Source organism: Hordeum vulgare, chromosome 3H, assembly GCF_904849725.1.
Source record: "Hordeum vulgare subsp. vulgare chromosome 3H, MorexV3_pseudomolecules_assembly, whole genome shotgun sequence".
Lineage (NCBI taxonomy): Eukaryota > Viridiplantae > Streptophyta > Magnoliopsida > Poales > Poaceae > Hordeum > Hordeum vulgare.
Window position 1 is genome coordinate 570,022,375 of NC_058520.1, and position 72,089 is coordinate 570,094,463.

The window sequence follows — 72,089 nt, forward strand, 5'->3', positions numbered from 1 at the left end:
ACCCATTGATCTAGGCACAAGTGCAGCAAACAAAGCAAGGGAAAACAAAAATTAGAAAGAAGGAAAAGAAAGAAAAAATGAGGTCTCTCTGGGATTCGAACCCCAGAGCCCCTGGTGCAACACACCACACACTACCACTGTGCTACTGCTACTGCCGTTGACAAGGGGAAGGAAACGCGTAGGGTAAGGCTTCCCTGAAGACCTCTGTACCGAAAAACAAACAAAAGACAGTGCTGAGGGCGGACTCGAACCCATGCCCTCCTCATCAGGCACACGCACCACTACCACTACGCTACGGCTTGACGACTGACAAATGCGTGTGGTGAAAACAGAAGAAGGGCCTCTGTGCTGCTACGAGGCGTCCCGCCGGAGACCGAACCAGAGGGAGCTGGCGGCGCCTCTCACGACCATCTACGGCAGGAAGAAACCTCGGCGAGGGACGCGGAGAACCCAGGGGTTCCGTTTTCGCTCTAAGCACAGGAAAAGGTGCCCGCTTGGCACCATGTTACTGCACCGGAGCTGCTGCTGCACTGTCGCCGTGGTCTACCGTCTAACTACGGCAGGGCGTCGGCCGCTCCTATCCTACGCACGCTACGCAGAGAGGGGGAGCGGAAAGAGGCACTGCAGCTCACCTCGGCTCATCTACGGGATCGAACGGAGAGGAAGGAGGGGAGCGAGCCGATGCAGAGGAGGTGGCTGGCCGGGGAAGAAGAGGACGTCGAGGATGTCGAGGAGGAAGCCGTCGGGTGGCTACGGGAACGCGACCTCCTCGGCCACCGTGTCCTCCTGGTACTGCTGACGGGGCGAGGAGTCGACTCTTGCTGCCGCTACGAGCTCATCGAGCTCCTCTCATGGCGTGGCCTTCGGGGTCCTGCCCTGACGGCGCGAGGGACGAGGGGAGGGGAACACGGCGTCCTAGGGTTGCGGGGAGGAGAGCCGGTCGCTTAAGTATCCTCGGGAGGCACACTTGGAGCCACCAGATCGATGGGAAGGGAGATCAGTGGTGGATCGTTGATCGTACGAGCATGACGTCGGGGAAGAAGAAGATGCGCCGCTAGCTGGGCTGCTACAGCAAAGAGTTACGGGACAGGGAGAGGAGTTGCAGCGAGAGAAAGAGAGGGAATGGGCCGCCGGGGAGAGGGAGCCCACCTTAGGCGCCACATAAGGAAGAAAAAAAACATCCTAAGCTTATTCCTGTTTACAAAAATAATAGGGAGAAAAGAAAAGCCCAAGATAAACTACAAGTGCTAAAATAAAAATGGCACTTGCATTGGACATGTAAAATCTAAACCTAATTAATAAAAATAGAAACAAGAGTTTAGGATCACGTAAATATTTTACAAAACAGAATTTACTTGGTCTGTTTTGTAATTATATGCCCCTCAAAACATGTTTTAAAAATAGCAAACACACAACTCCATATCCCACACAAAACCTGCTAAACCATGGGCATTTTTAAAAGAGGGAAGGGAGAAGGGAATCTTGGCATAGGAGAAATAGAGAGGAGGGGTGGAGATGGTTTTGAAACCTAAGAACTTACTGTCACATGCACCACTCCACTCAAGCCACACAAGCATGAAATCACAAGATCACATAAATCACACCTAGCAAGATCACATGCAATCATATCAAGACATAGCATCATAAGTTATGTCAAGGATGGTATGAAATGGATGCATGCATGCAAAAGAAGAACACAAGGTGACACATGAAATCATACATGCATAGATAACTCTCATGACAAAGTCAAGGTGGTCCCACATGGAAGGTTACAAAAAGGGAAAGTCTTACACTTGGGGCACTACATAGGTAGAGGCTATATTAGAACACCTACACCCCCTGAGAAAATTAGAGTTGAACCTAGCATTTCTATCATCAAAGATCTTCTGTCCGACGATGTTGAGGGACATAATATTCACTTCTGTGAAGATGCTGCTAGAATTGCTAAACCTCACGCTAGAGGCAAACATAGGCCTGTTGTTGGCATGCCTGTTGTTTCTGTTAAGATAGGAGATCATTGTTATCATGGCTTATGTGACGTGGGTGCTAGTGTTAGTGCAATACCTCAATCCTTATAAGATGAAATCAAAGACGAGATTGCACCTGTTGAGATAGAGCCTATTGATGTCACTATTCAGCTTGCCAATAGAGATACTATCTGCCGTGTGGGAATTGTTAGGGATGTTGAAGTCTTGTGTGGTAAAACGAAGTATCCTGCTGATTTCCACGTTCTTGCTACCGCACAAGATAGCTTTTGTCCCATCATATTTGGTAGACCTTTTCTCAATACTGTCAATGCTCATATTGATTGTGAGAAGCAAACTATCACTGTTGGCTTTGAAGGTGTGTCACATGATTTCAATTTCTCCAAGTTTGGTAGACAACCTCATGCAAAGGAGTTGTCTAGTAAGGATGAAACTATTGCCTTAGCTTCTATTGTCGTACCTCGTACTGATCCCTTAGAGCAATATTTGCTTGAGCATGAAAATGATATGAATATGGATGAAAGGGATGAGATAGATGGAGTTTTCTTAGAACAATATCCTATCCTTAAGAATAACTTGCCTGTTGAACTGCTTGGGGATCCACCCCCACCAAAGGGTGATCCTTTGTTCGAGCTTAAACAGTTGCCTGATACTCTTAAGTATGCTTATCTTGATGAAAAAGAGATATATCCTGTTATTATTAGTGCTAGCCTCTCAGAGCATGAAGAAAAGAAGTTACTAAAAACTCTGAGGAAGCACCGTGCTGCTATTGGATATACTCTTGATGATCTTAAGGGCATTAGTCCTACTCTATGCCAGCACAAGATTAAAACTGATCCTGATTTTAAACCAGTTGCTGATCATCAAAGGAGATTAAATCCTAAGATGAAAGAATTAGTGAGAAAAGAAATACTAAAGCTCCTGGAAGCAGGTATCATCTATCATGTTGCTCATAGCGATTGGGTGAGTCCGGTGCATTGCATCCCTAAGAAGGGAGGCATTACTGTTGTGCCTAATGATAAGGATGAATTGATCCCACAGAGGATTATTACTGGCTATAGGATGGTGATCGATTTTAGGAAATTGAATAAAGCCAGTAGGAAAGATCATTAACCTTTGCCTTTTATCGACCAAATGCTAGAAAGGTTGTCTAAACACACACACTTCTGGTTTTTAGACGATTATTCTCGTTTCTCCCAAATACCAGTTGCACAATCTGATCAGGAGAAAACCACTTTCACCTGCCCTTTCGGTACCTTTGCTTATAGACGTATGCCTTTTGGCTTATGTAATGCACGTGCCACCTTTCAAAGATGTATGATGGCTATATTCTCTGACTTTTGTGAAAAGATTGTTGAGGTTTTTAAGGATGACTTCTCCGTTTATAGGTCTTCCTTTGATAATTGCCTCAGCAACCTTGATCGAGTCTTGCAGAGATGTAAAGACACCAATCTTGTCTTGAATTGGGAGAAGTGCCACTTTATGGTTAATGAAGGCATCGTCTTAGGACATAAAATTTCTGAAAGAGGTATTGAAGTCAATAAGGCTAAGGTTGATGCAATGGAGAAAATGCCATACCCCACAGATATCAAAGGAATAAGAAGTTTCCTTGGTCATGCTGGTTTCTATAGAAGGTTCATTAAAGACTTCTCTAAGATTTCTAGGCCTCTTACCAATCTCTTGCAAAGGGATATTCCTTTTGTCTTTGATGATGATTGTGAGGAAGCCTTCGAAATACTTAAGAGGGCTTTGATAACTGCACCTGTTGTTCAACCACCTGATTGGAACTTACCTTTTGAAATGATGTGTGATGCTAGTGATTATGCTGTTGGTGCTGTTCTAGGGCAAAGAGTCGATAAGAAGTTGAATGTTATTCACTACGCTAGTAAAACTCTAGACAGTGCCCAGAGAAACTATGCTACTATGGAGAAGGAATTTTTAGCAGTCGTGTTTGCATGTGAAAAGTTCAGGTCTTACATAGTTGATTCCAAAGTCACTATTCACACTGATCATGCTTCTATTAAGTACCTCATGGACTTAAATGTTGTGTAGATGGATGATCCTCACATTTATAAGGAAGGAGTAGATGGTGTTATTAAATGTTGTGTACCTGAACATGAACAGGGACAGATCCTACAGAAGTGTCACTCCGAGGCCTACGGAGGACACTGATGACCCACAAGTATAGGGGATCAATCGTAGTCCTTTCGATAAGTAAGAGTGTCGAACCCAATGAGGAGCGGAAGGATCTGACAAGTGGTTTTCAGCAAGGAAATATCTGCAAGCACTAAAATTGTCGGTAACAAGTGATTGTGTGGTGAGATGATTCGTAGCAAGCAACAAGTAACAAAAGTAGCAACGGTGCAGCAAAGTGGCCCAATCCCTTTTGTAGCAAGGGATAAGCCTGAACAAAGTCTTATAAGAGGAAAAATGCTCTCGAGGACACACGGGAATTTCTGTCATGCTAGTTTCATCATGTTCATATGATTCGCGTTCGTTACTTTGATACTTTGATATGTGGGTGGACCGGCGCTTGGGTACTGCCCTTACTTGGACAAGCATCCCACTTATGATTAACCCCTCTCGCAAGCATCCGCAACTACGAAAGAAGAATTAAGACAAAGTCTAACCATAGCATTAAACTAGTGGGTCCAAATCAGCCCCTTACAAAGCAACGCATAAACTAGGGTTTAAGCTTCTGTCACTCTAGCAACCCATCATCTACTTACTACTTCCCAATGCCTTCCTCTAGGCCCAAATAATGGTGAAGTATTATGTAGTCGACGTTCACATAACACCACTAGACGAAAAACAACATACAACACATCAAAATATCGAACGAATACCAAATTCACATGACTACTATTAGCATGACTTATCCCATGTCCTCAGGAACAAAAGTAACTACTCACAAAGCATAATCATATTCATGACCAGAGAGGTAATGCTTAGCATCAAGGATCTGAACATAAACTCTTCCACCAAGTAATCGAACTAGCATAAACTACAAAGAGTAATCAACACTACTAGCAACCTTACAAGTACCAATCGGACTCGCGAGATGGAGATTGGTTACAAGTGATGAACTAGGGTTTGGAGATGAGATGGTGCTGATGAAGATGTTGATGGTGACGAGTCCCCTCCGATGAGAGGAGTGTTGGTGATGATGATGGCGGCGATTTCCCCCTCCGGGAGGGAAGTTCCCCCGGCAGGATCGCCCTACCGGAGCTCTAGATTGGTTCTGCTCAAGTTCCGCCTCGTGGCAGCGGAGAAACCACGAAAAAGCTCCTCCTTGATTTTTTTTCCAGACGAAACCCTTCATATAGCAGAAGAGGGGGGCAAGTGGGCCAGTAGGTTGCCCACAAGCTCTCATGGCGCGGCCTAGGGGGTGGCCGCGCCGTGCAGGCTTGTGGCCAACCCCTGGCGCCCCTCTGGCACTTCTTCTGCCAAGTATTTTTTATAAATCAGTAAAAAAAATCCTCGTTGATTTTTACGGCGTTTGGAGTTGCGCAGAATAGGTATCTCAACTTTGCTCCACTTTCAGGCCAGAAATCCAGTTGTCGACATTCTCCCTCTTCATGTAAACCTTGCAAAATAAGAGAGAAAAGGCATAAGAATTGTACCGTCAAGTGAAATAACAGCCAAAGAAGCGATAAATATCAACATGAAAACATGATGCAAAATGGACGTATCAACTCCCCCAAGCTTAGACCATGCTTGTCCTCAAGCGAAAGCCTAGATCAATAAATATGTCCACATGTTTAGGGAGAGAGGTGTCGGAAAAACAAGATACGAACATGCATGCATCATGATCAAGATCAGAACAGCAATACCAACATATAATCTCTCATGCTAAAGTGATAATTTCTTCACAAAGTAAAGCATGGATCAAGAACCTTACCGAGAAGTAACAACCGATAGCCTTTAGTCATGGAAGCAATTGCAATTTATCACAACATCAGAAAGAGTCAAATAAGAGCTTGTAAAGCAAATCCACATGCTCAATCATTCTTTCGTTCTCTACAATTGCTACAACTCACGTGGTACTCATGAGATCAAAGTTTCAGCTGAACACAGAGAAAGATAGGGGCTTATAGTTTTGCCTCGCAACTGCATACCTCAAGGGTAATGTCAACAATAATAACTCATGAATGCCTACCTCCAAGTTGACATATGAATATAGATCTTTCCCAAGCATATGACGGTAGCCAAGACAAAGGCGCTTTTGAGGTTTGGATGCATGTCCTTGCTACTTCTCAAACAACAGCGCCAGAAATTGACACGTTGACGGAGACTGGGCTTGCGTTGGTTTTTCCCTTGAAGAGGAAATGGTGATGCAGCACAGGAGCAGTAAGTATTTCCCTCAGTTTGAGAACCAAGGTATCGATCCAGAAGGAGGGTCTCGTCAAGTCCAGAGTACCTGCGCAAACACAAACAAGCTTGCACCCAACGCTTCAAAGGGTTTTTCAATCCCTTCAAGATTGTTTGCAAAGTGAGATCTGAAGACGGAAAGTGCAACAAAGTAAAAAGTGTAAGGCTGAAAATACGGTGTGGAGTAGACCCTGGGGCCCATAGTGTTCACTAGAGGCTTCTCTCAAAATAGCAAATATCACGGTGGGTGAACAAATTACTGTCGAGCAATTGATAGTACCGCGCAAAGTCATGACGATATCCAAGGCAATGATCATACATATAGGCATCACGTCCGAGACAAGTAGACCGATACTTTCTGCATCTACTACTATTACTCCACACATCGACCGCTATCCAGCATGCATCTAGTGTATTGAGTTCATGATGAACAGAGTAACGCCTTAAGCAAGATGACATGATGTAGAGGGATAATCTCAAACCAATGATGAAAACCCCATCTTTTTACCCTTGATGGCAACAACACGATGCGTTCCTCGCTACCCCTTCTGTCACTGGGTGAGGTCACCGCATGGTATGAACCCAAAACCAAGCACTTCTCCCATTGCAAGAATCATAGATCTAGTTGGCCATACAAAGCCCACAGCTCGAAGAGAATTACAAGGATATGAAATCATGTATAAGAGAGATCAGAAGAAACTCAAATAAGATTCATAGATAATCTGATCATAAATCCACAATTCATCGGATCTCGACAAACACACCGCAAAAGAAGATTACATCGGATAGATCTCCATGAAGATCATGGATAACTTTGTACTGAAGATCCAAGAGAGAGAAGAAGCCATCTAGCTACTAGCTATGGACCGTAGGTCTATGGTGAACTACTCACGCATCATCAGAGAGGTCATGGTGTTGATGAAGAAGCCCTCCGTATCCGAATCTCCCCTCTGGCAGGGCACCAGAACGTGCCCCAGATGGGATCTTGCGAAGACAGAAGCTTGCGGCGGCGGAAAAGTAATTTCGATGATCTCTTGATTTTTTGGGATTTTTAGGGAATTTATAGGCGCAACCCCTAGGGCAGAGGGCGCCTGCTACGGCAACAAAAGTCCTTCCTTGGCGCTAGGAAATCTTCTTGTTATTTCTCTGCTTTGCGTTGGTGTTTCCCTTGAAGAGGAAAGGGTGATGCAGCATAGGAGCAGTAAGTATTTCCCTTAGTTTGAGAACCAAGGTATCAATCCAGAAGGAGGGCCTCGTCAAGTCCAGAGTACCTGCGCAAACACAAAAAAGCTTGCACCCAACGTTTCAAAGGGGTTGTCAATCCCTTAAAGATTGTTTGCAAAGTGAGATCTGAAGGCAGAAAGTGCAACGAAGTAAAAAGTGTAAGGTTGAAAATATGGTGTGGAGTAGACCCTGGGGGCCATAGTGTTCACTAGAGGCTTCTCTCATAATAGAAAATATCACGGTGGGTGAACAAATTACTGTCGAGCAATTGATAGAACCACGCAAAGTCATGATGATATCTAAGGCAATGATCATACATATAGGCATCACGTCCGAGAGAAGTAGACCGATACTTTCTGCATCTACTACTATTACTCCACACATCGACCGCTATCCAGCATGCATCTAGTGTATTGAGTTCATGACGAACAGAGTAACGCCTTAAGCAAGATGACATGATGTAGAGGGATAATCTCAAACCAATGATGAAAACCCCATCTTTTTACCCTTGATGGCAACAACACGATGCGTGCCTCACTACCCCTTCTGTCACTGGGTGAGGTCACCGCACAGTATGAACCCAAAACCAAGCACTTCTCCCATTGCAAGAATCATAGATCTAGTTGGCCAGACAAAATCCACAACTCGAAGAGAATTACAAAGATATGGAATCATGCATAAGAGAGATCAGAAGAAACTCAAATAAGATTCATAGATAATCTGATCATAAATCCACAATTCATCGGATCTCGACAAACACACCGCAAAAGAAGATTACATCGGATAGATCTCCATGAAGATCATGGAGAATTTTGTATTGAAGATCCAAGAGAGAGAAGAAGCCATCTAGCTACTAGCTATGGACCGTAGGTCTATGGTGAACTACTCACGCATCATCGGAGAGGTCATGGTGTTGATGAAGAAGCCCTCTGTGTTCGAATCCCCCTCCAGCGGGACACCAGGACGTGCCCCAGATGGGATCTTGCGGAGACAGAAGCTTGCGGCGGCGGAAAAGTACTTTCGATGATCTCATGAGTTTTTTGGAATTTTTAGGGAATTTATAGGCGCAACCCCTAGGTCAGGGGGCGGTCAGGGGGGCGCTCAGGGGGCCCACAAGCCTGTGGGCCGCGGCCTACCCCTTGGCCGCGGGGTGGGGGCTTGTGGGGCCCCTGAGGCTCCCCTGCCTTGGTTCCAGAAAAAATCTTTTCGGGGATTTTCTTCCTTTTGGACTCCGTTTGAAAATCTCCTCTGAAAGGGGTCAAAAAGATGGAAAAAAACATGAACTCGCACTTGGCACTGAGTTAATAAGTTAGTCCCAAAAAATATATAAAAGGCGTGCAAAACATCCAATGTTTGACAAGATAATAGCATGAAACCATAAAAAATTATAGATATGTTGGAGACGTATCAAGCATCCCCGAGCTTAACTCCTGCTCGTCCTCGAGTAGGGAAGTGATAAAGAATGAATTTTTGATGTGGAATGCTACCTAGCATAGTTGTCCTTTGCAACTTCTTTCACGTGACATGAATGTTCAGATCCGTAAGATTCAAAACAATAGTTTGCTATTGATATGAAAACAATAATACTTCAAGCAAACTAGCAAAGTATTCATGAACTTTCAAAATAACAAGGCCAAAGAAAGTTATCCCTACAAAATCATATAGTCTGGCTATGCTCCATCATCCTCACACAACTAATATAAATCATGCACAACCCCGGTATTGGCCAAGTAATTGTTTTCGCACTCTTACTTTCTCAAACTTTTTATAACTATCACGCAATACATGAGCGTGAGCCATGGATATAACACTATAGGTGGAATAGAGTGTGGTGGTGGTTGTGAGATAAAAAGGAGGAGATGGTCACATTGACTCGGCGTATCAAAAGGCTATCGAGATGCCCATTAATATGTATCAATGTGAATGAGTAGGGATCTCCATACAAGAGATGCACTAGAGCTATAAGTATGTGAAATCTCAAGAGGAAAACTAGCGGGTGTGCATCCAACTTGCTTGCTCACGAAGACCTAGGGCAATTTTGAGGAAGCCCATCATTGGAATATACAAGCCAAGTTATATAATGAAGATTCCCACTAGCATATGGTAGTGACAAAGCAAGAAGCTCTCAATCATGAAGAACATGGTGCTATTATGAAGCACAAGTGTGAAAAAAGATAGTAGCATTGTCCCTTCTCTCTTTTTCTCTCTTTTTTTCATTTGAGCTCTTAGGCCTCTTTTTTCTTTTCTTTTCTTTTCTTTTATCTTTTTTGTTTTTTTTTGGGCTCTTTGGCCTCTTTTTTTATTCCCTCACATGGGACAATGCTCTAATAATTATGATCATCACACTTTTATTTACTCACAGCTCAAAACTCACAATGATGACTCCATAGGAAATGCCTCCGGCAGTGTACCGGGATGTGCAACGATCTAGCATGGCGTATGACGTTGAAACATCTCGCTAGCTATCTTACGATCATGCAATGGCAATATGAGAGTGACGACACAGGTCATGAGATGGAACGGTGGGAGTTGCATGGCAATATATCTCGGAATGGCTATGAAAATGCCATAGTAGGTAGATATGGTGGCTGTTTTGAGGAAGGCATATGGTGGGTTTGTGCACCGGCGAGAATTGCGCGGTACTAGAGAGGCTAGCAATGGTGGAAGGTGAAAGTGCATATATACCATGGGCTCACATTAGTCATGAAGAACTCACATACTTGTTGCGAAACTTTTTATTAGTAATCAAAACAAAGTGCTAAACGCATACTCCGAGGGGAAGGGTTGGTAGGTGTAAACCATCGCGCGATCTCGACCTCAACACAAAGGATGACAACCAATAGATCAATTATGCTCTGACTTCCTAACATAGCGGTTCACCATACGTGCATGCTACGGGAATCACTAACTTCAACACAAGTATTTCTAGATTCACAACACCCTACTAACATAACTCTTAATGTTACCGAATCCACGTCTCAAAACTAATTGAGAGGAATCAAAACTTATCTTTCTATTCAATGCACATGAAGATGGAGGTTTTTGCATCCTCTTTGGGTATCTATCACTTTTGGGACTACTTTCATAGCATAGGCCAACTACCAAATCACGCACCACCGTGCTCTAAAAGATATAAGTGAAGAACATAGAGCAAAAGTATCTAGCTCAAAAGATATAAGTGAATCACTATGAGCATTCTAGCAAAAATCATGATGAGTGCATGTCTCTCTCTCTCAAAAAGGTGTGCAGCAAGGATGATTACGACACAACAAAAGGAAAAAACTCCTACGATGCAAGACGCTCCAAGCAAAAACACATGTCATGTGGTGAATAAAAATATAGCTCCAATTAATGTTACCGATGGATTGAAGACGAAAGAGGGGATACCTTCCCGGGGCATCCCCAAGCTTAGGCTTTTTGGTGTCCTTGAATTTAGCTTGGGATGCCTTGGGCATCCCCAAGCTTGAGCTCTTTCCACTCCTTATCTCTTTGTCCATGAGAACATCACCCAAAACTTGAAAACTTCACAACACAAAACTTAAACAGAAATTCGTGATAACATTAGCACAAGAAAACAAACTACCACTTCTTTTGGTACTATAGCAAACTTTAATTCTATCTATATTGATGATGGGCTACTGTATTCTCACTTTTCTATGGCTATCACCCCCGATACTAACCATAGTTTCATCAAAACAAGCAAACAACTCAACAAAAACAGAATCTGTCAAAAACAGACCAGTCTGTAGAAATCTGTATACTTCGTATACTTCTGGTACCTCAAAAAATCTGAACAATTACTAAGGCCTGGGAAAAAAAGCATATCAATCAGAATCAAAAAGAATCAACTCAAAAGCTCTTTATGAATAAAAATTAAAAATCATCTCGTGAGCAAAAAGTTTCTGTCTTTTTCCAGCAAGATCAAACAACCATTACCAAGACTAGTCATAAAGGCTTTTCTTGGCTAAAACACAAAAAGAGACACAAAAAACACAACCACAACAGAATTGTGATGGTGTGGATGCAACAAAACAGAAAGAAAAAGATAAATTCATTGGGTTGCCTCCCAACAAGCGCTATTGTTTAACGCCCTTAGCTAGGCATAAAAGTGATAGAATCACGTATCGTCGTCTTTGGTGCTCAAACCATAAGTGGCCCTCATCATGGATTCATAAGGCAATCTTATTTTCTTTCTAGGAAAGTGTTACATGCCCTTCCTTAAAGGAAATTAAAATCTAATATTCCCTTCCTTCATATCAATGATAGCACCGATAGTCCTTAGGAAAGGTCTACCAAGAATAATAGGGCATGTAGGATTGCAATCAATGTCAAGCACAATGAAATCCACGGGTACATAGTTCTTATTTGCAATAATAAGAACATCATTGATCTTTCCCATGGGTTTCTTGACAGTAGAATCAGCAAGATGCAAATTAAGAGAACACTCTTCAATCTCATTAAAACCCAGAACATCATATAAAGACTTTGGAATCGCAGAAACACTAGCACCCAAATCACACAAAGCATTGCAATCATAGTTTTTGATTTTGATTTTGATGGTAGGTTCCCACTCATCATGAAGCTTTCTAGGGATAGAGACTTCCAATTCAAGTTTCTCTTCAAGAGATTTTATCAAAGCTTCCACGATATGATCGGTAAAGGCCTTGTTCTGGCTATAAGCGTGTGGAGAGTTCAACATAGATTGCATCAAGGAAATGCATTCAATCAAGGAGCAACTATCATAATTGAATTCCTTGAAATCCACGATAGTAATTTCATTACTACTCACAGTTTTAACGTCTTCTACTCCACTTTCAATGCTTTTAGCATCAAGATAGATGGACTCTGAATCATTGGGGCACTTTTCAACCAAAGTGGATTCATATCCAGCCCCATAATCATTAGGTTTGACACAAGAAAACAAGGATTCAATGGGAGTCACACCAAGCACTTTAAGATCTTCGTGATTCTCATCACGAGAACACGCCTTTTTAAGCCATTCATGTCTAGCATGAATTCGGGCGGTTCTTTCTTGGCTCTCAATCATGGAAACACGCATAGCTTTAAAATTTTCATCCATGTTGATTTTGGGAGGAGGACATCTAACTTTCAAAGCATCAACATCACTAGACATTCTATCAACGCTCTTAGCCAAATCGTCAATTTTGAGTAGCTTTTCCTCTATGGACGCATTGAAAATCTTTTGAGAGTTGATGAACTCTTTGATGTTACTCTCTATATCAGAGGGTAATCTATTGTAATTTCCATGAGTATTGTTGTAGGAGTTGCCAAACTTATTAGAGGAGTTACTAGGAAAAGGCCTAGGAACATAGTTTCCTCTAAAAGCATTGTTGTTGCCAAAGTTATTCCTACCAACAAAATTAACGTCCAAGCTAGCGTCGCTACTCTCAATAAAAGAAGACAAGGGCATATCATTAGGATCCAAAGGATCACTTATACTAGCAACCAAATTCATTAACTCATCCATCTTAGCACTCAACGAGTTAATTTCTTCTATATCATGTACCTTCTTACTAGTAGGTGATCTTTCAGTGTGCCACTGAGAGTAGTTTGTCATGATGTTGTCTAAGAGCTTTGTGGCTTCTGCTAACGTGATTTCCATGAACGTTCCACCTGAGGCGGAGTCCAAGATATTTCTAGAAGCGAAATTCAAGCCAGCGTAAAAGATTTGAATAATCATCCAAAGACTCAAGCCATGAGCGGGACAATTTCTAATCATTAATTTTATTCTCTCCCAAGATTGTGCAACATGTTCATGATCAAGTTGCTTGAAATTCATGATATCATTACGGAGAGAGATGATCTTAGCCGGCGGAAAATACTTGGATATATAAGCATCTTTGCACTTATCCCAAGAATCGATACTATTTTTGGGCAAAGAAGAAAACCAACTTTTTGCGCGATCTCGCAACGAGAAAGGAAAAAGCTTCAATTTAATCACGTCATTATCCACATATTTTTTCTTTTGCATATCGCAAAGCTCAATGAAGGTATTGTGATGGGATGCGGCATCTTCACTAGAAAGGCCAGAGAATTGCTCTTTCATAACAAGATTCAGCAAAGCGGCATTGATTTCGTATGACTCTGCACTAGTGGCGGGAGCAATCGGAGTACTAATAAAATCATTATTATTAGTATTCGAGAAGTCACAAAGTTTGGTGTTTTCATTCATGGTGACTTCAGCAAGCAAGCAAGCACACAAGCAAACAAAGAGCACGCGAGAAAAAGGGCGAACGAAAAGGCGAACGAAAATGGCAAATGAAAAAAGGCAAATTGGTGAAGTGGGCGAGAGGAAAACGAGAGGAAAATGGCAAACAAAGTAAATGCAAGAGATGAGTTTGCGACACCTACTTGGATGAGTCCTTGACTTGATATTCCTCCCCGGCAACGGCGCCAGAAATTCTTCTGCTACTTCTCAAACAACAGCGCCAAAAATTGACACGTTGACGGAGACTGGGCTTGCGTTGGTTTTTCCCTTGAAGAGGAAAGGGTGATGCAGCACACGAGCAGTAACTATTTCCCTCAGTTTGAGAACCAAGGTATCGATCCAGAAGGAGGGTCTCGTCAAGTCCAGAGTACCTGCGCAAACACAAACAAGCTTGCACCCAACGCTTCAAAGGGGTTGTCAATCCCTTCAAGATTGTTTGCAAAGTGAGATCTGAAGGCGGAAAGTGCAACGAAGTAAAAAGTGTAAGGCTGAAAATATGGTGTGGAGTAGACCCTGGGGGCCATGGTGTTCACTAGAGGCTTCTCTCAAAATAGCAAATATCATGGTGGGTGAACAAATTACTGTCGAGCAATTGAGAGAACCACGCAAAGTCATGACGATATCTAAGGCAATGATCATCCATATAGGCATCACGTCCGAGACAAGTAGACCGATACTTTCTGCATCTACTACTATTACTCCACACATCGACCGCATCCAGCATGCACCTAGTGTATTGAGTTCATGACGAACAGAGTAACGCCTTACGCAAGATGATATGATGTAGAGGGATAATCTCAAAGCAATGATGAAAACCCCATATTTTTTACCCTTGATGGCAACAACATGATGAGTGCCTCCCTACCCCTTCTGTCACTGGGTGAGGTCACCGCACGGTATGAACCCAAAACCAAGCACTTCTCCCATTGCAAGAATCATAGATCTAGTTTGCCAGACAAAACCCACAACTCGAAGAGTATTACAAGGATATGAAATCATGCATAAGAGAGATCAGAAGAAACTCAAATAAGATTCATAGATAATCTGATCATAAATCCACAATTCATCGGATCTCAACAAACACACCGCAAAAGAAGATTATATCGGATAGATCTCCATGAAGATCATGGAGAACATTGTATTGGAGATCCAAGAGAGAGAAGAAGCCATCTAGTTACTTGCTATGGACCCGTAGGTCTATGGTGAACTACTCATGCATCATCGGAGAGGTCATGGTGTTGATGAAGAAGCCCTCCGTATCCAAATGTCCCCTCCGGCAGGGCACCAGAACGTGCCCCAGATGGGATCATGCGGAGACAGAAGCTTGCGGCGGCAGAAAAGTAATTTCGATGATCTCTTGATTTTTTTTGGGATTTTTAAAGAATTTATAGGCGCAACCCCTAGGGCAGAGGGCGCCCAGGGGGCCCACAAGCCTTTGGGCCGCGGCCTCCCCCCTGGCTGCGGGGTGGTGGCTTGTGGGGCCCCTGAGGCTCCCCTGCCTTGGCTCTCAAGCTTCCTGATCTTCTTCCGTTCTGGAAAAAATCTTTTCGGGGATTTTCTTCCGTTTGGACTCCGTTTCGAAATATCCTCTGAAAGGGGTCAGAAACATGGAAACATTAGGAACTGGCACTTGGCACTGAGTTAATAAGTTAGTCCCAAAATATATATAAAAGGAATGCAGAACATCCAAAGTTTGACAAGATAATAGCATGAAACCATAAAAAATTCTAGATCGTTGGAGACGTATCAGTCCTCTTAGTGCGGAGGAACGTCACTTTATATTGCCTCCTGTCATAAAGAACTTTATTATGAAGTGTGTCGCTTTTATGTCTTCCTCATCACAGGTTCGTACAAAGCTTATTTTCCACACACTAATAGATCATACATATTAGAGAGCAATTTTTATTGCTTGCACCGATGACAACTTACTTGAGGGATCTTATTCAATCCATAGGTAGGTATGGTGGACACTCATGGCAAAACTGGTTTGAAGGTTTATGGATGCACAAGTAGTATCTCTACTTAGTGCGGGAGGTTTGGCTAATATGAGGTGGAAGCAATCATCACATGCTAAGGGATCTCTAATCATATAACATTGTTCGGAACCAAGCAAACACAATTCATTATGTTGTCTTCCTTGTCCAACATCTACTTCTAGGCATGCAATAGTTTAGTGCGTGTTCACAATCATAGATGGTGTCAGAGATGATATATTTATATGTGAACCTCTCCTTTATCACTTCCTATTAATTGCAACAATGACCAAGGTCTACGTTTGCCTACCCTCAACAAGTTTCAATCCTCATTCTTTTTATATGTGAAGCCATCACTTCCCATAAGATCATTACATGATCTTTCATGCTTTTGTTATATTCTCACTCTTTTGATCATGGCAAGAGGCAAAACCCTTCAACTAAGACACTCTTTATTATACGGCTCACGAGCAAGAATACATCGGGGGTGACACAAAGCAAAACTCAAGACTAAAACACTAAGACTTTTAAACTACAAGATAAAAAGAAAGAAAACTGAAAAGGAACAAACTAAAACAAAGTTAAAGGCAAAAGATGTGATGGTGATACGATACCGGGGAAACTCCCCCAAGCTTGGCACAAGCCAAGGGGATTGCCCATACCAATGCTCAGTTGTCTTCCTTTGGTGGTGATGGTGGAGTTGTTGCAACATGAGTTTGATCCTCCGTCTTCCAAGGCATAGGTGCTCCATCATGGAAAGATGAACCGGTCTCCGGAATCCTCAAATCTGCAGCCAACCGTATTGATTTAAATCTATACTCATACTCACAGTTTTGGTTCTGCAGGTCATAGATCTGGGCCTGGAGTTGATCAATCCTGTCATAGAGCCTGGAGAGATGCTTCCCAATGTCATCGCATCAATCCTTTTCTTGTTGGTGAACTCCGTGATCATCATGTGGTTGGCGTTGAATCCACACTTCACCATCCCTTGGCACTTGAAGACTTGTTGGTCCATTGCTTCGAGCCTCGTCTCCACGCTTCCGGTCTTCTCAGGCCCCTCAACATCACGGATGTGCAACATCCCCTCACGCATCTCAATAGATTAAGGGTGTTGCGACACTCCCGTGAGGTAGGGATTGATGACCTTCTCGAAGATCTTGTCCTTCGGAGCTTTTGGGGAAGTCATGGCGATCTAGATCTGCAACAAAAACAGGCTCGAAACGAAAAACAGAGGAAATCTGAGTGATGCAGGGGTCAGAACAAACGGAAGTATATATAATGATTTTTTCCAGACCAGAAGGAGTACCCTGCACAAAAATGGAGTCCGGGAGGCACACGAGGTGGCCACAAGCCCTCACGGTGTGGCCAAGGGGTGGGCCCGCGCCGTGCAGGCTTGTCGCCTCCTCGCGCACTTTCCGGACTACTTCCAATTTTTGTATTTTTTCACATATTCCAAAACGGAGAAAATTTCCGACTAGAAAAGTTTTGGACTCTGTTTTCTTACCGAATCACATACCTCTTCGTTTTCGGAGTCTGAAACAGGCTGATAAATATCCCTTATGTATTCTTTCGTAGTTATGGTATTGATGATATTGCTTTCAACATTTATGGGAGTACTTGAGATATAATGCTTGATGCTCTGCCCATTTACCACTCTCGGACAATTACCTTCCGTGTTGTTGATCTTGATAGCACCGGAACGATATACTTCCTCAACAACATAGGGACCTTCCCATTTAGAGAGAAGCTTGCCTGCAAAGAATCTTAAACGAGAGTTATATAGCAAGACATAATCACCTACATTGAACTCACGCTTTTGTATCCTCTTATCATGCCACCTCTTAACCTTCTCTTTGAACAACTTGGCATTCTCATATGCCTGAGTTCTCCACTCATCAGGCGAGCTAATATCAAATAACCTCTTCTCACCAGCAAGTTTGAAATCAAAGTTGAGCTCTTTGATTGCCCAATAAGCTTTATGCTCTAGCTCAAGAGGTAAGTGACATGCTTTCCCATACACCATTTTGTACGGAGACATGCCCATGGGATTCTTATAGGCAGTTCTATAAGCCCACAATGCATCATCGAGCTTCTTAGACCAATTCTTTCTAGACCTGTTGACAGTCTTTTGCAGAATTAGTTTAATCTCTCTATTACTTAGCTCTACTTGACCACTGGACTGAGGATGATAGGGAGAAGCAATTCTATGGTTGACATCATACTTAGCGAGCGTTTTACGGAAAGCACCATGAATGAAATGTGAACCACCGTCGGTCATTAGATATCTAGGGACTCCAAATCTAGGGAAGATAACTTCTTTCAGCATCTTGATAGAGGTGCTGTGATCAGCACTACTAGTGGGGATAGCTTCTACCCACTTAGTGACGTAATCAACAGCAACTAGGATATGAGTATACCCATTGGATTTTGGAAAAGGTACCATATAATAAAAGCCCCAAACATCAAATGGTTCAATGACAAGTGAATAGTTCATAGGCATTTCCTGATGTTTGCAAATATTACCTATTCTTTGACGTTCGTCACAAGACAAGACAAACTTACGGGCATCCTTGAAGAGAGTGGGCCAATAGAAACCTGATTGCAATATCTTGTGTGCAATTCTATCTCCCGCATGGTGTCTCCGTAGGCCTCGGAGTGACACTTCTGTAGGATCTGTCCCTGTTCATGTTCAGGTACACAACGTCTAATAACACCATCTACTCCTTCCTTATAAAGGTGAGGATCATCCCAGAAGTAATGTCTCAAGTCAAAGAAGGATTTCTTCTTTTACTGGTACGTGAAACTAGGTGGTATGTATTTGGCAATGATATAGTTCGCATAATCAGCATACCACGATGCACTACGTGAAGCATTGATGACATTCAGTTGCTCACCGGGAAAGCTATCATCAATAGGTTGTGGGTCATCAAGAACGTTCTCCAACCTAGACAAGTTATCTGCTACTGGGTTATCAGCACCCTTTCTGTCGACAACGTGCAAATCAAATTCTTGTAGCAAGAGAACCCATCTGATAAGTCTAGGTTTAGCGTCCTTCTTCTCCATGAGGTACTTAATAGCAGCATGATCAGTGTGAATAGTGACTTTGGAATCAACTATGTAAGACCTGAACGTTTCACATGCAAACACGACTGCTAAAAACTCCTTCTCCGTAGTAGCATAGTTTCTCTGAGCACTGTCTAGAGTTTTACTAGCATCGTGAATAACATTCAACTTCTTATCAACTTTTTTCCCTAGAACAACACCAACAACATAATCGCTAGCATCACACATGATTTCAAACGACAAGTTCCAATCAGGTGGTTGGACAATAGGTGCGGTATCAAAGCCCTCTTAAGTATTTCGAAGGCTTCCTCACAATCGTCGTCAAAGACAAAAGGAATATCCTTTTGCAAGAGATTGGTAAGAGGCCTAGAAATCTTAGAGAAGTCTTTAATGAACCTTCTATAGAAACCAACATGACCAAGGAAACTTCTTATACCTTTGATATCTGTGGGGTATGGCATTTTCTCGATTGCATCAACCTTAGCCTTATTGACTTCAATACCTCTTTCAGAAATTTTATGTCCTAAGACGATGCCTTCATTAACCATAAAGTGGCACTTCTCCCAATTCAAGACAAGATTGGTGTCTTTACATCTCTGCAAGACTCGATCAAGGTTGCTGAGGCAATCATCAAAGGAAGACCCGTAAACGGAGAATTCGTCCATGAAAACCTCGACAATCTTTTCACAAAAGTCAGAGAATATAGCCATCATACATCTTTGAAAGGTGGCAGGTGCATTACATAAGCCAAAAGGCATTCGTCTATAAGCAAAGGTACCGAAAGGGCAGGTGAAAGTGGTTTTCTCCTGATTAGGTTGTGCAACTGGTATTTGGGAGAAACCAGAATATCCGTCTAGAAAGCAGAAGTGTGTGTGTTTGGACAACCTTTCTAGCATTTGGTCGATAAAAGGCAAAGGGTAACGATCTTTCCTAGTGGCTTTATTCAGTTTCCTAAAATCGATCACCATCCTATAGCCAGTAATAATCCTGTGTGGAATCAATTCATCCTTATTATTAGGGACAACGGTGATGCCTCCCTTCTTAGGGACGCAATGCATCGGACTCACCCAATCGCTATGAGCAACAGGATAGATGATACCTGCTTCTAGTAGCTTTAGTATTTCTTTTCTCACTACTTCTTTCATCTTAGGATTTAATCTCCTTTGATGATCAGCAACTGGTTTGAAGTCAGGATTAGTTTTAATCTTGTGCTGGCATAGAGTGGGACTAATGCCCTTAAGAGCATCAAGAGTATATCCAATAGCAGCACGGTGCTTCCTTAGAGTTTTTAGCAACTTCTTTTATTTGCTCTGAGAGGCTAGCACTAATAATAACAGGATATATCTCTTTTTCATCAAGATAGGCATACTTAAGAGTATCAGGCAACTGTTTAAGCTCGAACACAGGATCACCCTTTGGTGGGGGTGGATCCCCAAGCAGTTCAACAGGCAGATTATTCTTAAGGATAGGATATTGTTCTAAGACAACTTTATCTATCTCATCCCTTTCATCCATATGCATATCATTTTCATGCTCAAGCAAGTATTGCTCTAAGGGATTAGTAGGAGGCACGACAATAGAGGCTAAGGAAATAGTTTCATCCCTACTAGGCAACTCCTTTTCATGAGGTTGTCTACCAAACTTAGAGAAATTGAACTCACGTGACACACCTTCAAAGCCAACAGTGACAGTTTGTTTCTCACAATCAATATGAGCATTGACAGTATTGAGAAAGGGTCTACCAAATATGATGGGGAAAAAGCTATCTTGAGTGGTAGCAAGAACAAGGAAATCAGCAGGATACTTCGTTTTACCACACAAGACTTCAACATCCCTAACAATTCCCACAGGGCAGATATTATCTCTATTGGCAAGCTGAATAGTGACATCAATAGGCTCTATCTCAACGGGTGCAATCTCATCTTTGATTTCGTCGTATAAGGATTGAGGTATTGCACTAACACTAGCACCCATGTCACATAAGCCATGATAACAATGATCTCCTATCTTAACAAAAACAACAGGCATGCCAACAACAAGCCTATGTTTGTCTCTAACATGAGGTTTAGCAATTCTAGCAGGATCTTCACGGAAGTGAATATTATGTCCCTCAACATCATCGGACAGAAGATCTTTCATATTAGCAATGCTAGGTTCAACTCTAATTTTCTCACGGGGTGTAGGTGTTCTAATGTAGCCTCTACGTATCACAATTGAAGCTTTAGAATGATCCTTTATCCTAACAGGGAAAGGTGGTTTCTCAATGTAAGCACTCGGAACAACAGGATCATTATACGCAATGACTTTCTCTTCAACTGGAGTGGGTTTAACTACATTGACTTCTAAAGGAGGATGATATTTAAACCACTTCTCTTTGGGGAGATAAATATGAGCAGCAAAAGATTCACACAATGAAGCTACCATCTCAGAGTCAATTCCATACTTAGCACTAAAGTCACTAAAGGTATTTGTCTCAACAAAGGATTTAACGCAATCAAACGTGAAATTCATACCTGACTCCTTACCTTCTTCAAGCTCCCAATCTTTAGAGTTGCGTTTAATTCTCTCCAATAAATTCCATTTGAAGTCAATATCTCTCTTCATAAAAGAACCGGTACAAGAAGTGTCAAGCATGGTGCGATCATCATGAGAAAGCCGAGCATAGAAGTTCTGAACGATAATTTATGTCGAGAGCTCATGATTTGGGCGTGAATATAGCATTGATTTAAGCCTCCCCCACGAGCAAATTAAAGTTGAACCTAGCATTGCTATTATCAAAGATCTCTTGTCCGATAATGTTGATGGGCATGTTATTCACTTCTGTGAAGATGCTGCTAGAATTGCTAAACCTCATGCTAGAGACAAACATAAGCCTGATGTTGGCATGCCTATTGTTTCTGTTAAGATAGGAGATCATTGTTTTCATGGTTTATGTGACGTGGGTGCTAGTGTTAGTGCAATACCTCGATCTTTATATGATGAAATTAAAGACGAGATTGCACCTGTCGAGATGGAATCTATTGATGTTACTATTTAGATTGCCAATAGAGATACTATCTGCCCTTTGGGAATTGTTAGAGATGTTGAAGTCTTGTGTGGTAAAACTAAGTATCCTACTGATTTTCTCGCTCTTGCTACCACACAAGATAGCTTTTGTCCCATCATATTTGGCAGACCTTTACTCAATACTGTTAATGCTCAGATTGATTGTGAGAAACAAACTATCACTGTTGGCTTTGAAGGTGTGTCACATGAATTCAATTTCTCCAAGTTTGGTAGACAACCTCATGAAAAAGAATTGTCTAGTAAGGATGAAATTATTTCTCTAGCTTCTATTGATGTGCCTCCTACTGATCCTTTAGAGCAATACTTGCTTGAGCATGAAAATGATATGCATATGGATGGAAGGAATGAGATAGATAGAGTTATCTTTGAACAACATCCTATCCTTAAGAACAATTTGCCCGTTGAATTACTTGGAGATCCACCTCCACCAAAATGTGATCCTGTGTTTGAGCTTAAACAGTTACTTGATACTCTTAAGTATGCTTACCTCAATGAAAAATAGATATATCCTGTTATTATTAGTGCTAGACTTTCGGAGCATGAAGAAAAGAAATTATTAAAAACTCTAAGGAAGCACCGTGCTGCTATTGGATATACTCTTAATGATCTTAAGGGCATTAGTCCCACTCTATGCCAGCATAAAATTAAAACTGATCCTGATTCCAAACCAGTTGCCGATCATCAACGAAGATTAAATCCTAAGATGAAAGAGGTAGTAAGAAAAGAAATACTAAAGCTCCTGGAAGCACGTTTTATCTATCATGTTGCTCATAGTGATTGGGTAAGTCCGGTACATTGCGTCCCTAAGAAGGGAGGCATCACCGTTGTCCCTAATGATAAAGATGAATTGATCCTGCAGAGAATTGTTACTGGCTATAGGATGGTAATTGATTTTAGAAAATTGAGTAAAGCCACTAGGAAAGATCATTACCCTTTGCCTTTTTATTGACCAAATGCTAGAAAGATTGTCTAAACACACACACTTTTGCTTTCTAGATGGTTATTCTGGTTTCTCCCAAATACTTGTTGCACAATGTCATCAAGAGAAAACCACTTTTACCTGCCCCTTCGGTACCTTTGCTTATAGACGTATGCCTTTTGATCTATGTAATGCACGTGCTACCTTCCAAAGATGTATGATGGCTATATTCTCTGACTTTTGCAAAAAGATTGTTGAGGTTTTCATGGATGATTTCTCCGTTTATGGGTCTTCTTTTGATGATTTCCTGAGCAACCTTGATCGAGTTTTGCAGAGATGTAAAGATACCGACCTTGTCTTGAATTGGGAGAAGTGCCACTTTATGGTTAATGAAGGCATCGTCTTAGGACATAAAATTTCTGAAAGAGGTATTGAAGTCGATAAGGCTAAAGTTCATGCGATCGAGAAAATGCCATGCCCTATAGACATTAAAGGTATAAGAAGTTTCCTTGGTCATGTTGGTTTCTATAGAAGGTTCATTAAAGACTTCTCTAAGATTTCTAGGCCTCTTACCAATCTCTTGCAAAAAGATAATCCATTTTTTTATGATGATTGTGAGGAAGCATTTGAAATACTTAAGAAGGCCTTGATAACTGCACCTATTGTTCAACCACCTGATTGGAACCTACCTTTTGAAATTATGTGTGATGCTAGTGATTATGCTGTTGGTGCTGTTCTAGGACAAAGAGTTGATAAGAAATTGAATGTTATTCATTATGCTAGTAAAACTCTAGACAGTGCCCAAAGAAACTATGCTACTACTGAAAAGGAATTTGTAGCAGTCGAGTTTGCATGTGAAAAGTTTAGATCTTATATTATTGATTCCAAGGTTACTATTCACACTGATCATGCTGCTATTAAGTATATCATGGAAAATAAAGATGCTAAACCTAGACTTATCATATGGGTTCTTTTGCTACAAGAATTTGATTTGCATGTTGTTGATAGGAAGGGTGCTGAGAACCCCGTAGCAGATAACTTTTCTAGGTTGGAGAATGTTCTTGATGACCCACAACCTATTGATGATAGCTTTCCTGATGAGCAACTGAATGTCATCAATGCTTCACGTAGTACACTGTGGTATGCTGATTATGCAAATTATATTGTTGCTAAATATATACCACCTAGTTTCACATACCAACAAAAGAAGAAATTCTTCTTTGATTTGAGACATTAATTTTGGGTGATCCTCACCTTTATAAAGAAGGAGTAGATGGTGTTATCAGACGTTGTGTACCTGAGCATGAACAGGGACAAATCCTGTAGAAGTGTCACCCCGAGGCTTACGAAGGACACCATGCGGGAGATAGAACTGCACACAAGGTATTGCAATCCGGTTTCTATTGGCCTACTCTCTTCAAGGATGCCCGTAAGTTTGTCTTGTCTTGTGATGAATGTCATAGAATAGGTAATATCAGTAAACGTCAGGAAATGCCTATGAATTATTCACTTCTTATTGAACCATTTGATGTTTGGGGTTTTGATTATATAGGACCTTTTCAAAGTCTAACAGCTATACTCATATTCTAGTTGCTATTGATTACGTCATTAAGTGGGTAGAAGTTATCCCAACTAGTGGTGCTGATCATAACACCTCCATTAGGATGCTTAAAGAAGTTATTTTCCCTAGATTTGGATTCCCCAGATATTTTATGACTGATGGTGGTTCACATTTTATTCATGGTGCTTTCCGTAAAACGCTTGCTAAGTATGATGTCAACCATAGAATTGCATCTCCTTATCATCCTCAGTCGAGTGGTCAAGTAGAGCTAAGTAATAGAGAGCTTAAACTGATTCTGCAAAAGACTGTTAATAGGTCTAGAAAGAATTGGTCTAAGAAGCTTGATGATGCACTGTGGGCTTATAGAACTGCTTATAAGAATCCCATGGGCATGTCTCCGTACAAAATGGTCTACGGTAAAGCATGTCATTTACCTCTTGAGCTAGAGCATAAGGCTTATTGGGCAATCAAAGAGCTCAACTTTGATTTCAAACTTGCTGGTGAGAAGAGGTTATTTGATATTAGCTCACTTGATGAATGGAGAACTCAGACATATGAAAATGCCAAGTTGTTTAAAGAAAAGGTTAAGAGGTGGCATGATAAAAGGATACAAAAACGTGAGTTCAATGTAGGTGATTATGTCTTGCTATACAATTCTCGTTTAATATTTTTTTGCAGACAAGCTTCTCTCTAAATGGGAAGGTCCTTACATTGTCGAAGAAGTGTATCGTTCCGGTGCCATCAAAATCAACAACACGGAAGGGAATTTTTTGAGAGTTGTAAATGGGCAAAGAATCAAGCATTATATCTCAGGTACTCCCATAAATGTTGAAAGCAATATTATTAATACCATAACTCCGGAGGAGTACATAAGGGATATTTATCAGCCTGTTTCAGACTCCAAAAACGAAGAGGTATGTAATTCGGTAAGTAAACCGACTCCAAAACTTTTCCCTTAGCAATTTTTATCCGTTTTGGATTTTTTAGAAAAATAGAAAAATTTAAAGTAGTCCAAAAAGCGCACGAGGAGGGCACAAGCCTGCCAGGCACGACCTACCCCCCTGGCCGCGCGTGGGTGGCTTCTGAGCACCTCGTGTGCCTCCCGGACTCTGTTTTCTGGTGGAATACTCCTTTTGGTCGGGAAAAATTCATTATATATTCTCCCAAAAGGTCTGACCCTCGTATCACGCAAATATCCTCTGTTTTCGTTTCGAGCCTGTTTCTGCAGCAGATTTAGGGCAAGGATGTCGTCTCAGGAATCTGCCGGGGAGAACGATTTCCCTCAAGTCTATGAAGAAGTAAATGCGGATCTGAAAAGAATGAAGGTCATGGAGGCCAAGGAAGGGCTGCTGGAAGAAACTAAGGGCAAAACTAAGGAGGAGAATCCGGCGTCGGACGAAGGGCAATCTGTGCTCAACAAGGAAGATGCTGAGGAAGAAGATTTTCTTCAACCCTACCTCCACCTACTATCTTCATCCATGATCGAACTCTTGAGGTTATGTGAAATAACTCGTGTTCGTAATACTTATCTCACTCGTGAAGTTGTTTTGCTGGAGAAACAAATCATAGAGCTCCAAAGTATAAATCAAAGATTGATGGCCCTCTTGGAATTAAAAGACAGGACTACTCCAACACCATCACCTCCGAAGGAAGACAATTAAGCACGGGTATGGGCACTCCCCTTGGCTTGTGCCAAGCTTGGGGGAGTGGCCCCGGTATCATATCACCATGACATCTTTTGCCTTTACCTTTTTCTTAGTTCGATCCTTTTTGGTTTTATCTTTTTCTAGTAGAATAAAGTTCTTAGTTTGATCTAGGCTTGAGTTTTGCTTTGTGTTACCCCCCAATGTATTCGAGTTTGTGAGTCATATAGTAAAGAGTGTTTTAGTTAAGGGCCTTCCTTCATGCCATGATCTAAAGAAAAGAATAATAAAAGAACAAAAGCATGAAAGATCATATAATGATCTTATGGGAAGTGATGGCTTCACATATAGAAGTTTTGATTGCAACTTGTTGTGGGTGGACAAACGTAGACCTTGGTCATTGTTGCAATTAATAGGAAGTAATAAAGAAAGAGAGGTTCACATATAAATATATCATCTTTGACACCGTCTATGGTTGTGAACACTCATTAAACTACTACTTGCTAAGAGGTAGATGTTGGACAAGGAAGACAACATAATGAATTATGTTTGCTTGGTTCCAAACAATGTTATATGACTAGAGATCCCTTAGCATGTGACGCTTGCTGCCACCTCATATGAGCCAAATCTTCCGCACTAAGTAGAGATACTACTTGTGCATACATAAACCCTCAACCCAGTTTTGCCATGAGAGTCCACCATACCTACCTATGGATTGAATAAGATCCCTCAAGTAAGTTGTCATCGGTGCAAGCAATAAAAATTGCTCCCTAAATATGTATGATCTATTAGTGTGTGGAAATTAGGCTTTGTACGAACCTTTGATGAGGAAGACATAAAAGCGACAGACTGCATAATAAAGTTCTTTATCACAAGAGGCAATATAAAGTGACGTTCCTTCACACTAAGAGGACACACATACAAACCTCAAAAGCGCATGACAATCTTTGCTTCCCTCTGCGAAGGGCCTATCTTGTACCTTTACTTTTTATCTTTCAAAGAGTCATGGTGATCGACACCAATTCCTTATTTCGCCATTATCTTGGCTAACGTCATGTGCTAGGAAAAGATCTATATTCATATGTCAACCTGGAAGTAAGTATCCATGGATTATTATTGTTGACATTACCCTTGAGGTAAATAGTTGGGAGGCGAAACTGTAAGCCCCTATCTTTCTCTGTGTCCAACTGAAACTTTGATCTCAGGAGTACCACGTGAGTTTTAGCAATTGTAGAAGACGAAAGGATGATTGAGTATGTGGATTTGCTTTACAAGCTCTTATTTGACTCTTTCCGATGTTATGATAAATTGCAATTGCTTCAATGACTAAAGACTATTGGTTGTTAATTCTCAATAAGGTTCTTGATCCATACTTTACATTGTGAAGGAATTGTCACTTTAGCATAAGAGATTATATGACGATATTGCTGTTCTAAATTTGATCATGATGCGTGCATGTCCATATTTTGTTTTATCGACACCTCTATCTAAACATGTGGGCATATTTATTGATCTCGGCTTCCGCTTGAGGACATGCGAGGTCTAAGTTTGGGGGAGTTGATACGTCCATTTTGCACCATGCTTTTATGTTGATATTTATCGCTTTATGGGCTATTATTACACTTTACGGTACAATACGTATGCCTTTTCTATCTTATTTTATAAGGTTTACATGAAGAGGGAGAATGCCGGCAGCTGGAATTATGGGCTGAAAAAGGAGCAAGTTTGAGATACCTATTCTGCACAACTCCAAAAGCCATGAAAAACAACGAGGAATTATTTTGGATTTTATAAAAAATATTGGGCGGAAGAAGTACTAGAGGGGAGCCATCAGGAGGCCACAAGCCTGTCAGGCGCGACCTACCCCCCTGGTCGCGCCTGGGTGGCTTGTGGCCCCCATGTTACCCCTGCGGCTCCCATCTTTTGCTATAAGGACGGTTTCATTCTAGAAAAAAAATCAGGAGAAGGCTTTCGGGAGGAATCGCCGCCGCGAGGCGGAACTTGAGCAGAACCAAACTAGAGCTCCGGCAGGGCCGTCCTGCTGGGGAAACTTCCCTCCCGGAGGGGGAAATCTTCGCCATCGTCATGACCAACACTCCTCTCATCGGAGGGGACTCATCTCCATCAACATCTTCATCGGCACCATCTCATATCCAAACCCTAGTTCATCTCTTGTAACCAATCTCCGTCTCACGACTCCAATTGGTACTTGTAAGGTTGCTAGTAGTGTTAATTACTCTTCGTAGTTGATGCTAATTGGATTACTTAGTGGAAGATCATATGTTCAGATCCTTAATGCTATTCAATACCTCTCTGATCATGAACATAATTATGCTTTGTCAGTAGTCACTTTTGTTCCTGAGGACATGGGATAAGTCTTGCTATAAGTAGTCATGTGAATTTGGTATTCGTTTGATATTTTGATGCGTTGTATGTTGTTTTTCCTCTAGTGGTGTTATGTGAACGTTGACTACATGCCACTTCACCATTATTTGGGCCTAGAGGAAGGGATTGGAAAATAATAAGTAGATGATGGGTTGCTAGAGTGACACAACCTAAACCCTAGTTTATGCGTTGCTTCGTAACGGGCTGATTTGGATCCACTAGTTTAATGCTATGGTTAGACTTAGTCTTAATTCTTCTTTTGTAGTTGCGGATGCTTGCAAGAGGGGTTAATCATAAGTGGGATGTTTGTCCAAGTAAGGACAGCACCCAAGCACCGGTCCACCCACATATCAAACTATCAAAGTAGCGAACGCGAATCATATGAACATGATGAAAACTAGCTTGACAGAAATTCCTATCTGTCCTCGGGAGCGCTTTACCTCATATAAGAGTTCGTCCAGGCTTGCCCTTGCTACAAAACGGATTAGGCCATCTTGCTGCACCTTTTTTACTATTCTTACTTGCTACTCGCTACGAATTATCTTATCACACAACTATCTGTTACCAATAATTTCAGTGCGTGCAGAGAATACCTTGCTGAAAACCACTTGTCAGTTCCTTCTGGTCCTCGTTGGGTTCGACACTCTTACTTATCGAAAGGACTATGATAGATCCCCTACACTTGTGGGTCATCATGGAGCAATTGTGCTTTTCAGACGTGTCCATGAAGAACAAGTGTTTCTCCCATTCCAATAATGTAGCTCGCTCCTCCATGGTCAATTTCTTCTCCTTCAAGGCCACCTTCCACTCCTCGACCGCCACACTCCTCTCCTAGGCCGCCAACCTCCTCTCCTCGACCATCGCATCATGGCTCCTTGCCATCCTCCGCACCTCGGTTTCTCCATTTCTTGCCACTAAAAGAGCATCCATAGCATTCGTTAACTCATCATCTCCTCTCCTCTTCTTTTTTCTTTTGCTTATTTCGTACTTCCATTTGGTATTTTTGGCTTGGAGTAGGCAACTGAGTTTTGTGTAGGGATACTCTTGCCATCATCACTTGATGCCTCCTCCTCATCATCCAAATCTATAGCTGCCTTCCTTTTATTGCCCTCCTTTTGGTCATCATGGGCCTTCCACTCCTCTACATCCTTAAACACTTTGTAGCAATGGGGCAACATAAATGCTCTCCCTTTCTTGATCTTGCCTTTCTTGGTCTTCTTCTCTTCTCCTCGAAATAGGTTTTGTGCAATATTGAGCTAAAACACAAGAGAACAAGTTGTTGGAAATATGCCATAGAGGCAATAATGAAATAGTTATTATTATATTTCCTGTTTCAAGATAATCGTTTATTATCCATGCTATAATTGTATTGAATGAAAACATAAATGCATGTGTGGATATATTGACAAAACTATGTCCCTAGTAAGCTCTAGTTGACTAGCCAGTTGATCAAGGATGGTTAAGGTTTTCTGACCATATACAAGTGTTGTCACTTGATGACTGGATCACATCATTGGGAGAATGATGTCATGGACAAATCCCAAACTATAAACGTACCATGTGATCGTGTCATTTTGTTACTATTGTTTTCTGCGTGTCAAGTATTCATTCCTATGACCATGAGATCATGTAACTCACTGACACCGGAGGAATACCTTGTGTGTATCAAACGTCGCAACATTACTGGATGACTATAAAGGTGTTCTATAGGTATCTCCGAAGGTGTCCGTTGAGTTAGCATGGATCAAGACTGGGATTTGTCACTTCGTGTGACGGAGAGGTATCTCAGAGCCCACTCGGTAATACAACATCACATACAAGCCTTGCAAGAAATGTGACTAAAGTGTTAGTCACGGGATCTTGTATTATGGAATGAGTAAAGAGACTTGACGGTAACGAGATTGAAATAGGTATTGGGATACCGACGATCAAATCTCGGGCAAGTAACATACCGAAGGACAAAGGAATGGTATACGGGATTATATGAATCCTTCGCACAGAGGTTCAACCGATAAGATCTTCATAGAATATGTAGGATCCAATATGGACATCCAGGTCCCGCTATTGGACATTGACTGGGGAGTGTCTCAGGTCATATATGCATAGTTCTCGAACCCGCAGTGTCTTCTTTGGCCGCTTAATAGCGCCGGCGCCGGCCGGCGCCCTCTTCTTTCGGGTCGTCTCCGTTGTCGCGGCCGCCACATTCGATCGCTTGACGGTGGGCGGCGGTAGCGCGACGGCACCCACCACGGTCGGCCGTGGCGCCATGAACAAGATGCGCGCGAGGCCGCTGCTTGGAGGAGCGGCGCCGGTGGCGGCGATGCTCAGCCCCGCGCTAGGATTTGCGGCGGCGACAACGGCAGGGGAGGGGTCGCGGGTGTAGGAAGGGGTGAGGGGGATGCCGCTGGCGCGCTCCATAGGGCGATTTCTTCGGCAGCGGCATGGGGCGGGGCGGGAGAGAGGGAGCGCGTGGGAGAGAGTGCAGTCGCGCGTGCCCGAAATACCAACACGGGGTGGCGTTTCGCTCCTCGCGCGCAACCGATTATCCAGCGCGCGTGATTTTTACGTGTCTGCTGGACCAGCCAAAGCGGGCGCGTGCGTAAAAAACATGATTTTTCCAGCGTGCTGCTTAGATAGCGCGTGTGTTGGAGTTGCTCTTACTAGCAGGCGTTATGTGTGTGTGTGTGGGGTGGTATGAGTGTCTACGTCACTACGTGCGTACGTCTACAGCACAATCAGCGTTTTAAAAAGAGATGGCTGGCAACTGGGATGAGTTCCGGCACCGGCTGGAAGCTAGCTGATTTGAAGGTGGCGTGGAGAGAGCGCGAAAGCATGGCCGGGAATGGGAGGAAAACTTGGAACTGAAGAGGAGAATCTCAGTTTGGGCTTCATCCCACCTCGCCCACTGATTATGTCAGGCATGAGCAAAACCGTCGGCTCGTGCTTAGATCTTTCCTTCCGGTCGGCCTATTTAATCGCGGCATCTCCGGCGAGAAGGGGCATTGATCGTCGCCACACGAGATGGAAGCGGACGAGCTGCTGAAGAAGATACGGGTGCTGGAGGAGGGGCAGGCCGAGCTCAAGCGGGAGATAGGCAAGCTCATGCTCATGCCGGACCGCCGCGACGCGCAGCCCGTGGCCGTGGGGACAGCTTTCCGCGCGCTGCGGCCGCAGCCCTCGTCGTCGCGGCACGTCGTCGCCCACGGCAGGTTCTCCGACAGGCCCTGCCACTGGATATTGCAGTCGCTGGGGCAGGCCGTGCACATCCTTGCCCCCGACGGGAAGGTCCTGTACTGGTGAGGTCCCTTGCTTATATTGGTTCTGTTGTGTATGCTCATTGCTCACAAGGTGCTTGACGAAATGCTGCAACAGTGCTATTCATAGTATTTATTTGGCGCCAGTGTTGTGCATAGATTAAATGTTGAGATGTGGAGCTTTTTTTAAATAAAATACATAGAGCATCTCTTGATGCGTGTAATGAGTGTAGATCCAATTGTTTATGCAATAGGCATCCCTGCTCACAACTGTCTCTGGTCCATTCTATGAATGCATGGTTTACCAAATTCTTCCTTTTTGTTCTGTAATCTAGGAACCGGTATGCTGAGCATATATATGGCTATTCTGCATCAGAAGCAGTTGGTCGGAATGCCGTTGAATTAATTGTTCATCCTAGTGACTTTGATGCAGCAAACGACCTCATCCAGACTATATGTAAAGGGAAGTGTTGGAGAGGGAAGTTTCCTCTTAAGAAAAAGTCAGGAGAGAGGTTTTTTATGTTTATCCATAACACCCCTTTATACGATGACGATGGTAGCTTGGTGGGCCTCATTGGTCTCTCGCACGAGATATTTAGTCCCTCAGGCTCAGTGGTATCCTATCAAATTCCGAGTACAGCAAAGCCCAAGTTCCATGCTAACAACCGGCCTAAAAGGGGTTCAGTAAACAAAGGTTCTCTTCACTCCCAGCAACCTCTTCAATCCGCTACTACCTCCAAGATAGTAACTTTGGTAAGTTCTATTGCTGTTCAATTTCAAATCGAACTTACTCTTTTCTGGTACTTATTCTTCATTTATTTCTTAGTGTGTTCTTTTTTTGATGTTGGAACAACAACACAGGTTTCTAGTGTTACAAGTAGAGTTCGTTCTCGGATAAGGACAGGCCAGAATAGCGATAAACAGTATGGTAGTGCATCGTGCAAGGTTGAGCTGGCATCAAGTGAAGAAAACACCCCTAGTGGAGATGTAGTGCATCGTGTCTTCGTGACTGAAGAGAAATCCACTGGCAAGTCATGCAAAACAAGTAGTGATGATTCAGGAGAGGGAAAAGTAGGGTTTCACGAGATCTTTAATTCAAAGGCTCAGGTGTTATTGGCCAAGAAGGGCATATCATGGCCTTGGAAACGACATGAAGTTGACGGGGATTCTGGAAAGAATGACATGAACTCAACACAGTTGCATGATAAGCTAGAGAATAAAGAGAGTCATCAGAGAGTTTCAGTTCTAGAGCCTATCATAATTCCAGACCGCCAAAACAGCGATTACACTTGGGCTAGCAAATATGAGGTCTCAGGTTCCTGGTGGGATTTCAATAAGAACAGCGCGAGTAGCATTAGCAGCACTACTGGGACTACGAATAGCACCGATATTGACAGAGTAGATTATGAAGCAGACTGCTTAGATTATGAGATTCCCTGGGAAGACCTAGTAATTGGAGAACAAGTAGGTCAAGGTAGTTACTTTTCCCTTTGTAATTACTCCATCGGTAGGGACTCAGATCTCTTGTTAACATGTACTTCAAACGATTCAGTATTAGGCATATCCATAGCTTGTAATCGTAAGAACTACTTGAGATGTTTGTTCTTCGTTAGTAATTCACAGTTTCACACTACGCATGCATCTTAATAGCTCATAGGCATAGTCCAAATCAGCTAATTTTCAGTAAAATTCCGCGCTCTTCATGCTCCTTAATAAAAGCTTGTGTATTCTCCTCTTATTGTTGGCCTAATCCAGATCAGTTATGTTTCTTCTAATCTTCAATCATTATAGTTCAGTTAATTTCATGATTTTACAGTGGCATGAATGTCTATTCCGAGATTCTAAGTTGCAAGTGGTACACTTACACAATAGTGATGCATTTTTGTTCGTATGGTTATGCATGTACTTGTTTACTCCTAAAGTCCATGTAGATAACCACACAGAATATAAAAATGAAATCCCTATTCTTAGACTGTTACATGCAATCTGGTATTGTCCTTTTTCGTAACAAACGGACTCGTTTGTGCTATTTTCATGTTCAATGTATACAGGTTGTTGCGGAACAGTGTATCATGCTCTGTGGCATGGCTCGGTAAGTTGGTATATCATTTCTGTTGCATGATTATGAATGGGGTTTTACATCTTAACTTTAATTTTTCAGTACCTATCCATGTTCCTGTAGGATGTGGCAGCTAAAGTATTCTCCAAGCAGGAATATTCAGAAGAAATGATAAATACCTTCAGACAAGAGGTGCACATCTATATCTACAATTCTACATATAGTTGCTCTAGAATTTGGGTATAATGGCAATGAAACTACATGATATCTACTATATTATTGAGATAGACACTCCATTCCATAAATTAAGTGCAAGACTGGACTCCGACACTCCGTGCTGTTCACAGAACCTACAGTTATCATTTTCGCTATCCTATGTTAATAAAACCATTTGAATAAATATGAAGAAAAGATATGGTGTTGATAAATCTTCACTCTTGTTGATTTTTTTGTGGGTCAATTACTACATGGACAACTTCCTAAATCCTGTGACCCCTTTATTTTGTGGCCATGACTATATTACTATCCTTCAAATGTGTAGGTATCATTGATGAAGAAACTGCGACACCCCAATGTAATACTTTTCATGGGTGCAGTTCTGTCGCAGCAACGTCTTTGTATTGTTACTGAATTTCTCCCACGGTATGTTGTATATCTTCCTACATGTGTTTCCAATGGATACTAGTAAAAACATTTCTACTGCTTACTGAAAATGACATGCAACATGTTGTTGCTTGTTCTTGAAAAAAAACATTTCTAAGGATTGGTTGGTGACTCAATGGCTGGCAGACATGGTTCTGAAAGCAACCACCTGAGTTTTATACTTGGGAGTGCTAATACCCCCGGTTCTTTTCAGTTGATACTAAAATCACCTCTGACATACCATGCATTGAATTTTTTTCTAGGTGGGGTTGTTTTAATTTTCCGTAGGTGTTAAATCATTCTTGCTACTGGAAATAAAGTTTTGGCATTCTTCTGTAGTTGTGTATACTTTAGAATCTCACAAGAGGTCATTTTGTTTTACTTGTTCTGTATAACACTTCTGAGTCCCATAATGCAGTGGAAGTTTGTTTCGGTTGCTCCGAACTAACATTGGCAAGCTCGATCCAAGACGGAGAGTTAACATGGCTATCGACATTGTGAGTGCATCTTATTTTAACAGCTGGTTAAGGAATCAGGAAAAGTTGAGCCAAATATACTACATAGAACTTTTTGAGAAATGAACATGTTATAGCAGAATAGATATCAAGATAAACATTCTTCACTTGAAGATCTCACAAGATGTTTAGAATTGATACAGAATTATTTTTTGCAATTGCCTAAAAGCGAAGTTGAACTGCATGTAAGCTAAGCCATATTTGTAGCTTCAGTGTATGGAAGACTGAAACAGAAAATAGGTGGTATCATGTACCGGCCATCTAAAAAGGTATCTCGTGCTACATATTATCACACATTATGTTACTATGATCATAAGTGAAGATTATATCAGCAAAATTCAGTCATGATTCATGTGATATATTGTGATGTGCAATATTGTTGTCTTAACCGTCTTAACCAATCGAGATAGAAGTTACTTAATATTTTCTCTGCCGAGTACACCTTTTTCCATGTGGATTCTTAGAATAAGAATTAATTTTGTTGCAGGCAAGGGGCATGAACTATCTTCACAATTCCACCCCCACTGTTGTGCACCGTGATTTGAAATCGCCAAACCTGCTGGTTGATAAGAATTGGACTGTAAAAGTAAGTATGAAACTTTGTTCTTCATACTTTATGTTGCCTCATCTCACTTGGTTCTATTAGGTTGCGGACTTTGGTCTTTCACGTCTGAAACTCGAAACTTTTCTGACAACAAAAACTGGAAAGGGAACAGTAAGTACAAGCCAACTTAACCTTTTCACATGGATTCTCCAGACTGATAAGACTGTCATAAACTTTAACCTAGTACCTGATAACTTGGTTTCCACATCCAGCCGCAGTGGATGGCTCCCGAGGTGCTGCGGAGTGAACCTTCAAATGAAAAGTAAGCTCAGCGTGGAGATTCTTAAACAATAGATGTCCTTGTTACCTACAGATTATTACTCATTTCTTCCATTTTATTAAGTATAGGTCTGATGTATTCAGCTATGGAGTAGTCCTGTGGGAGCTTGTTACTCAGAAGATTCCCTGGGATACTCTCAATACAGTGCAGGTATATTTTTGTTATGCATATTGGTCAGCTGTTAATCTGATTATTTTTATGAATATTTGGTGGCAAGTTGGCAACTAAATTTCCCACCGCTGTTTCCTACACTAGGTACATAAGGTTGCCAGCTTCATCTGTACTCTACTTAGATACAACCAGTCATAGTTGTTAGGAAAGCAACTTATCTATATTAAAGGCCTAAGGGGCATATATATATATATTACACATGACTTGAGGTGTAAGGAAAGTAAACATAGACTAATAAGGACTCCTAGACTAATACTAATAGACTAATAAGGACTCCTAGACTAATACTAATACTTCCTAACACCCCTCCTCAAATGCAAAGTGTATGCAATAGCATTGCATTTGAAGAAGTGTAATACTAAAAAAAACAATGATAATCCAAATCCGCGTCTTGAGAGTGTCGTCGTAGCATGAAGAGTCTTCAAAACTTGTCGAGTCGCCGAAGGAGATAACGAAGAGATGGCACATCAGAGGTAGACACTGCATCACTTGAAGATACAAGATAAGTATCAAGAGAAGATGGGTTGTCAAAAGAAGATGACACATCAAGAGAATAAAGCATTACGCGGAAAATCATAGTCCACGACAACCGTCGGCGAAAGAAGCTCGGCGGATAAGGCACGATGGACGTAGATCGACAATGCAAAAGAAGTCCAGAAAATCCTATAGAAAACAACAAGGGCAAATAGGCCACAAAAGTTGCATAGAAAGGATCACGACCAAAGAAAAGGCTGACGGACAAAGGTATGGTGGACTCGCATGGCATGAGAAAACACAAAATATCAACGGATTTGGTGGATGCAGCGGAAACAAGGAAGCTAAAAGCTAGGAAGCATACACGACACAAAGATGCAAAATCCATCGTGTATGCAGAAGACATTGTACTTTTTTTTATTGTTGTTGAAATCAAAATAGGAACGGAGCAGAAGCTAGCACGCCGCCAGCCACGTACGTGACGGAAAGGCAGCAGTAGCATGCATGAGCGAACGCAGCACCACGCAGCAAGAGGAACCAGGTAGCAGCAGGTACACTGGACGAAGATCGCGAACGCAACACCACACAGCAAGAGGAACCAGGTAGCAGCAGGTACGCACAAGGAAGCAAAGCAGACACGTGGTGCCAAGATAGCACGCAGCAGCAACGTGCGGAGCAGAGGCAGCGGCGGCCAAGAGGAGCAGCGGGAGTAGCACCACGTAGCAGCAGGAACTGCTGACCATGCCGAAGGCAGATGCATGAGCAGTCACGCGCACACGCGGCTGTAACGCGCCGGGCAGATCACGGTGGTGGTGAGCATCCTGGAGAATCAGAATCCGGCGAGATCCGTATCCAATCGGGATCGGGACAATCCTGGTCCAGCGGTAGGAGATGGAGAGTCCAGGAGCAGGGCCATCGTCCGGCGGCGTGACCTGGAGCGGCGGGAGATGAGGCGGCACAACCTGGAGTGGAGGCGGCGCGACCTGGAGCGGCTGGATCCAGGAGAGAGCGGGCCTGCGGCGGGATCCTGAAGACCGATGGCAGTGACTGCAGCGGGATCCGGCGGGAGCAGGAAGAAGAAGCCTCTCGCCTCCCTCCGCAAGATCTGGAGCCAGCCTTGACTAGGGCGGCCCAATCTCCTGACCTGGAGAGAGCGTTGCCTGGGCAGGGCGCGTGAAGGGGGAGGGAGAGCAGCACGAGACGGCCAGAGGACGATGGCGGCATCGCGAGGGGAGGGAGCGTCCGTCCGAGAGGAGGTTGGTGGCGGCGCGAGATTGGATCTGCACGAGTTGTGCGTGCTAAAAAATTAACCTAAGCTCTAATACCATGTTAGGAAAGTAACTTATCTATATTAAAGGTCCAAGGGGCATATATATATTACACATGACTTGAGGTGCAAGGAAAGTAAACATAGACGAATAATGACTCCTAGACTAATACTAATAGACTAATAAGGATTCCTAGACTAATACTAATACTTCCTAATAATAGTAACAAACTTCAATGTTTCTTTGCTTCATATTCAACCATTATCAGGAACTTTAACTGTGTTTCTGAACCATTTTAATAATATGGCTGCATGCATCGATTGATGCAGAGGCCGGAGGCTGTCCTACTTTTCCAAAAAAAATTAAAAAAAAATCAACCATTATCCTTTCAGTGTGGCCCATGACTGATATGGAGATGATTTTTCTGTTGATCTCTTTTTGTGGTGTCTTAAAGCCAAAAGGAATTCTTGAAAAATACTAGCTTACTGGTTAATGGTAAATCTTTTCCAAGAAGCAAAATCGCAATCGTTGCAGTTTAAGAAAACTTAGTTTATTTTTTGCTTCTTCTTTTCAAGCTTTGCGGCCCCTATGTCACAGGTTGTCGGAGCCGTGGGTTTCATGGATGACAGACTTGAAATTCCGAGGGACACGGATCCTCAGTTGGCATCGATGATCCAGAGTTGTTGGGACAGGTACATACTACCATTCTGCACGCTGGTACTGAGCAACTGATTCCCGATCCCGTTGTATGATTATCCTTTCTGTGAGCAGTGACCCGCAATGTCGGCCTTCGTTCCAAGAACTTCTTGAGAGGCTTCAGGAGCTGCAAAAGCAGTACACTATTCAAGTGCAGACGGAGCCAAAAAAACGGGTGGGAAAGGTGCCGGAAAGATGAGCACCAAAGATAGCTAGCTTGTGTTCTAATGGAAGATGGATTATGCAGACCCCACCTTCGGCGTGATTTATCCGACCCGAGCCCGGAAGGGTTCGAGAATGTTTTCTATGTTAGAGCATCTCCGACAACTTGTGTATATGTTTATATAGACAATGGTCTAAAATGATTCCTTCATATACACAAACAGTTCTTTAACAGATTGCCTATATACAGATTATCTATATTCTCTCTCCTGTATTTTAATACCAACTTATAACTATTAATGGATTTTTGTACGGAATATATACAATTTGAAGCAAAAACACTCACCAATAGATTGTCTGTAGGATAATCCACATTTAGACAATGTGTCCACTGATTCGTCCACATTTAGACAATGAGTGATGGACTAGCATGTAGACAATTTGTTGGAGAGCGTTTTTGCCTCGTATTGTCTATATCTCGTTTGGACAAGAGATGCTCTTGCTATTTCCAAGAAGACCATCAGAGAGATGGTGCAGCATGGCTTCTCAAATTGCAACCTTGAACCTTTTGAATGTAGATTGTCTCCTAAAAAGAAGGCTAAAGGACAACGCTGGATCCCACCTGCCACAGCCAGGCGTCGCCCCTCCCCCTCCCCTTCCCGCACAATTCGATGGGGAGGGAACTTTAGCGCGCCTGCGCAGGGCACTTTTGCTCCCTCACCGCCGTCAGTATGCTTGGTAGAGAAAGCTCAGATGGAACCAATGGTGGGGCGGCCTTCTCTCCCACTGTCCCACATGTTGGGCCGATGTAGGACGGTGTCGACGAGTAGGGCATTGCGTAGTGGTTGGGCGCCATAGCGTGGTGGTGCACATGTGCGGTGGAAGCATGTAGGGTGTGTCTGCATCATTATGGGCGCCGTGGAGGGTGGTGGTTCGTCTTGATGGTGGTGTTCAGCGATGGTGCGGGCTCCACTAGCCATGGAGTGGAGTTGTGGTCGATCTTTGCGATCGGTTGTTCTGTGGTGGTGGCGCAGCGTGTGGGCAGGGCTTTGTGTGGTCTTTCCATGGAGACCGTCGCACTAAGAAGGCTCTAAGAATATCTCTCCATCTTCGAAGGAGCAAATACCTATCTCGAGCTATCAAGGATCTTGGCATACATTTTCAAATGCACCTGTAAGTTGTCGTTATGGTCATCCTATTACGGTTGACGTTAGAACAACCCCAAAAGTACACCATCCGGTATGAAGATACTTAATACTCTCATGGTCGAAGTAATTATGCAAACATTAACATCTTTGTGATATATACTATTAACTTGTGATGAAAGGATCTCTTAGTATAACATTCAATTTGGGCAGTTCAATGTCGGCACCAGTGAGAGGTTGCCGGGCACGAAAGAAATTTTGTTGTGGATCCGAGGTGCAGGAAGCGTGCGTGTCAGTGGTTCGGATGCCCGCAAAGTCCCCCCCCCGACCCTGTTTAATTTCGTTTACGGGAAAACAGACGTCCAGAATGGTCTGTGGTCCAATGGAGTACCGTGTTGGATGGCTTGCGACGCGTGGACTGCTCGATCCGAACAAGTGTGAGCGATTTGTGGGTTACATTGGAGATGCCCTAAGGAAATTAAAAGATGTATGAACTATTCTTGGTTGTTTTCTTTGTTGCGTCTAGTAGCTTACCTTTTGGACAGGGGAGGAGGGGTAATAGATGACTTGCAAACCTCAACTAAAATGTTAAGGCCACTTACCAGCGAGGTACTTGAATTATTTTTGCTCTGAGATGATTTTTCTTGGTTAATGCCCAATGGCGGAGGCACGGGGTGCTGGCAGGGGCCTTTCCCCCCTATGCTCTCATAAATACACCTATATGTACTCTTAATCCTTCATTTGCCAGACAAAATTAGCTAGGTTTAAGTGATTTGGCCCCCTCTAACATTATATGGCATGTTTTGGGGGCCTCCGCCACTGTTAAGGCCTACACGTCGGCCGAAGTTTTGGACGGCTTTGCGCTAAGCCTTGGATCGTTACAGATCATACAACGAGGGGAGCACACAGTGATCTTCTCTTCCATGTTCCAGCCATGTGTTTTGTGGACCCAACATGGCTGCCTTATCCTTTCCCTTTCTTCCTGAATCCTCCATTGTCCTTTCGTTTTTCTCGCATTTCTTTGTTGGAAGTATGCCCTAAAGACAATAATAAATTGATTATTATCATATTTTCCTGTTAATGATAAACGTTTATTATCCATTTTATTGACCAGAAACTTAAATACATGTGCGAATATATAAAGAACACTGTGTTCCTAACGAGCATGTACTAGACTAGCTCGTTGATCAGTTTCCTAACCATAGACATGAGTTGTCATTTGATGACTCGATCACATTATTAGAAGAATGATCTGATGAACAAGACCCAAATGTAAGCACATTATTAGATCGTATCACTAAGTTTGTTGCTACTGCTTTCTTCGTGTCAAGTATCTATTCCTAAGACTATGAGATCATGCAACTCCTTGACACCGGAGGAATGCCTTGTGTTATCAAATGTCACTTCATAACTGGATGATCATAAAGGTGCTCTATAGGTATCTTCGAGGGTGTTTGTTGGGTTGGCATGTATCGAGACTGGGATCTGTCACTTTGTATGGGGAGATGTATCTCTCGGTCCTCTCAGTAGTACAACATCAAAGAAGCTTGCAAGTAATATGACTAAGGAGTTAGTCACAGAATCTTGTATTATAGAGCGAGAAAAGAGACTTACGGGTAACGATATTGAACTAGGTGTGATATACCGACGATCAAATCTCGGGCAAGTAACATATCGATAGACAAAGGGAACTACATACTGGATTGATTGAATCCTTGGCATCGTGGTTCGACCGATGAAGATCTTCATGGAATATGTAGGAACCAATATGGGCATCCAGGTCCCTCTATTGGTTATTGACCGGAGAGGTGTCTCGGTCATTTTCTATATGATTCTCGAACCCCTAGGGCCCGCACGCTTAATGTTCGATGATGATATAGTACTATTGGGTTATGTATGTTGGTGACCGGATGTTGTCCGGAGTCCCAGATGAGATCATGTACATGACGAGGAGCTTCGCAATGGTCGGGAGGTAAATATTTATATATGTAAAGTTGTTTTCAGGTTCCGGAAAAAGTTTTAGTTTTTTCTGTATTGTATCGGGAAGTTTCCAGAAGGGCCCCGAAACTTCTAGAGGAGGCCAAAAGTCCACCAAGAAAGGGTTCCACCACATCCCAAGAGTAAGAATGGGTTGAGGGGAGGCACCCTGGCCTTATTGGGCTAGGCGCACAAGTCCCTCAAGGCTCATGCGGCTAGGAAAGGTGGAAAGTCCACGTGTGTATGGAAAGGAGGGGATTGGACTAGGAGTCCAACTCCTTCTCCTTGGTGTGCTATCCCTAGGGCTTGGAGGGATGTCCACCATGCCCCTCCACCTATATATATATAGAGAAAGGGGAGGACGCCCCCAAGAGCACACACCAACCCCTTGGAGCCTCCCTCTCTCTCGTTGCTCCGTTGCTCCTCCGTCCTCGTTCTAGTATTGCTTGGTGAAGCCCTGCTGGACTAGCTCCACCACCACCTCAACCATGTCGTCCTGGTGCGTGAGAACCCATCTACTACACTACCCTCGCTTGCTGGATCGAGGAGGCGGAGACGTCATCGAGCTGCACATGTGTCGAACGCGGAGGTGTCGTCCATTCGGCGCTTGATCGCGACGGATCACGGTTGGATCGTGAAGACATATGACTACATCAATCTTCCTCTTAACGGTCTACGAGGGTGTGTAGACACACTCTCCCCTCTTGTTAATATGCATCTCCATGGATAGATCTTGCGTGTGCATAGGATTTTTTTTTGTTTCCCATGCAACGTTTCCCAACCATGGCCTCACCAGCTAGGTCTATGCATAAATGATATGCACGAGTAGAACACAAAGAAGTTGTGGGCGTTGATGTTCAAATTGCTTACCTCACATGTCTTATTTTGATTTGGCGGTATTTTGGGATGAAGCGGCTCGAACCAACCTTACTTGTCCTCGCACAAGAGACCGGTTCCATCGATTGACATGCAACTTGTTTTGCATAAAGGTGGTTGGAGGGTGTTTATCTCTCCCACTTGAGTTGAACCGGGTTTGACAAAAGGGGTCCTTGTAGAAGGTTAAAAGGAAACTTGATTATCATCATTGTGGCTTTGCGTAGGTAATAACGGTTCTTGCTAGTTTCCCATATCAGCCAGGTAAAACTTGCAACAACAAAGTAGAAGACGTCTAACTTGTTTTTACAAAGTATGTTGTGATGTGGTATGGCCAAGACGTGATTTGATATACGTGATGTATGAGATGATCATGTTTTGTAATAATTATCACGACTTGCATGTCGATGAGTACGACAACCGACAGGAGCCATAGGTTGTCTTTAAATTTATTTTATGGCATTGTTTTACTTTATCGCTATGAGTTAGTAATAGTTGTAGGAACAACAGTTGGCGAGACGACCACGTGACGACACGATGATGGAGATCATGGGGTCATATCGGTGACAATGGAGATCATGTCGGTGCTTTGAAGATGGAGATCGAAATCACAAGACGAGGATGGCCATATAATGTCACTTACTGATTGCATGTGATGTTTATGTTTTTCTGCATCTTATTTTGCTTAGGACGATGGTAGCATTATAAGATGATCCATCACTAAATTTCAAGATAAAATCATGTTCTCCCCAAGTATGCACCATTGCGAAAGTTTGTCGTTTCTAAGCACCTCGTGATGATCGATGTGATAGACTCTTTGTTCGCATACAAGAGGTGTAAGCCAGTTTTGCACATGCAGGATACTTGGGTTAAACTTGATGAGCCTAGCATGTACACACATGGCCTTGAAACAGAGGAGACATCATACTTGTAGTCTCTGTTGTGATTTTCCCAGAAGAGGAGGGCATGATGCACCAAAGTATAGGTAAGTATTTCCCTTAGAGATAACCAAGGTTATCAAACCAATAGGATGACCACACAAATTCCCAGCTCCTACACACAAAAGAGCACACACTTGCACCCAATGCGGGCAAGAGGGTTGTCAATCCCCTTGAACTCGTTACTTGCAAGCGATAAGTAGTGATAGATAGATAGTTTGGTAAATATAAATTGAAAAAGGGTAAATAATGATAGCAACGAATTTAGAGTTATGTAAATATATTTGTGAGGAGACCCGGGGGCCATAGTTTTCGCTAGAGGCTTCTCTCTCGAAGAAAGCATAAGGTGGGTAGACAAATTATTTTTGGGCAATTGATACAAAAGCGCATAGTTATGAAATATTTATTCACGACATTGATCATGTATATAGGATCATGTCCATAACCAGGTATACCGACTCTTGCCTGCATCTACAACTATTACTCCAACCATCGGCCGCTATGCAGCATGCAGCTAGAGTATTAAGTAAAAACAGAATAAGGATTGGAGGATGATGACATGATGTAGATAAAGTAAATCTAATTAATATGAATAAACCCCATCGTCTTACCCTTAATGACAACAATACAATACATGTCATGTCCCTTTCTGTCACTGGGAGAGCACCGCAAGATTGAACCCACTACAATGCACCTCTCCCACTCAAGATAAATCAATCTAGGCCAAACCAAACCGATAGATCACAGAGAATTATGAAGCTATAACAATCATGCATATAAGAATTCAGATAAGACTCAAATATTATTCATGAATAATTTGAGTAGAAACGCACAATTCATTGGATACCAACAAACACACCGCAACGATGATTACATAGGATAGATCACCACGGGAATCGCGGTGATCTTTGCATTGAAGAACATAAAGAGAGAGATAGCCATCTAGGTACTAACTACAGACTCGTAGGTCAGTCGTGAACTACTCAGAGGTCACCATGGGAGAAGCAAGGTTGATGTAGAGGCCCTCTATGATCAACCGCCACTTTAGCAGGGCACCAAAACAGGGCTCCATATGGGCACATGGCGTAACAAAGACTTGCAGCAGTGGAAAAAGTGTTTCCGGATGCCCCCTAGGTTTTTCGAATATATGTGAGTTTATAGCAAATAAATCAGGGTGAAAGGAGCTCGGAGGTGACCCCAAGCCATCAGGACACGACCACCCCCCTGGGCTCGCCCTGTTAGCTTGGGGGCACCTGGTGTGACATCATGTCTTTTTTTGAAGCTTCCGGGTCTTATTTTTGTCCAGAAAAAATCATCGAATTTTTTTGGGGTATTTGAACTTCGTTTCATACAGTATTCCTGAAAGGCCAAAAACATGTAGAAAACAACAACTGGCACTCAGCACTGGTTTAATAGGTTAGTGCTCAAAGTTAATATAGTACAACAATTAAATTCTTAAAATGTATCCTAGAATGGTAATATAATAGCATGGAATAATCAAAAATTATAGATATGTCGGAGACGTATCAGCATCCCCAAGCTTAATTCCTACTCGTCCTCAAGTAGGTAAATGATAAAAAACAGAATTTTTGATGTGACATGCTACCCAACATATAATCTTTTTCAGGTATGATCATTGAGAACGATGAATCAACAAACATCAACATAGTAATATCCATAAACATAAGTAACACACTCGTCAACTTTCAAAATAAATGATCCTTAAAGAATGTTTACCACATTCATTTTATCATATTAGCATGGCATGGCTCTGTCTTCAAGCAAAACACATATCATGCGATGAATAAAAATGTAGCTCCAAGTGACATACCGATGGATTGAGACAAAAGAGGGGATGCCTTCCAAGGCATCCCCAAGCTTAGACGCTTGATTCTTATTTACCTTGATAAGCGAACCATAAATATTAGGTACTGTTATAAATTGATTCATATTTTATTATTGCATCAGGTATTGTGTTATAATTTCTCCATGACTTATACCCCCGATATAATCAATAGCATCATAAAAACAAGCAAACTATGCAAGCAAAAACAAAATGTATCCAAAACAGAACAGTCTGTAGTGATGTGCAAAAAAACCATACTTATATAACTCTGAAAATTCTGAAAAATAGGAAACCTGGGGAATTTGTATACCAATATTTTTTTAAACATTTAGATCAAAAAGATGTTCCAATGAAATCACAGAAATTATGCATTGGACGTGAAAGGTTTTGTTTTGGCACTGTATCAATTCTACTTATCATTCAATTTATCCCAAAGTATTTACTTGGAAAAACTACTAATTTAAAGATAAAACACAATCATTAAACTAGCAATAATCATGTCAACTCAAAATAATAGAAAGTAGAAATCAAAAAATAAGAGAACTATTGGGTTGCCTCCCAACAAGGGATATTGCTCTATGCCCCTAGCTAGGCATAATGTATAGTTTCAAGTGTTGTAATAGTCATGAGGAAAATTAATCTTGATAAAATCATATTCCCTTCTTTCAGCAACAATTTTCCTAATAGGTAAGCAAAAACAATTGAAGGACTAAATTTCACAACACAAGGGTCCATGAGATCTATTTCGGGAGGAAGAGCAGGTTCCTCCTTAGGTTTTTCATACGTAATGACAAGCTCTTTATTGTATAATTTTCGATAAAGGCACTTCATTAATTCCCTCTCAAGCACATGACCCAATCCAAGATTTGGTATGATAAATTGATCATTGTTTTCCGGAATTTTATCAACTAAGACATTAGGTGGAACCCTTTTTCTAATGTTTTCATTATAACCAACATAATCTGTTCATCTTAATTTCTTTATTATTCCATATCATAAAGAATTCCTTCCATAGGGAGGAACTCACTATTAACCCATTAATGATCAAATATTTCTCTATATTATTGCATAATGTGCTTGAATTCATGTACAAGAAATATTGTTGCTAGACGTTTATTAGTGGCATCCTGAATATTAGGGAATTATAGAAACAACCATTATATAAAGGCAGGATGCATATGCACAAATTGTCTTTCCAATTCAACTATAAGAAGAGATATGTCATCCGCATAACTAGTAGTTCTAGTCAGAATAGGTCCTCCTATCAAGGGTAATGAGCTAGCACAAGTGAAAAAAAATCTTGAATTACACGTTTCCCAATAATATTACCACTGCCTATGTGGTACCTCTTTGTTTGCATAGTAGGTTCTCCTTTACAAGGATCACCATCCGCAAGATCACTAAGTTTTTCTTTGGCAACTTCATCAAAACATTTTTAGAATTCTCATTACAAGGTGAAGTTGGATAATCAGTGCAGAAGCACCATTAATTTCAGACTCACACATGATAGCAACATCAAACAAGCAAAATAGGCAAACTAGCAAGTATAAATATGTTCGTGTTTTTTATATTTCTATGCAAACTAAGATAACATAAAATAAAAAGTAGAACAAATAAATGATAATTTGTGTGAAGGTACTTGACATGTATTTGGTGATACTCCCTCGCAACGGCGCCAAAAATCCTTCCTGATACTTGTAAACTTTGTTCGGATTTTCCTCGAAGAGGAGGGGTTGATGCAACACATTAGAGGTAAGTATTTCACTCAGTGAGAAACAAGGTTATCGAACCAAGAGGAGGACCATGCAAATTCCCGTCTCCAGCGCCTACACACAAAAGAGCACACACTTGCACCCAACGGGGCAAAAGGGTTATCAATCCCCTTGAACTAGTTACTTGCAAGCAATAAGTAGTGATATATAGATTGATTGATAGATATAAATTGAAAATAAAAAAGCAAGTAAATAATGGCAGCAGGTGATACGTCTCCAACGTATCTATAATTTTTTATCATTCCATGCTATTATATTATCAACTTTGGATGTTTTATATGCATGAATATGCTATTTTATATTATTTTTGGGACTAACCTATTGACCTAGAGCCCAGTGCGAGTTCCTGTTTTTCCTTGTTTTTGACCTTTTTTAGATAGGAATATCAAACGGAGTCCAAACGAAATAAAAATTTCGCCATGATTTTTTATGGAAAATATCAAAAATACCAGAAGAAAAAGATACCGGAGAGGAGTCTCGAGGAAGCCACAAGCCAGGGAGGCGCGCCCACCTCCTTGGCCACGCCTGGGGGGCTCGTGACTCCCTCGTGGGTCCCCCTAACTTGTTCTCGATGCCATTCGCTCCTATAAATACAGAAACCTCCAGAAATAAACCTAGATCGGGGGTTCCGCCGTCGCAAGCATCTGTAGCCACCAAAAACCAATCGGGAGCCCGTTCCGGCACCCTGTCGGAGGGGGAATCCATCTTCGGTGGCCATCTTCATCATCCCGGCGATCTCCATGACGAGGAGGGAGTAGTTCTCCCTCAGGGCTGAGGGTATGTGTTGGGTAACGTAGCATAAATTCAAAATTTTCCTACGCATATTCAGATCTTCCTATGGAGAGACCAGCAACGAGAGAGGGGTAAGAGCATCTTCATACCTTTGAAGATCGCTAAGCGGAAGCGTTACTAGAACGCGGTTGATGGAGTTGTCCTCGCAGCGATTCGGATCGCAGTGTGATTCCGATCTAGTGCCGAACTACAGCACCTCCGCATTCAACACACGTGCAGCCCGGTGACGTCTCCCGCACCTTGATCCAGCAAGGAGGAGGGAGAGGTTGGGGAAGAACTCCAGCAGCACGACGGCGTGGTGTCTATGGAGAAACGAGGTCTCCCGGCAGGGCTTCGCCAAGCACCGGCAGAGATGAGGAGAAAGAAGGGCAGGGCTGCGCCGAGGGAGAGGCAAAAGTCTGTTCTCCAATGGCCAAAAGTGCCCACTATATATAGGGGGAGGGAGGGGCTGCGCCCCCTTGAGGGTTTCCCTCTCCTGCGGGGCGGCAGCCTTAGATGGGGCTGGTGCGGCGGCCAAGGGGGGGAGGAGGGGTGTGGCGCACCCCTGGTGGGCCTTAGGCCCACCTGGCTTAGGGTTTGCCCCCCTTTTTCTCTCCCCCACGCATTGGGCTGAGTGGGGAGGCGGACCAGCCCACCTATGGGCTGGTTCCCTTCCCCACTTGGCCCACCTTACCTCCCGGGGTCGTTGCCCCCCTTCGGTGGACCCTCGGGGCCACCTCTGGTGGTCCCGGTACGTTACCGGTGATGCCCGAAACACTTCCGGTATCCGAAACCATCCGTCCTATATATCAATCTTTACCTCCGGACCATTTCGGAGCTCCTCGTGACGTCCGGGATCTCATCCGGGACTCTGAACAACTTTCGGTAACCTCGTATAACAATTTCCTATAACCCTAGCATCATTGAACCTTAAGTGTGTAGACCCTACGGGTTCGGGAGACACGCAGAAATGACTGAGACGCCTCTCCAGCCAATAACCATCAACGGGGTCTGGATACCCATGGTGGCTCCCACTTGCTCCACGATGATCTCATCGGGTGAACCACGATGTCAAGGATTCAATCAATCCCGTATACAATTCCCTTTGTCTGTCGGTATAGAACTTGCCCGAGATTCGATCGTCGGTATACCTATACCTTGATCAATCTCGTTACTAGTAAGTCTCTTTACTCGTTCCGTAGCACGTCATCATGTGACTAACTCCTTTAGTCACATTGAGCTCATGATGATGTTCTACCGAGTGGGCCCAGAGATACCTCTCCGTCACACAGAGTGACAAATCCCGATCTCGATTCGTACCAACCCAACAGACACTTTCAGAGGTACCCGCAGTGCACCTTTATAGTCACCAAGTTACCTTGTGACGTTTGATACACCCAAAGCACTCCTACGGTATCCGGGAGTTGCACAATCTCACGGTCGAAGGAAAAGACATTTGACATTAGAAAAGCTTTAGCATACGAACAATACGATCTAGTGCTACGCTTAGGATTGGGTCTTGTCCATCACATCATTCTCCCAATGATGTGATCCCGTTATCAATGACATCTAATGCCCATGATCAGGAAACCATGATCATCTATTGACTAACGAGCTAGCCAACTAGAGGCTTGCTAGGGACACATTGTGATCTATTTATTCACACATGTATTACTGTTTCCTGTTAATACAATTATAGCATGAGCAATAGACGATTATCATGAACAAGGAAATACGATAATAACCATTTTATTATTGCCTCTAGGGCATATTTCCAGCAGTATGTACCAGTAGCTATGTGTTTGATCTCTCTCTCTCGTGTTCTTGAGATGTCATGATATCGATGTACCGCGGGCTTTGCTACTATAGTTGGATCCTATGATGTTCTTCCCCCTCTCCCTTCTTGTAATGAATTGAGTTTCCCCTTGGAAGTTATCTTATTGGATTGAGTCTTTAAGAACACTTGATGTATGTCTTGCATGTGTCTATCTGTGGTGACAATGGGATATTCATGTGAGTACTTGATGTATGTTTTGGTGATCAACTTGCGGGTTTCTTGACATCGGGAACCTATGCATATGGGTTGGCACACGTTTTGACTCTCCGGTAGAAACTTTGAGGCACTCTTTGAAGTTCTATGTGTTGGTTGAATAGATGATTCTGAGATTGTGTGATGCATATCGTATAATCATGCCCACGGATACTTGAGGTGACAATGGAGTATCTAGGTGACATTAGGGTCTTGGTTGATGTGTGTCTTAAGGTGTTATTCTAGTACGGACTCTTGAATAGATTGATCAGAAAGAATAACTTTGTGGTGGTTTCGTACCCGAAAATAATCTCTTCGTTTGTTCTCCGCTATTAGTAACTTCGGAGTGACTCTTTGTTGCATGTTGAGGGCTAGTTATATGAACCAATTATGTTATCATTGTTGAGAGAACTTCACTAGTGAAAGTATGAACCCTAGGCCTTGTTTCCATGCATTGCAATACTGTTTGTGCTCACTTTTATTATTAATTACCTTGCTATTTTTCTAATTTCAGATTACAAAAACCTATATCTACTATCCATATTGCACTTGTATCACCATCTCTTCGCCGAACTAGTGCACCTATACAATTTACCATTGTATTGGGTGTGTTGGGAACACAAGAGACTATTTGTTATTTGGTTGCAGGGTTGCTTGAGAGAGACCATCTTCATCCTACGCCTCCCGCGGATTGATAAACCTTAGGTCACCTACTTGAGGGAAAATTGCTACTGTCCTACAAACCTCTGCACTTGGAAGCCCAACAACGTCTACAAGGAGAAGGTTGCGTAGTAGACATCCAGCTCTTTTCTGGCGCCGTTCCGGGGAGGTTAGCGCTTGAAGGTATACCTTTAGATCTTGCAATCGAATCTTTTAGTTTCTTCTTTTATCACTAGTTTAGTCTATAAAAGAAAACTAAAAAATGGAATTAAGGTTGCCTCACATGCTTCATGTTTTTAATGTCTTTCGTGAAAATGATGGGAAGGAAAATTCTGCTCAAGTGCTAGAAGAAGAATTACATAGAATGCTTGGCATAAAATATGTGAATGATGAGCATGATTGCAATGTTGTTAGTATGAATTCTTTGAATACCCATGATGCTAATGATATGCAAAGCCACAAGCTTGGGGATGCTATGTTTGATGAAGATGATCTTTTTAGTTCCCCCACTTTGAATGATCAAATTTATTATGATGAAAGCATGCCCCCTATTTATGATGTATTGTGAAGATACTTATGCTATAAAGAAGAAAGATGATAAAACTTGTCACAATTATGAGTACCCTTTTCCTGAACATTACTCTTTTAATGTGGAAACAATTCGTAGTGTTCAAGTCTTTTACGATACTCCCACTCTTAATCATGAGAATAAATTTGCTATTGTGGAGAGTAGTCAAATTTCTATGCTTGTAGATCATGAAAAGAATGCTGTAGGTGCTGGTTATATTGTTGAATTCATTCATGATGCTACTGAAAATTATTATGAGAGAGGATCATGTGCTTCTACGTGTTGCAATAATATCAAGTTTCCCCTCTATGTGTTGAAATTTTTGAAGCTATGCTTGTTTTGCCTTCCTATGCTAGATGATTCTTGCTCCAATAAGTTCTTTGTCCACAAAATCCCTATGCATAGGAAGTGGGTTAGACTTAAATGTGTTAGTCATATGCTTCATGATGCTCCCGTTATGTTTCAATTCTTATCTTCTATGTGAGCATCATTGAAATCATCATGCCTAGCTTCAAAGGCATTAAAGAAAAGTGCTTGTTGGGAGACAACCCAATATGTATCCTTACTGTTTTTGTGTGTTCACATGATTAAGCTACTGTATTAATCATGTTTTATTGCCTTAGTTTCCATAAAGTGCCAAGTAAAGCCTTTATGATTACTTTGGGTGATAGTTGTTTGATCATGCTGAAAAAGACAGAAACTTTGCGCTCGCTAAATCATTTCTAATTTCTATCCAGAGAGTGATTTTAGGTTGATTCGTTTTGATTATGATTGATATAAAAATTTCCTTAATTTTCATAAATTTTTCAGAATTTTTGGAAGTGCAGAAGTATGGTTATCATCCAGATCATTACAAACTTTTCTATTTTTGACAGATTCTGTTTTCAATGCATAGTTTGCTTGTTTTGGTGTTTCCATAGATTATATTGAGTAATATAAATTGTGTAAATAGTAATATACAGTAGTAATTGTGTGAAAATAATTATGAGTCTTGTTTTAACAGTACCCAAGTGGTTGATTTGCTCGTTATCATACTAACCCATCTCACGAAGTTCCGTTAAGTTTTGTGTTGTGAAGTTTTCAAGTTTTGGGTAGAGTTTCGATGGACTATGGAACAAGGAGTGCCAAGAGCTCAAGCTTGGGGATTCCCATGTCATCCCCAATACACATTTCAAGAAGTCTCAAGCACCTAAGCTTTGGGATGCCCCGGTTGGCATCCCACCTTTCTTCTTCAACAATTATCGGTTAGTATCGGTTGAACCTAAGTTTTTGCTTCTTCACATGATTCGTGCTATCTTTGGAGTGTCATTTTATTTTGTTTGGATAAGGTACTTAGGATCTGAAATTCTTAGATGGGAGAGTCTTCACATAGCCAAATAATTATTCAACTACTGATTGATTTTCACTTATATCTTTTGGAGTAGTTTTTCTTTTACTCTCATGCTTCACTTATATCATTTTGAGAGTCTTAAACAGCATGGTAATTTGATTAGGTTATGAATCTAGTCCTAATATGATGGGCATCCAAGAGGCATATAATAAAAACTTTCATATAGAGTGCATCGAATACTATGAGAAGTTTGATTCTTTGCATATAGTTTTGAGATATAAAGATGGTGATATTAGAGTCATGCTAGTGAGTAATTGTGGATTGGTAGAAATACTTGTGTTAGAGTTTGTGATTCCCGTAGCATGCACGTGTAGTGAACCGCTATGTTAGGAAGTCGGAGCATGATGTTTTTATTGATTGTCATCCTTTGTGTGGCGGTCAGGATCGCGCGATGGTTAACTCCTACCAACCCTTCCCCTAGGAGCATGCGTCTAGCACTTTCTTTCAATTACTAATAAAACTTTTGCAATAAGTATGTGAGTTTTTTATGACTAATGTTGAGTCCATGGATTATACGCACTCTCACCCTTCCACCATTGCTAGCCTCTCTAGTACCGCACAACCTTCCTCGGTGCATACACCCACCATATATCCTTCCTCAAAACAGCCACCATACATACCCATCATGGCATTTTCATAGCCATTCCGAGATATATTGCCATGCAACTTCCACCGTTCCGTTTATTATGACACGCATCATCATTGTCATATTGCTTTGCATGATCATGTAGTTGACATCGTATTTGTGGCAAAGCCACCGTTACCTTTCATACATGTCACTCATGAGTCATTGCACATCCCGGTACACTGCCGGAGGCATTCATATAGAGTCATATCTTTGTTCTAAGTATCGAGTTGTAAGTAAATAAAAGTGTGATGATCATCATTATTAGAGCATTGTCCCATGTGAGGAAAGGACGGAAGCTATGATTCCCTCACAAGTTGGGATGAGACGCCGGTCAAAAAAAAAAGTTGGGATGAGACTCCGGACTTAAAATAAAAAGAAAATAAAAGAGGCCAAAGAGCCCACCAAAAAAATGAATTAAAAAATGAAATAGAAGAGGCCACAAAAAGGAGACAAAAAGAGAGAAGGGACAATGCTACTATCCTTTACCACACTTGTGCTTCAAAGTAGCACCATGATCTTCATAATAGAGGGTCTCCTATTTTGTCACTTTCATATACTAGTGGGAATTTTCATTATATAACTTGGCTTGTATATTCCAATGATGGGCTTCCTCAAAAGTGCCCTAGGTCTTCGTGAGCAAGCAAGTTGGGTGCACACCCACTAGTTCCCTTTTGAGCTTTCATACACTTATAGCTCTAGTGCATCCGTTGCATGGCAATTCCTACTCATTCACATTGATATCTATTAATGGGCATCTCCATAGCCCGTTGATATGCCGAGTCAATGTGACCATCTCCTCCTTTTTGCCTCACAACCTCCACCATATTCTATTTTTCACCTATAGTGCTATATCCATGGCTCACGCTCTTGTATTGCGTGAGAGTTGAAAAGGTTTGAGAAAGTAAAAGTGTGAAAATAATTGCTTGACTAAGACCGGGGTTGTGCATGATTTAAATACGTTGTATGGCGAAGATGGAGCATAGCCAGACTATATGATATTGCAGGGATAACTTTCTTTGGCCATGTTATTTTGAAAAGACATGATTGCTTTGTTAGTATGCTTGAAGTATTATTGTTCTTATGTCAATATTAAACTTTTTGTCTCGAATCATATGTATCCGAATATTCATGCCACAATATATGTTAGGTAGCATTCCACATGAAAAATTCTGTTTTTATCATTTACCTACTCGAGGATGAGCAGGAATTAAGCTTGGGGATGCTTGATATGTCTCCAACGTATCTATAATTTTTGATCGTTCCATGCTATTATATTATCAACTTTGGATGTTTTATATGCATGAGTATGCTATTTTATATTATTTTTGGGACTAACCTATTAATCTAGAGCCCAGTGCCAGTTCCTGTTTTTTTTCATTGTTTTTGACCTTTTTCAGATAGGAATATCAAACGGAGTCCAAACGAAATAAAACTTTCGCCGTGATTTTTTATGGAAAATGTCAAAATACCAGAAGAAAAAGATACCGGAGAGGAGTCCCAAGGAAGGCACGAGCCAGGGAGGCGCGCCCACCCCCCTGGCCGCGCCTGGGGGGCTCGTGACTCCCTCGTGGGTCCCCTTGACTTGTTCTCGACACCATCCACTCTTATAAATACAGAAACCTCTAGAAATAAACCTAGATTGGGAGTTCCGCCGCCGCAAGCCTTTGTAGCCACCAAAAACCAATCGGTAGCCCGTTTCGGCACCCTGCCATAGGGGGAATCCATCTCTGGTGGCCATCTTCATCATCCCGGCGATCTCCATGACGAGGAGGGAGTAGTTCTCCCTCGGGGCTGAGGGTATGTACCAGTAGCTATGTGTTTGATCTCTCTCTCTCTCTCTCTCTCTCTCTCTCTCTCGTGTTCTTGAGAAGTCATGATCTCGATGTACCGCGGGCTTTCCTACTATAGTTGGATCCTATGATGTTCTTCCCCCTCTCCCTTCTTGTAATGAATTGAGTTTCCCCTTTGAAGTTGTCATATTAGATTGAGTCTTTAAGAACACTTGATGTATGTCTTGCACGTGTCTATCTGTGGTGACAATGGGATATTCATGTGAGTACTTGATGTATGTTTTGGTGATCAACTTGCGGGTTTCATGACATCGGGAACCTATGCACACACGTTTTGACTCTCCGGTAGAAACTTTGGGGCACTCTTTGAAGTTCTATGTGTTGGTTGAATAGATGATTCTGAGATTGTGTGATGCATATCTTATAATCATGACCACGGATACTTGAGGTGACAATGGAGTATCTAGGTGACATTAGGGTCTTGGTTGATGTGTGTCTTAAGGTGTTATTCTAGTAGGAACTCTTGAATAGATTGATCAGAAAGAATAACTTTGTGGTGGTTTCGTACCGACAATAATCTCTTCGTTTGTTCTCCGCTATTAGTAACTTTGGAGTGACTCTTTGTTGCATGTTGAGGGCTAGTTATATGATCCAATTATGTTATCATTGTTGAGAGAACTTCACTAGTGAAAGTATGAACCCTAGGCCTTGTTTCCACGCATTGCAATACCGTTCGTGCTCACTTTTATTATTAATTACCTTGCTATTTTTAAAATTTCCGATTACAAAAACCTATCTTCTACTATCCATACTGCACTTGTATCACCATCTCTTCGCCGAACTAGTGCACCTATACAATTTACCATTGTATTGGGTGTGTTGGGAACACAAGACTCTTTGTTATTTGGTTGCAGGTTTGCTTGAGAGAGACCATCTTCATCCTACGCCTCCCGTGGATTGATAAACCTTAGGTCACCTACTTGAGGGAAAAATGCTACTGTCCTACAAACCTCTGCACTTGGAGGCTCAACAACGTCTACAAGGAGAAGGTTGCGTAGTAGACATTAGTAGGGAATTTAGAGTTTTTGTAAGTATATTTGTAAGGAGAACGAGGGCCATTGTCCTCGAAAAAACATACGGTGGGTAGACAAATTACTGTTGGGTAATTGATAGAAAATGCATAGTTATGCAATATTTATTCACGGCAATGATTACATATATAGGTATCACGCCCATAAACAAGTACACCGACTCCTACCTGCATCTACTACTGTTACTCCACCCACCGACCGTTATCCAGCATGCATCTGGAGTATTAAGTAAAAGCAGAGTAATGCTTGGAGGATGATGACATGATGTATGATGACAAACAAGTATATGGGATCTATCGTAGTCCTTTTGATAGGTAAGAGTGTCGAACCTACCGAGGAGCAGAAGGATCTGACAAGTGGTTTTCAGCATGGTAATATCTGCAAGCACTGAAATTATCGGTAACAAGTAGTTGTGTGGTGAGATGATTCGTAGCAAGTAGGAAGTAACAAAAGGAACAACGGTGCAGAAAAGTGGCCCAATCCCTTTTGTAGCAAGGGACAAGCCTGGACAAAGTCTTATAGGAGGTAAAACGCTCCCGAGGACACATGGGAATTTCTTTCAAGCTAGTTTTCATCATGTTCATATGATTCACGTTCGTTACTTTGATAGTTTGATATGTGGGTGGACCGGCGCTTGGGTACTGCCCTTACTTGGACAAGCATCCCACTTATGCTTAACCCCTCTCGCAAGCATCCGCAACTACGAAAGAAGAATTAAGACAAAGTCTAACCATAGCATTAAACTGGTGGATCCAAATCAGCCCCTTACGAAGCAACACATAAACTAGGGTTTAAGCTTCTGTCACTCTAGCAACCCATCATCTACTTACTACTTCCCAATGCCTTCCTCTAGGCCCAAATAATGGTGAAGTGTTATGTAGTCGACGTTCACATAACACCACTAGAGGAAAAACAACATACAACACATCAAATTATCGAACGAATATCAAATTCACATGACTACTTATAGCAAGACTTATCCCATGTCCTCAGGAACAAAAGTAACTACTCACAAAGCATAATCATATTCATGACCAGAGAGGTAATGAGTAGCATCAAAGATCTGAACATATAATATTCCACCAAGTAATCCAACTAGCATCAACTACAAAGAGTAATTAACACTACTAGCAACCTTGCAAGTACCAATCGGAGTCGCGAGACGGAGATTGGTTACAAGAGATGAACTAGGGTTTGGAGATGAGATGGTGCTGATGAAGATGTTGATGGTGATGAGTCCCCTCCGACGAGAGGAGTGTTGGTGATGACGATGGTGATGATTTCCGCCTCCGGGAGGGAAGTTTCCCCGACAGGATCGTCCTGCCGGAGCTCTAGATTGGTTCTGCTCAAGTTTTGCCTCGTGGCGGCGGCGAATCCTCCGAAAAGCCTCCTCCTGATTTTTTCTGGAACGAAACCCTTCTTGTAGCAAAAGGGGGGAGCCAGAGGGCCAAGTGGGAGCCCACAAGCCCCCTAGGCGTGGCCAGGGGGGAGGCCGCGCCTAGGAGGCTTATGGCCTCATGCTGGCGCTCCTCTGGTACTTCTTCGGCCCAATATTTTTTGTAAATCCCAAAAAAATCCTCGTTGATTTTGATGGTTTTGGAGTTGCGCGGAATAAGTATCTCAAACTTGCTCCTTTTTCAAGCCAGAATTCTAGCTGCCGGCATTCTCCCTCTTCATGTAAACCTTGCAAAATAAGAGAGAAAAGGCATAATTATTGTACCGTGAAGTGTAATAACAACCCAAAAAGCGATAAATATCAACATGAAAGCATGATGCAAAATGGATGCATCAACTCCCCCAAGCTTAGACGTCGCTTGTCCTCAAGCGAAAGCCGAGATCAATAAATATGCCCACATGTTTAGAGAGAGAGGTGTCGAAAAAACAAGATACGAACATGCAGGCATCATGATCATTCTCAGAACAACAATACCATCATATCATCTCTGATGCTAAAGTGACAATTCCTTCACAAAGTAAAGCATGGATCAAGAACCTTACCGAGAATTAACAATCGGTAGCCTTTAGTCATTGAAGCAATTGCAATTTATCACAACATCAAAAAGAGTCAAATAAGAGCTTGTAAAGCAAATCCACATACTCAATCATCTTTTCGTCCTCTACAATTGCTACAACTCACGTGGTACTCATGAGATCAAAGTTTCAGTTGGACATAGAGAAAGATAGGGGCTTATAGTTTCGCCTCCCAACCATTTACCTCAAGGGTAATGTCAACAATAATAATTCATGAATACTTACTTCCAAGTTAACATATGAATATAGATCTTTCCCAAGCATATGATGTTAGCCAAGATAAAGGCGAAATAAGGAATTGGTGAAGATCACCATGACTCTTTCAGGGGCAAAAAGTAAAGGTACAGGATGGGCCCTTCGCATAGGGAAGCAGAGGTTGTCATGCGCTTTTGAGGTTTGGATGTGCGACCTCTTAGTGTGAAGGAACGTCACTTTATATTGCCTCGTGTGATAAAGAACTTTATTATGCAGTCTGTCGCTTTTATGTCTTCCTCATCACAGGTCCATACAAAGCTTATTTTCCACATACTAATAGATTATACATATTAGGGAGCAATTTTTATTGCTTGCACCGATGACAACTTACTTGAGGGATCTTATTCAATCCATAGGTAGGTATGGTGGACTCTCATGACAAAACTGGGTTGAAGGTTTATGGATGCACAAGTAGTAACTCTACTTGGTGCGGGAGGTTTGTCTAATATGAGGTGGAAGCAATCGTCACATTCTAAGGGATCTCTAGTCATATAACATTGTTCGGAACCAAGCAAACACAATTCATTATGTTGTCTTCCTTGTCCAACATCCACTTCTAAGCATGTAATAGTGTAGTGAGTGTTCACAATCATAGATGGTGTCAAAGATGATATATTTATATGTGAACCTCTCCTTCTTTATCACTTCCTATTAATAGCAACAATGACCAAGGTCTACGTTTGTCTACCCTCAACAAGTTTCAATCATCATTCTTTTTATATGTGAAGCCATCACTTCCCATAAGATCATTGCATGAGGCAATGCCCTTAACTAAGACACTCTTTATTATATGGCTCACGAGCTCGAATACATCGGGGGTGACACAAAGCAAAACTCAAGCCTAAAACACTAAGACCTTTATTCTACTAGAGAAAGATAAAACCAAAAAGGAATTAACTAAGAAAAGGTAAAGCCAAAAGATGTGATGGTGATACGATACCGGGGCAAATCCCCCAAGCTTGGCACAAGCAAAGGGGATTTCCCATACCCATGCTTAGTTGTCTTCCTTTGGAGGTGATGGTGGTGAAGTCATTTTGTCCTTTGATTCCAAGAGGGCCATCAATCTTTGATTTATACCTTGGAGATCTATGATATGTTTCTCCAGCAAAACAACTTCACGAGTGAGATAAGTATTGCGAGCACGAGTTGTTTCACAAAACATCAAGAGTTCAATCAAGGATGGAGACAGTAAGTGGAGGTAGGGTTGGAGGAAATCCACTTCTTCAACTTCTTCCTTGTTGAACACAGATTGTACTTCGTCCCACGCTTGATTATTCTCCTTAGTCTTGCCCTTGGCTTCCTTGACTTCCACTCTTTTCAGATCAGCATCTACTTCTTCATAGACTTGAGGGAAATTGTTCTCCCGGGCAGATTCCTAAGACGACATCCTTGCTCTAAATCTGCGGCAGAAAATAGGCTCGAAACAAAAACAGAGGAAATTGCGTGATACGAGGGTCAGACCTTACGGGAGAATATATAATGATTTTTTCCAGACTAGAAGGAGTACTCCACAAGAAAACGGAGTCCGGGAGGCACACGAGGTGGCCACAAGCCCCCGAGGCGCGGCCAGGGGGTGGCCCGCGCCTGGCAGGCTTGTCGCCTCCTCGTGCGCTTTCCGGACTACTTCAATTTTTCTATTTTTTTCAAAAATGCCAAAACGGAGAAAAATTCCTACTGGAAAAGTTTTGGAGTCCATTTACTTACCGAATCACATACCTCTTCGTTTTCGGAGTCTGAAATAGGGTGATAAATATCCCTTAGGTACTCCTCCGGAGTTATGGTATTGATAATATTGCTTTCAACATTTATGGGAGTACCTGAGATATAATGCTTGATTCTCTGCCCATTTACCACTCTTGGAAAACCACCTTCCGTGTTGTTGATCTTGATAGCACCGGAACGATATACTTCCTCAACAATGTAAGGACCTTCCCATTTAGAGAGAAGCTTGCCTGCAAAAAATCTTAAACGAGAATTATATAGCAAGACATAATCACCTACATTGAACTCACGCTTTTGTATCCTTTTATCATGCCACCTCTTAACCTTTTCTTTGAACAACTTGGCATTCTCATATGCCTGAGCTCTCCATTCATCAAGCGAGCTAATATCAAATAACCTCTTCTCACCAGCAAGTTTGAAATCAAATTTGAGCTCTTTGATTGCCCAATAAGCTTTATGATCTAGCTCAAGAGGTAAATGACATGCTTTACCGTACACCATTTTGTACGGAGACATGCCCATGGGATTCTTATAGGCAGTTCTATAAGCCCACAGTGCATCATCGAGTTTCTTAGACCAATTCTTTCTAGACCTGTTGACAGTCTTTTGCAGAATTAGTTTAATCTCTCTATTGCTTAGCTCTACTTGACCACCGGACTAAGGGTGATAGGGGGACGCAATTCTATGGTTGACATCGTACTTAGCAAGCATTTTATGGAATGCACTATGAATGAAATGCACTGTTCAAGAATTCGTCCGATTAACCAGTTAACTTGCCAGTTAATCGCTACTCTTAGGGTGACCGAATCGAATAACGCCTATTCATCGTGTTAACTTGTCATGCCGATTAGTTGGCCAGTTAGACCGATTAATGAGTTGTCATACCGATTAATTAGTTGGCAGACCGATTAATCACTACAGGCCTATTAACTGGTGGGCAAACAAAACCCAAAATTTTGGCACATAATGCCTCCCACACCCTCTTTCTACTAAATACCTAGGGTTTGGCCCTCCTCATGCTTCCTCATGCTCCTTTCATCCCCTCCTAACCTGGCTGGTGGCTAGTCGTGTTCTCACTAGTGCCAGTCTCCACACTACACCTGAAAGATCTAGTTGCTCCGCCATTCTGGTCGCTTGCCTCGACCCCACCACCCTTGGACAATCCCCATCCTCTCCCATGGGATGCTCCCCAATCTCTTCCTCAATGGCGTCACCTGCAGGCAAGATACTACCATCTCCGCCCCATACCTTACTGGAGAATCTAGCATTCATCTATTAGTAGATTATGAATTACAATTTTGTAGATGGATGGATGAAACTGTTGGTTTTGGTTGTTATCTGTAGTATATTATGTGATGTATGTTAGCAAGTACATGGATAAGTTTAACTGTTTAATTCCTCAATTTGAATTTTGAGATTTTATATATTTAGATGTATAACGATTATTAATTTTACCTCTTATCTATTTTTTATATCCCTACAATAGAATATTTTTGGTATATTACATAGCTAGGTGCATGGAATTATGGTATGATACATAATATTTTTAGATATAAGTTGGCAATTTTATGTTTAATCTACCGATTGATGGTCGACCGGTTAATCCAGTTAATAGGCTGATTCATCGATTAATCGCTACTCCCAAGCCGACCGAGCAGCTACCAGTTACCGATTTCTTGAACAATGATGAAATGTGAACCACCGTCGGTTATTAGATATCTAGGGACTCCAAATCTAGGGAAAATAACTACTTTAAGCATCCTGATAGAAGTGTTGTGATCAACACTACTGGTTGGGATAGATTCTACCCACTTAGTGGCGTAATCAACAACAACTAGGATATGAGTATACCCGTTGGATTTTGGAAAAGGTCCCATATAATCAAAGCCCCAAACATCAAATGGTTCAATAACAAGTGAATAGTTCATAGGCATTTCCTGACGTTTACCGATATTATCTATTCTTTGACATTCGTCACAAGACAAGACAAACTTACGGGCATCCTTGAAGAGAGTGGGCCAATAGAAACCTGATTGCAATACCTTGTGTGCAGTTCTACACATGGTGTCCTCCGTAGGCCTCGGAGTGACACTTCTGTAGGATCTGTCCCTGTTCATGTTCAGGTACACAACGTCTAATAACACCATCTACTCCTTCCTTATAAAGGTGAGGATCGTCCCAAAAGTAATGCCTCAAATCAAAGAAGAATTTCTTCTTTTGCTGGTATGTGAAACTAGGTGGTATATATTTGGCAACGATATAGTTTGCATAATCAGCATACCACGGTGCACTACGTGAAGTATTGATGACATTCAAATGCTCATCAGGAAAGCTATCATCAATAGGTTGTGGGTCATCAAGAACATTCTCCAACCTAGACAAGTTATCTGCTACGGAGTTATCAGCACCCTTCATGTCGACAACATGTAAATCAAATTCTTGTTGCAAGAGAACCCATATGATGAGTCTAGGTTTAGCGTCTTTCTTCTCCATGAGGTACTTAATAGCAGCATGATCAGTGTGAATAGTGACCTTGGAATCAACTACCTAAGATTTGAACTTTTCACATGCAAACACGACTGCTAAAAATTCCTTTTCCGTAGTAGCATAGTTTCTTTGGGCATTGTCTAGAGTTTTACTAGCATAGTGAATGACATTCAACTTCGCATCAACTCCTTGCCCTAGGACAACACCAACAGCATAATCACTAGCATCACACATGATTTCAAAAGGTAAGTTCCAGTTAGGTGGTTGAACAATATGCACAGTTATCAAGGTCTTCTTAAGTATTTCGAAGGCTTCCTCACAATCATCATCAAAGACAAAAGGAATATCCTTTTGCAAGAGATTGGTAAGAGGCCTAGAAATGTTAGAGAAGTCTTTAATGAATCTCCTATAGGAACCAACATGACCAAGGAAACTTCTTATACCTTTGATATCTGTGGGCTATGGCATTTTCTCGATTGCATCAACCTTAGCCTTATCGACTTCAATACCTCTTTCAGAAATTTTATGTCCTAAGACGATGCCTTCATTGACCATAAAGTGGCACTTCTCCCAATTCAAGACAAGATTGGTGTCTTTACATCTCTGCAAGACCCGATCAAGGTTGCTGAGGCAATCATCAAAAGAAGACTCGTAGACGGAGAAGTCATCCATGAAAACCTCAACAATCTTTTCACAAAAGTCAGAGAATATAGCCATCATACATCTTTGAAAGGTGGCAGGTGCATTACATAAGCCAAAAGGCATACGTTTGTAAGCAAAGGTACCGAAAGGGCAGGTGAAAGTGGTTTTCTCTTGATCAGATTATGCAACTGGTATTTGGGAGAAACCAGAATAACCGTCTAGAAAGCAGAAGTGTGTGTGTTTAGACAGTCTTTCTAGCATTTGGTTGATAAAAGGCAAAGGGTAATGATCTTTCCTAGTGGCTTTATTCAATTTCATAAAATCGATCACCATCCTATAGCCAGTAATAATCCTCTGTGGGATCAATTCATCCTTATCATTAGGGACAACGGTAATGCCTCCCTTCAGGGACGCAATGCACCGGACTCTCCCAATCACTATGAGCAACAAGATAGATAATACCTGCAACCAGGAGCTTTAGTATTTCTTTTCTTACTACCTCTTTCATCTTAGGATTTAATCTCCGTTGATGATCAGCAACTGGTTTGGAATCAGGATCGGTTTTAATCTTGTGCTGGCATAGAGTGGGACTAATGCCCTTAAGATCATCAAGAGTATATCCAATAGTAGCACGGTGCTTCCTTAGAGTTCTTAGTAACTTCTTTTCTTCATGCTCTCAGAGGCTAGCACTAATTATGACATGATATATCTCTTTTTCATCAAGATAAGCATACTTCAGAGTATCAGGCAACTATTTAAGCTCGAACGCAGGATCACCCTTTGGTGGGCGTGGATCCCCAAGCAGTTCAACAGGCAAGTTATTCTTAAGGATATAATATTGTTCTAAGACAACTCGATCTATCTCATCCCTTTCATCCATATGTTGGGAAACGTAGCATAAATTCAAAATTTTCCTACGCATATTCAGATCTTCCTATGGAGAGACCGGCAACGAGAGAGGGGTGAGTGCATCTTCATACCTTTGAAGATCGCTAAGCGGAAGCATTACTAGAACGCGGTTGATGGAGTCGTACTCGCGGCGATTCAGATCGCGGTGTGATTCCGATCTAGTGCCGAACTACGGCACCTCCACGTTCAACACACGTGCAGCGCGGTGATGTCTCCCACACCTTGATCTAGCAAGGAGGAGGGAGAGGTTGGGGAAGAACTCCAGCAGCACGACGGTGTGGTGTCGATGGAGAGACGAGGTCTCCCGGCAGGGCTTCGCCAAGCACCGGCAGAGAGGAGGAGAAAGAAGGGCAGGGCTGCGCGAGGGAGAGGGAAAAGTTTGTCTCTAAAAGCCCAAAAGTGCCCACTATATATAGGAGGAGGGGAGGGGGTGCCACCCCTAGGGTTCCCACCCTAGGTGGTGCGACAGCCCCCCAGATGAGAGGTGCGGCGGCCAGGGCAGGGAGGAGGGGTGGCGCACCCCTCTGGTGGGCCTTAGGCCCACCTGCGCTAGGGTTCCCCCGCCCCTCTCCCCTCTTCCTACGCCATGGGGCTGAGTGGGGGGGGCGCACCAGCCCACCTAGGGGCTGGTTCCCTTCCCCACTTGGCCCATCTAGGCTCCCGGGGTCGTTTCCCCCTTTCGGTAGACACCCGGGGCCACCTCCGGTGGTCCCGATACGTTACTTGTGACGCCGGAAACACTTCCGGTGTCCGAAACCATCCGTCCTATATATCAATCTTTACCTCCGGACCATTCCCGAGCTCCTCATGACGTCCGGGATCTCATCTGGGACTCCGAAAAACTTTCGATAACCTCGTATAACAATTCCCTATAACCCTAGCATCATCGAACCTTAAGTGTGTAGACCCAACGGGTTCGGGAGACAGGGAGACATGACCGAGACACCTCTCTGGCCAATAACCATCAGCGGGGTCTGGATACCCATGGTGGCTCCCACTTGCTCCACGATGATCTCATCGGGTGAACCACGATGTCAAGGATTCAATCAATCCCGTATACAATTCCCTTTGTCTGTCGGTATAGAACTTGCCCGAGATTCGATCGTCGGTTTACCTATACCTTGATCAATCTCGTTACCGGTAAGTCTCTTTACTCGTTCCGTAGCACGTCATCATGTGACTAACTCCTTTAGTCACATTGAGCTCATGATGATCTTCTACCGAGTGGGCCCAGAGATACCTCTCCGTCACACGGAGTGACAAATCCCGATCTCGATTCGTACCAACCCAACAGACACTTTCAGAGGTACCCGCGGTGCACCTTTATAGTCACCCAGTTACGTTGTGACGTTTGATACACCCAAAGCACTCCTACGGTATCCGGGAGTTGCACAATCTCACGGTCGAAGGAAAAGACATTTGACACTAGAAAAGCTTTAGCATACGAACAATACGATCTAGTGCTACGCTTAGGATTGGGTCTTGTCCATCACATCATTCTCCCAATGATGTGATCCCGTTATCAATGACATCTAATGCCCATGATCAGGAAACCATGATCATCTATTGACTAACGAGCTAGCCAACTAGAGGCTTGCTAGGGACACATTGTGATCTATTTATTCACACATGTATTACTGTTTCCTGTTAATACAATTATAGCATGAGCAATAGACGATTATCATGAACAAGGAAATATGATAATAACCATTTTATTATTGCCTCTAGGGCATATTTCCAACAGTCTCCCACTTGCACTAGAGTAAATACTCTAGTTACATTGTGATGTATCGAACACCCATAGCATTATGGTGTTGATCATGTTTTGCTCGTGGAAGAGGTTTAGTCAACGGGTCTGCAACATTCAGATCCGTGTCTACTTTACAAATATCTATCACTCCACTCTGGACATGGTCTTGGATGGAGTTGTGGCGGCGTTTGATGTGCTTCATCTTCCGGTGAAACCTGGGCTCCTTGGCTATGGCAATGGCCCCAGTGTTATCACAGAAGAGTGTCATTGGACCCGACGCGCTTGGAACCACTCCAAGGTCGGTGATGAGCTCCTTCATCCAAATTCCTTCATGAGCCGCTTCTGAAGCAGCTATGTACTCCGCTTCACATGTAGATGCTGCCATGACTTCTTGCTTGCTGCTGCACCAGCTCACTGCCCCACCATTCAAAACATATACGTATCCGGTCTGTGACTTAGAGTCATCCGGATCAGTGTCAAAGCTAGCATCGACGTAACCCTTTGCGACGAGCTCTTCATCACCTCCATAAATGAGAAACATTTCCTTAGTCCTTTTCAGGTACTTAAGGATATTCTTGACCGCTGTCCAGTGTTCCATACCGAGATCACTTTGGTACCTCCCTACCAAACTTATGGCAAGGTTTATATCAGGTCTGGTACACAGCATGGCATATATAAGAGAGCCTACGGCTGAAGCGTAGGGGACAGAACTCATCTTCTCTCTATCTGCTGTCGTGGTCGGCGACTGAGTCTTACTCAATCTCATACCTTGCAAAACTGGCAAGAACCCTTTCTTTGAGTTTTCCATATTGAACTTCTTCAATATCTTGTCAAGGTATGTACTTTGCGAAAGACCTATGAGGCGTCTCGATCTATCTCTATAGATCTTGATGCCTAATATGTATGCAGCTTCTCCAAGGTCCTTCATTGAAAAACTCTTGTTCAAATAGGCCTTTATGCTCTCCAACATCTCTATATTATTCCCCATCAATAATATGTCATCCACATACAGTATGAGGAAAGCTACAGAGCTCCCACTCACTTTGTTGTACAGACAGGCTTCTCCGTAAACCTGTATGAACCCAAACACTTTAATCACCTCATTAAAGCGAATGTTCCAACTCCGAGATGCTTGCACCAGCCCATAGATGGAGCGCTGGAGCTTGCACACTTTGTTAGCACCCTTAGGGTCGACAAAACCTTCTGGTTGCATCATATACAACTCTTCCTTAAGGTTCGCGTTAAGGAACATTGTTTTGACGTCCATTTGCCAAATTTCATAATCATAAAAGGCGGGAATTGCTAACATGATTCGGACTGATTTCAGCTTGGCTACGGGAGAGAAAGTCTCTTCATAGTCAACTCCTTGAATTTGTCGAAAACCATTTGCGACAAGTCGAGCTTTATAAACGGTTACATTACCGTTTGCATCAGTCTTCTTCTTGAAGATCCATTTATTTTCTATTGCTCGCCGATCATCGGGAAAGTCCACCAAAGTCCATACTTTGTTCTCATACATGGATCCTATCTCGGATTTCATAGCTTCAAGCCATTTGTTGGAATACGGGCCCGCCATCGCTTCTTCATAGTTTGAAGGTTCACCGTTGTCTAACAACATGATTTCCATCACAGGGTTGTCGTACCACTCTGGTGCGGAGCGTGCCCTCGTGGACCTTCGCGGTTCAGTAGTAACTTGATCCGAAGCTTCATGATCATTATCATTAACTTCCTCTTCAGTTGGTGTAGGACCACAGGAACAACTTCCCGCGCTGCGCTACTATCCTGTTCGAGAGGGGGTGTAATTACCTCATCAAGTTCTACCTTCCTCCCACTTACTTCTTTCGAGAGAAACTCTTTCTCTAGAAAGGATCCGTTCTTGGCAACAAAGGTTTTACCTTCGGATCTAAGATAGAAGGTATACCCAATAGTTTCCTTAGGGTATCCTATGAATACGCATTTCTCCGCTTTGGGTTCGAGCTTTTCTGGTTGAAGTTTCTTCACATAAGCATCGCAGCCCCAAACTTTAAGAAACGACAACTTAGGTTTCTTCCCAAACCATAGTTCATACGGTGTCGTCTCAACGGATTTAGACGGTGCCCTATTTAAAGTGAATGCTACAGTTTCTAATGCGTATGCCCAAAATGATAGCGGTAAGTCGGTAAGAGACATCATAGATCGTACCATATCTAATAAAGTGCGATTACGACGTTCAGACACTCCGTTGTGTTGCGGTGTGTCAGGCGGCGTCAGTTGTGAAACGATTCCACACTTCCTTAGGTGTGTGCCAAACTCGTGACTCAAATATTCTCCTCCACGATCAGATCGTAGACACTTAATTTTTCTGTCACGTTGATTCTCGACCTGATTCTGAAATTCTTTGAACTTTTCAAATGTCTTAGATTTGTGCTTCATCAAGTAGATATACCCATACCTACTCAAATCATCGGTGAGAGTGAGAACATAACGATAGCCACCGCGAGCTTCAACGTTCATTGGATCACACACATCAGTATGTATTATTTCCAATAAGTCGGTTGCTCTCTCCATTATTCCTGAGAATGGAGTCTTAGTCATCTTGCCCATGAGGCACGGTTCGCATGTATCAAATGATTCAAAATCAAGAGACTCTAATAGTCCATCAGTATGGAGCTTCTTCATGCGCTTAACGCCGATATGACCAAGGCAGCAGTGCCACAAGTATGTGGGAGTATCATTATCAACTTTACATCTTTTGGTACTCACACTATGAATATGCGTAACATCACGATCGAGATTCATCAAGAATAAACCATTCACCAGCGGAGCATGACCATAAAACATATCACTCATATAAATAGAACAACCATTATTCTCTGACTTAAATGAGTAGCCGCCTCGCATTAAGCAAGACCCTGATACAATGTTCATGCTTAAAGCTGGTACTAAATAACAATTATTAAGGTTTAAAACTAATCCCGATGGTAGATGTAGAGGTAGCGTGCCGACGGCGATCACATCGACCTTGGAGCCATTTCCGACGCGCATCGTCACCTTGTCCTTTGCCAGTCTCCGCTTATTCCACAGTTCCTACTTTGAGTTGCAAATGTGAGCAACAACGCCGGTATCAAATACCCAGGAGCTACTACGAGCGCTGGTAAGGTACACATCAATAACATGTATATCACATATACCTTTAACGTTGTAGGCCTTCTTGTCAGCTAAGTATTTGGGGGAGTTCCGTTTCCAGTGACCCTTTCCCTTACAATAGAAGCACTCAGTCTCAGGCTTGGGTCCATTCTTTTTCTTCTTCCCGGCATCTGGCTTACCTGGCGCGGCAACGGCTTTGCCGTCTTTCATGAAGTTTTTCTTACCCTTGCCCTTCTTGAAACTAGTGGTTTGTTGACCATCAACACTTGATGCTCTTTCTTGATTTCTACTTCTGCAGACTTGAGCATCGAGTACAACTCGGGAATGGTCTTCTCCATCCCTTGCATGTTGTAGTTCAGCACAAAACCTTTGTAGCTTGGTGGGAGAGATTGGAGGATTCTGTCAATTATAGCATCATCCGGAAGTTCGACTCCAAGTGAAGTCAGACGATCGTGTAACCCAGACATTTTGAGTATGTGCTCACTGATAGAACTGTTCTCCTCCATCTTACAGCTAAAGAACTTGTCAGAGACTTCATATCTCTCGACACGGGCATGAGCTTGAAAAACTAGCTTCAACTCTTGGAACATCTCATATTTACCGTGTTGCTCAAAACGCCTTTGGAGCCCCGTTTCTAAACTGTATAACATGCCACACCTAACGAGAGAGTAGTCATCAGTCCGCGTTTGCCAAACGTTTAGAATGTCCTGAGCTGCTGCGGGAGCGGGAGGGTCACCTAGCGGCGCATCAAGGACATAAGCCTTTTTAGCTGCTTCAAGGATGAGCTTCAAGTTGCGAACCCAGTCCGCATAGTTGCTACCATCATCTTTCAGCTTGTTTTTCTCTAGGAATGCATTGAAATTGAGGTTGACGTTGGCCATCTACAATATTTATAAAGACAACTTTTAGACTAAGTTCATGACAATTAAGTTCATTTAATCAGATTAAGTATGAACTCCCACTTAAATCGACATCCCTCTAGTCATCTAAGTGATACATGATCCATGTTGACTAACCCGTGTCCGATCATCACGTGAGACGGACTAGTCACCATGGTGAGCAACTTCATGCTGATCGTATTCAACCATATGACTCATGTTCGACCTTTCGGTCTCTTGTATTCGAGGTCATGTCTGTACATGCTAAGCTCGTCGAGTCAACCTAGGTGTTTCGCGTGTGTAAATTTGGCTTACACCCGTTGTATGCGAACGTTAGAATCTATCACACCCGATCATCACGTGGTGCTTCGAGACAACGATCCTTCGCAACGGTGCACACTTAGGGGAATACGTTCTCGAAATTTTAAGAGGGATCATCTTATTATGCTACCGTTGTTCTAAGCAATAAGATGAAAAACATGATAAACATCACAATGCAATCATATAGTGACATGATATGGCCATTATCATCTTTGCTCTTTCGATCTCCATCTTCAGGCATCGCATGATCATGTTCGTCACCGACGTGACACCGTGATCTCCATCATCATGATCTCCATCATCGTGTCTCCGTGAAGTCGTCACGCCAACTACTACTATCACTACTACTATAGCTAACCGTTAGCAATGAAGTAAAAGTAGTAAGCACATGGCGTTGCATCTCATACAATAAATTAAGACAACTCCTATGGCTCCTGCCGGTTGTCATACTCATCGACATGCAAGTCGTGAAACCTATTACAATAACATGATCATCTCATACATCATACATGCAACATGACAACTTTGGCCATATCACATCACATGTCAAACCCTACAAAAACAAGTTAGACGTCCTCTAATTGTTGTTGCAAGTTTTACGTGGCTGATTTGGGTTTCTAGCAAGAACGCTTTCTTACCTACATGACAGCCACGATGATGATATGCCAAAGTTATTTACGCTTCATAAGGAACCTTTTCATCAAATCTAATCCGACTAGAGTAGGAGAGACACACACCCGCTAGCCACCTTTATGCACGGTGTGCATGTCTGTCAGTGGAACCAGTCTCACGTAAGCGTACGTGTAAGGTCGGTCCGGGCCGCTTCATCCCACAATACCGCCGGAAAAGAATAAGACTAGTAGCGGCAAGCAATTGAAAAATCATCGCCCACAACCTTTTGTGCTCTACTCGTGCATAGAATCTACGCATAGAAAACCTGGCTCGGATTCCACTGTTGGGAAACGTAGCATAAATTCAAAATTATCCTACGCATATTCAGATCTTCCTATGGAGAGACCAGCAACGAGAGAGGGGTGAGTGCATCTTCATACCTTTGAAGATCGCTAAGCGGAAGCGTTACTAGAACGCGGTTGATGGAGTCGTACTCGCGGCGATTCAGATCGCGGTATGATTCCGATCTAGTGCCGAACTACGGCACCTCCGCGTTCAACACACGTGCAGCCCGGTGACGTCTCCCGCACCTTGATCCAGCAAGGAGGAGGGAGAGGTTGGGGAAGAACTCCAACAGCACGACGGCGTGGTGTCGATGGAGAGACGAGGTGGAGAAAGGAGGAGAAAGAATGGCAGGGCTGCACCGTGGGAGAGGGAAAAGTGTGTCTCCAAAAGCCCAAAAGTGCCCACTATAAATAGGAGGAGGGGAGGGGGGTGCCACCCCTAGGGTTTCCACCCTAGGTGGTGCGGCAGCCCCAGATGGGAGGTGCGGCGGCCAGGGCAGGGAGGAGGGGTGGCGCACCCCTCTGGTGGGCGTTAGGCCCACCTGCGCTAGGGTTCCCCCCCCCCTCTCCCTTCTTCCTGCGCCATGGGCTGAGAGGGGGCGCACCAGCCCACCTAGGGGCTGGTTCCCTTCCCCACTTGGCCCATCTAGCCTCCCGGGGTCGTTGCCCCCTTTCGGTGGACCCCCGAGGCCACCTCCGGTCGTCCCGGTGGTCCCGGTACGTTACCGGTGACGCCCGAAACACTTCCGGTGTCCGAAACCATCCGTCCTATATATCAATCTTTACCTCCTGACCATTCCGGAGCTCCTCGTGACGTCCGGGATCTCATCTGGGACTCCAAACAACTTTCGGTAACCTCGTATAACAATTTCCTATAACCCTAGCATCATCGAACCTTAAGTGTGTAGACCCTACGGGTTCGGGAGACAGGGAGACATGACCGAGACACCTCTCTGGCCAATAGCCATCAGCGGGGTCTGGATACCCATG

The 72,089-nt window shown here is 42.6% G+C and overlaps 1 protein-coding gene across 2 annotated transcripts; it reads left to right on the top strand.

The window, feature by feature from the left end:
- The first annotated feature begins 31,189 nt into the window (after positions 1-31,189).
- Positions 31,190-38,863, top strand: LOC123445192 (receptor protein kinase TMK1-like). 2 transcript variants are annotated; one of them, XM_045122147.1, is made up of 13 exons: positions 31,190-31,715; positions 32,009-32,426; positions 32,535-33,147; positions 33,725-33,765; positions 33,856-33,924; positions 34,274-34,374; positions 34,793-34,871; positions 35,377-35,475; positions 35,536-35,604; positions 35,706-35,755; positions 35,842-35,923; positions 38,284-38,378; positions 38,458-38,863. In XM_045122147.1, exons 1-13 carry the CDS (start codon positions 31,441-31,443, stop codon positions 38,579-38,581), a joined length of 2,115 nt encoding a protein of 704 aa, XP_044978082.1. In that variant the 5' UTR covers positions 31,190-31,440; the 3' UTR covers positions 38,582-38,863. The 2 variants fall into 2 exon arrangements, with proteins under 2 accessions (XP_044978082.1, XP_044978083.1); XM_045122148.1 differs by having other exon boundaries at positions 35,857-35,923.
- The last annotated feature ends 33,226 nt before the right edge of the window (positions 38,864-72,089 follow it).

Excerpts from the sequence above, each read along its gene's own strand:
- LOC123445192 (XM_045122147.1), top strand. The coding sequence starts at position 31,441 with ATGGAAGCGGACGAGCTGCTGAAGAAGATACGGGTGCTGGAGGAGGGG. Across the intron at positions 33,148-33,724 it reads TGGAGAACAAGTAGGTCAAG|GTTGTTGCGGAACAGTGTAT; the intron begins GTAGTTACTTTT and ends CAATGTATACAG. Across the intron at positions 34,872-35,376 it reads TTAACATGGCTATCGACATT|GCAAGGGGCATGAACTATCT; the intron begins GTGAGTGCATCT and ends ATTTTGTTGCAG.